The following is a 71,664-nucleotide window of genomic DNA, read 5'->3' as shown; positions in this document are numbered from 1 at the left end:
GCTAGTTCCATCTATCATTACAGTGGGTACATTGGCTACAGGGCTGTTAACAAGAACTTGATACTAAAACAATCTGTCTCCAGATTTGCTTTGTAAAGTAATGTTATTTAAAAGTCAATTTTATTTATCCTTTCAATGTATTCACTTTAAAAGTGTAAAATAAACTTAAAGTATGTGTGGTTATATATATTTTTAGGTATGGATTTGAGAATTGTTTAATGTCAGGAGGAAAAAAAATTATGCACCGGTATCAGACAAAACCAAACTGATATTCAACCCCTCGTATCACAGAAAAATTCCAAACTGAGAAATTATAACAAACAGAAAAATGTTCCTCTCACCTTGAAAACATGAAATGCTTCAAACTGGATGTTGCGACTATTATCTCTTAACATGTTCATCATCAGTTTCAAGTTCTCTGCTCGGCTGATGTATTTTGTCATCACTGTGAAGTTGTGTCTATCCAGCAAAAGTTCCCCGAGGAGCTGTAAAGGAGTTTTAAATCTCAATTACAGACTACAAGAACTCACACTACTTGATTTCGTGTGAAAGCTGCAAAAATGATACCTTCAGAGACTGTCGCTTGGTGACGTAGTTGTCGGAATGAAGGAGCTTCTCATATTCTGTGAATACCTTAAACAATTTAAAAAAGGGAATATTCGATCAACTCAAGACACTGCTTTTACAGAGAAAATTTGAGCATTTACCCGGTCATAATTGTTTTCCAAGAAATCAGCACACATAAGTTTATGTCTTGTGAGGAGATCCTGCAAAATTTAAATTAAATTGTTCGAATTACTACAATTGAATACTCAGCGGAACTTTTTTCCTTCTATAGCAGTACCTTGAATGACGCAAATGCGTCTGAAGCTATGTCGAATGTGGAGAGCTCCACATACCGGAAGAAACAGTAGAAGTCTTCAGAGAAGAGTATCGTCCTCGCTAATGGCTCATGGCGCAGACATTCTCTCAGCATAATTCCACAGTTCAGAGCCACTTCTGCATTCTCATACCTGTACAGGTAGATAGCACACCGGGTATTGGACATTTAAATAACTTTATTTAGTTTTCAAGATAACATTGATAGCTAGCAATACACAGGATTACCTTTGAGATTGAAAGACGAACAATATAAAAGATGGATACAGAGAAGGAAGTTTTGACTGATTGATTAAAATTAAATTTCACAATTGACAGCGTAGGTTAGCCAAAAGAAAATAGCTCAGGGGAGAAAAAGAGTTGCCAACACGTAGAAGTTTTGAAATATTAAGAAAAACGGTCAAATTTAAATCAACAGGGATGAAATTATACAGATACAAATTCAGATGTCTATAAACCTTATTACTAGGTGCCTAACTTGTCTGCCCCAACTGACTTACTTGATTTCAAAATTTTCAAAACAAAATTTGTACTTACGATACATTTTTTTCAGAATCTGTTCTTTTTGAGTAACCATGCAAAGAATGCAATAAATCTTTGAACAAAAGAATAAGAATTAAAATACATAAAAATGACAATTCTTGAGCATTTAATTCAAGTAAGTTAATTGATATACATTCATTCAAAACTAGTTAAGAGATTTTTTAAATTGTTATCTATTGCTAAAGTTAACTTAAATCAAAGGGCAACAAGCATTATAACTACATTTTAAATACATTGAATTAACTGAAATTGTGCGACTCTGAACTCAACAAACACAACTGGGAGGGAGGTAATTGATTCAGGACAGTTTTATTGTTTTGCATTGTTTGATCTAGGTCACACATAGAAAGTAGCCCATGGGTCAAGCAGCAGCCTCAGCTGACTAACTCAATATAACTATGTTCTCAATTCACTACTGTTTTCATGATAAGGCATTGACAAAAGTATCATTTGAAATATTTTTTTTCATTTACATATCCCAACTCAAAGGTAAAAGCAACAAGTTCAAGCCCGCTCTCTGGAACATGTTGGAACATATTCAGGGTAACTTTCACATTTACAGGTCACCCTATCTGACACGATTGCATAATGTATATTTCCCAAAATGTTGTAACTCTTGTTTATGGAGTGAGACAAAAAAATAACATTTACCCTTTTAAAAGCATGAAGAGGATCATTTGGTGTGTAGAGATGTACTCCACTGTCGGAGTACGTGTGCCAATCTGCCGCCTTACAATGTTACTGAACAAATGAACCACATCCTTTTTCCCCTAAGTAAAAAAGATTAAAAGAAAAGTTTGGATGGGGTACATATAATTTAAAGGTAAATTAGGCATTTCAGAGGGATCACAAAACCATCTTTACTGTGTGTAGATGCAGTTTAATTCGGGGTGCATGTTTCGTACCTCAAAGTCAATCTTTTGCAAATTGGCAATGAGAGAAATGAGAAGGTTGGTGTTGTACAGCTCCTGTGCAAGCTGAGCCACTGCTTCGGTCTGGGGTTCCTTATCCCCTGTCCCACAGAGTACCTCCTTAAGGGAAGCTAAATTCTTTGAAGCTTCCTCTGCCACCTAAAATGTGCATAGTTTAATTGAGGAAAATTCGTTTTCAAATTAAATGAAAGTAATTTAAAACAAATCTAACACAGTGGTGGGCAACCACTACAGACCAGTAATGGGCCACACAAATGGAAAAAAAATGTACCTTTGTTATTGCTTAAACCGTCACACGTTTTTAAGTGAAAAACAATCTCAAAGTTTGGGTGTCCGTTACACCGAGGTTTTACAGTATTGTATCACCGTGATTGAACAATGATTGATTAGTTGACAAATACCGATGACCTAATTTGCACAGCATTAGATGCAACGGGATTCATACCACAGATTGCAGCAAAGTCGGCGTACCACAGCCAAATGTCTAAATGGATTATAGATGACAAAGGAAAATTCAATAGATTTGATGTCATTATCACACTACTTCTACTCACAGTGCCATGTAGTACAACGTTGGAATTATGGGAAAGAGTTCAGCCAAAACAATGTTGTACAAAGTGGTCCCGTTAGGAAAATATGTGTGAAGATGAGGTAAAATCCAATACCTTTTTCCTATGTCATCTAGCTCTCCAGTGGTCAAGTGTGTGCACATTAGATTTGGGCATATTATCATTATTTTTTCATTGTTAGACATTAAACCGGTCTGTGGTACAGAAAAGGTTGCTCACCACTGATGCAACGCATTGTTGTTCACCTTTTCACATTTCTTACTATCAGCTGCATCCAGCTTTTCCATATATGCCACATTTTCTTTCAAACTCCTCACTATTTCTGCTGGACTCTTTTGAGACTTTCCAAATGGAAAAGGCATGACTGGAGGAGATGATCCAAGTGCTGGCAGAAAAAAAAACACATATTTGATAAGCAGCAAGAAAGCAGTGGCAAAGCGAACACCTGAAGAAATGACGCCACAGCAAAAGTACTGTTAATGGTGGGTCGCCAAAACTAGATAAAGAACATTTTCCACCTACGACGTCAACGGTTTCTACAAACTTTTCTTGAAAGTTTAACGCGTGTCGTTAGTGTCAACACTGATGTCGGGGCTAACTTTAGCTAGTTTGAGAGCCAGCAACACGGAACGAGCAAACTACGCAGAGCGAACACTGCGACCAGCAAACCAAGCACTGACTAAAGTACGGTTCTAAAGAGTCAAAACTCACCAACCAACGCGATTTGTAGTTACGAAGTTGGAGAAGGCGAAGTGGCTAAAGGTTAGCTCAAATGCTAGCAGTCGTTTCCACTTTCTCTAGTTTACCGTTGAGTTAAATGTAACCTTATCTCAGACCAGCAGCTGTACGTGCCAGACTACCTTCAAATGCAGTTAAAAAATTCTCTAACTGACGAACATCGCAGCGGTGCTAGGGTAGATATAAAGTTCGCTCCTCTTGAGCCGCTGTCACTTAACTAGCTAGCTGCCTAGTTTGGAGGAGATGGCTGGCCCAAGTGACAACTTCATTTCCCTGTTGTTTCGGCTAGCGTGTGTGCAGTTGTCTCGTCCTCTTTCCCCTCTCCTCTGGACAGGGACAGTGGGAGGGTGGGCACGTTTTGCCTATGGGCTGACCGACATAGATTTCAGCCAATTGGGGCAAGAGGATGGCCCACTTTGAGAAACCGCCCCCTTCCACGAAAGATGTTTTTAAAATGAGCAAATTTCGTTTAGGCAGATTTGTTAAATGTGCGTTGCTGTTTCCAACCTTCTAACTCCTTAACAATCCTACAAAACTCGCCTTAAATCCCAATCCAAGACGTATCCAAAGTAAATTGAATACTGCTCTTGAACTGTTAAGAGAATATGGATGGTTATGTTCTCTTTTGAAAGGTAAAGTTCTAAAGTTTGGTCCCAAACTGAAATAACCACTACAAGTTTTACTAAAAGGGAGTCATCTTAGTTGTGTTGGATTTCCAACTTTAAAAATGTACCAAACGTTTACCAAAATGTTCGAATTAGTTATCGGACTCTATTAACCAAACACGGCCTACATTTACCCAACAACCATGCATGCTCGTTTTTTGAGAGGGAATAAAATAAAATAATCAAATAGTCTTCAATTCTGCACGGGGGCGGGTTTATTCACAACAGCAGATGTAAGTGTGCCCTCCGGAGATGACTCTCCCACCCCGATGTTTCCAGGATCATTTATACATTTCAACAAACATATCAAAAGACATCCCAACCTTTTCCAATTTGATATGTGTGTCTGAAACTAGCTTTAGCTTTCTTCTCATCGGCCATCTTCTGCCCGCACAATGGCGTGCCGTCTCCTCCCATGGGGGTGCCAGAGAATCCCCACGTGGGCTCCACCTTACCAGCTCAGTAGCCTAGATGGTAGTGTGCCCGCTTTGAGACTGGGAGGTCGCTGGTTCGCGCCTCGACCGAGACATACCTAATTGGTATAATGGCGGCGCCCTCTGGCTGCGGCTGCATCGACCCGCTACAACGGGTCAGGTGTATCGACATTTCGTTCTGTGTACATTGTTACAAAGAATGACAATACAAAGGAAATTATTATTATTATTATTATTACCTACTCGCCTCGATGTCTGGACCCCGAGTGTTTCTGCGTCACCAGGGCCCCTCTTGCGTCGGGAAGTGCTGATTATCATATCAGCCCTTCGTCCCAGTTCCCGCTGTTTCTGTAAACATCATTCTCCAATAGGTTGCCTTGACCTGCCCCACAGCCCAGCCAGTGAATATCTTTTGCATTAAATGTAATTTGTATTTGATCGTACAAAATCCTTTATAGTCAAATGTATAAAATCCTTCAGTTGAAACACACTGAAATAGAATGTTTTTACTCTCCCCTGAAATTTCTGTTTGCAATCACATGCCTGCAGGAGAGTGTAACATGGGCATTTTAGCTGGAAAAATAGTTGGGATGCATGAAGCCTTACCTGGTACCAGGTCAAAATTGATTACGTTTTGAAAGACTTAACATTGTATTTTACAAAAAGCAGTTCAGGGTGTCACCTGCCCTCTGCCTGAAGATGGGCTTGGATGGGCTCCAGCACCTCCTATGGCCCTAGTGAGAATAAGTGGTGAGGAAAATGGATGGATGTATTTTACACACGTTTGTAAAGTTAGCTCATTAAAAATCGCACATGTACAGTATATATATTTTGTGGATCTGCAAAATACATGATTCACACTTCAGTTATTTTTATCAATCCATCTATTTGGAGAGGGCCAGTTTACAGCTCTAAAACCTCTGCAACTGTGTATTTTACTTTGTCCAATATTTGGACATTTTGAAAGAGTTGTAAATGTTTGACTTCTCTTTCCAGAAGTCAATCAGTAATTGTGCACAGTTGCGTTTGATAATCGCGGGTAAACATGGATCGCAAGTTGCATTGCGCACGTTTATTTTAGGCTCTGATTTTTCTACACATTGTAAATATACATACATTTATCTTGGGAATTCTATTGGCTAACCAATGTGTCAAACATAATTTGAATTGGTCACTACAGGCTAAAGGTTTTTGAAGCCAAAGAATGTGAAGTCCATTTTTCCAGACAGGCCTTCATAGGCTATGGCATGCTAGGGACTGTAAAAAAAAGCTTGCAATTGGTCAAGAGTAGTGTCAATCGAAAGGTTAGAGACTTACGGCCATATTAGAAATCATCTTAGTTTGTTTAATTTTAAAAAGGAATTATGGAGTGTAACAAACAGAATACAACAAGTATTGTCAAACGATGCAGGACTGCTTTTGGGCGGATTTTTTTTTTCAATCAGTCAGCATTATCGTGTGATTTGGAGTAAATCTTTTACACGGTTGGATTCACTGGACTGTAGAGGGAGATTGTGTCTTCAGCTCACTATCAGATCGCGTTATTAGTGAGCTATACCGGTTTTGTAGTTTTCGGGTGTCCTCTTTCAAACTGATCAGGATGTTTCTGTGATGAGTACATTTTGAAGTGATTATCATATCTTGTATCCCAAGAGTTTAGGATTTCCATTCAAATATGGCGTGATACATTTCAGTGACTGGTGACATTGTAAAGACACATCTTTGTTTCTCAACAGTTGTCTGAAAGTTAAGGGTTTGGTATGGGTAATAATAATGATAAAATTTCTTTGGCAAAGTTCTGAGGTCATTGGTTCAAATCCTGCTATCAGCTTTCCTGTTTGCATGTTCTCCCCGTGACTGCATAGGTTCTCTCCAGGCACTGCAGTTTCCTCCCACATTCCCAAAACATGCGTGTCAGGTTAATTGGCCGGTCCAAATTGTTCCTAGGTGAGAATGAGCGGGTGAGTTGTCTGTCTCTTTGTGCCCTGCACCTGGCTGGCAGTCAGATGGATTATTATTAATATTTTTTAGACCAGAGGTGTCAAACTCATTTCAACACAGGAGCCACACAAGAGAAAAGATAGACAGAGAAAAGAGAGCGAGCGTGAGAAACAAACGAGATTAAAAGAGAAATAGTGAGAGAGGGGGAAAAAAAAGAGAAAGAGATAAAGAGAGAGGAAGAGGTAAGAGAAGGGGAGAAAGAGAGAAGGAAAAAAGGAACCTGAGCTGACCTGAAGCATATCAACCCCTGCATATACCAGCTGGCAGGGATGGGAAGCTGCGTCGTGGCCGTCATAGACTTTCTGGACTAGTTTACAGGCTGGGGGCGTCGTTGGTGTCATGCTCTTTCCGGACATCTTCAACATCTTACCTAATGTTTACTATTCTGTGTACAGTAATGCTAATTGTAATTCACCCTGGTCAATCCTGGAAGGGGGATTGCCACATGTGAGGTCCTTTCTCAAGGTTTCTCTTTTTTTCTCACACTGAGGTTTTGAGTTGTTCCTTGCCCGCATGCTGGTTTAAGATCAGGCAACTGTGCAATTTTGTAATTGTAATCCTGTGCAGTCCTTCGAGACATTTTTGTGAATATGGGCCATATAAATAAATGTGACTTGACTTGACTTGAAGAAAGAGAGAAAGAAGGTAAAAAGACAGAGAGAAAGAGACAAAAAGGAACAAAAAACAGAAAAAGAGAGACAGAGAGAGTGAAAGAGAGAGAGACAGATAAAGAGTGGGAGGAAGTTAGAGAAAGAGAGAGGGGAGAGAGAGAGAGAAATACAAGTACAGTAATCGCTCGGTTATCGCGGTTAATGGGGACCAAAACCACCCGCAAAAAGTGAAAATCCGCGAAGTAGCGACGCCCCTTCAAAAATGCTTAAAAAAATATGTATATATATATATATATATATATATATATATATATATATATATATATATATACATGACAATGCAGGAGAACCAATTCAAGGACAAAATTATTATTATAATATATATATATATATATATATATATATATATATATATATGTATATATATATATTATTATTATAATATATATCTATATATATATATATATATGTATATATATATATATTATAATAATAATTTTATTTTATTATTTTTTTTTTTTTTAGACCCACGAAGCTCTGAGCCCACAAACGTGGAACCGCGAAGTAGCGAGGTCCCACTGTACATCGTTTGTGAGAGGCACCTGGCTTTGGCAACATCAAGTGGATGTTTTTCAACCTGCAGCTCGTTTTTTCTCTTGCGCTTCTCCGAGCCTTGTCCCACGGGCCGGATTTAAACCCTTAGCGGGCCTGATCCGGCCCGCGGGCCGCCTTTTTGACACCCCTTGTTTAGACCAATATCGATACCAAAATATTGAGTTGCCATACAAAACGCTACACATAGAGACAAAAAGACTCATGACCTGTTAAAGTTACAATGTGGTTTGAAGTTTTTTTTTTAATTTAATTTTTTTTGGGGGGGGGCGTTATTGTGCTTTTTTTTAGTTTACAATACAAAAGACAAAAAATGTGAAAACAGTGCAATGTTTGGAAATATATGGTCATTTTTAAAGTCCAGTTCTAACTGTTCTTATGTAGTGTCCTCCATTTTCCTATTTGTCCTTGAATTGGTTCTCCTGCATTCTCATTCCAAATGTCATCCTTTCCATTACAAATAATTCCTCCACAGTCCACACCCACTGCTCCACTGTGGAGAGCTCTTGTTTGTTCCATAGTCTTGGTACTACCTTTATTGCTTGCTGTCAGAAGAACTTTTATCAGGTACCCACCATTTTTACAACATTTCTCCTGTTAGATTCCCCAAATGGAGGAACTTAAATATTTTGGGTATTCCACATCCCACTTTTTTTTTAAAACATACCACAATTTGCCCTATTAATCTTGTATTCTTTGACTAAGCCAAAATGTAGACATATGGTAGACTAATACCTCTGCATATGCTCTCACCCAGGGTGTAATTTACTGTAGAACTGCCACTGGCCATTACACTTGGTTTGGGGAGAATGGCAAAAAGTGTTTGACCAAAAAACAAACATTTTAGTGATTTTTTTAAGAAAACTACACTTGTATTATTGTTGTGTTAAGGTATGACACAACAATTCACTCTACAATTGGATATAATATAAATTTAAAATTAGCTGAAGTGTGAATCATGTATTTTGTAGATCCACAAACATATCTACGATTTACATGTGCAATTTTTAATGTGCATTTATCAGGAGGTAGCTTTTAGGTCTTGAGTAAATCACAAATATATTTGTGGTTTTAGATCAGGGGATGGTGTAATAATAGTTCGTAGTCTGTAATCGTCTGTGGTCCGTGCAGCTCTTATAGATTTCTTGTGATTAAGGGCCATACAAATAGACATGACTTGACGTGACTTGACTATTGAAGTACTGGTGCTAGTGAATGTGCACTGCGTTTTGAAAATATTCCACCAATCGTGTTTGACTAGAATCTTTTTAGAAGGCAATTTCCAATTTTGCAGGGCTAAATGAATACTGAATGTATAGTATAGCAAATGTGACATCACTTTAAGGCAGGGGTGTCAAAGTCAAATGGACGGAGGGCCAAATAAAACATTTGGCTACAAGCCGAGGGCCGGACTGTCCAATCTTTACTGAAACCAAGATTTAACCTACTGAAAACACAACAAATATATTACAATATGATTGTATAAATAAAGCAATATTTTCTTATGACTCTGTCAGTCATTTTTAATTTCAGCAGGCACAAAATACAAATGTCCTTTATATAAAAAACTCATAACATATCTCATAACAACAACTCATAACCATTTTCTATCATTCAATCATCTGAAATTATTAAAAAGAAATATTGCCTCGAAATACAATAAAATAAAGTGCAAAAATCTCTTGTTACTTAAAACCAATAGCAATCAACACACTGGACCTCATCTGTCCTGCTCAAATGTACATTGACTTTCCTTTCTGGGCTTTCTCTGGGTTAGTGTGAAAAAAAGGAATTACTGATTAACAAATAATAACAATCAAAAGTCATTTTCTCTGCTAAATAGGAGACAATTTTATCAAAAGACTGTTGTCCACATCAAGATCTATTTTCCATGAAAAGCCGAAAAACAAGAAACACTCCCAGGACAGAGTCGGCAAACAAAAACAACATAGTCAACATAGACAATAAAGCTTTAAAATTCCCGAGGGGAACAACAAAAAACAAGACCTTCTTTATGTGCATATTTAACTTTTAAACTTGAACGGAGTAAAAACTTCAAATGTGTAATTGCACAGGATACATTACTGTATTATTACTGTATTTACATACATTTATTTACAGTACTGTATTACTACAACTCTACATTACTTGTTTGAGGCTGACGCTGATACTTTTCCAGCTACCTCCGTGAACATGTACTCCAACTCCCACCTTGTTTGAAAGCCCCGGTTTTCAGTGTCCACCTTCCGTTTAGCCATTGTTGATGGGTATATGTGGGCTAATTTTTGCTGTTATGCTAATGACTGCTGCTGATCGACTGCTGAATAAATCAAACCGCCTCCCGCTTTGCTCCCGCTCGGCGCGTCCCCGTTGCATTGTGGGAAATGTAGTATTCATGCGTACTGCGGGCTGCTGGCTTGCAGCGGCCTGCGGGCCGGATCTAATAATATATTGATATCGTCACGCGGGCCAGGTAAAACCCTCTCGCGGGCCTAATGTGGCCCGCGGGCCTTGACTCTGACATATGTGCTTTAAGGAATACTGGAAGTTGTGTGAGATGACATTATGCTTGCGTCCAGTAGAAGTCGGACAAGGCTGGTGATAAATTAAAACTTAAAATAAAGAGAGAGGACATCAATGGATTTGAACTTGCAAGGAAGACAGGGAAAAAGCCTTCGGATAAAGAATTTCCACTAGTTCTAAGTAAGGCCCTTCCCTGAACCCTCTTTATTAAATCTTCATGGTTAGAACAACAAGTGCCCAAGGTCCAATAATGGATTGTCACATTATCTCATGTAGCCCGCAGGACAATGCTGATAAAAGCACAATAGAAAAATAAGCTACAGTTTTAAATATGTCTGCATGATGTTGCCATAGCCAGGAACCACAGGCACAGAACCCACAGTAGCTGTATTTGCTGACTACCACTGATCAATCAGAGAACATTGAGGAAACCCATCCCAATGTTATTTTATGTCAAATAAAAGTCACAGGCGCGCTATTTATGGCAATACACAAATAGGCATTTTTAAAAAAAAAAAATAGCACCTAGGTGTCTTTGCAGAGGTTTAAAGGAATGTTAACTCCTTCCTATAAAAGCATACCTGTCAATTTATACATACACATTTCAAATTGTGTACGCCGTATAACAAGTTTTAATTAGAAAAAAAAAACCTGGGTTTCTTTAGAGCGATCTCATCTTGCCCCTTTTGGCTGCAATCCAGACCGATTTGGTCACTGGTAGCGGATGACAACGTCGTTATAGATTGCTAATATTGTCGCAGTATTCTACAGTTTTTTTTATGTCTGTGAACAGGTGCCGCGTTGCGTTTGAAAGGTTTATTGCTTAATATGGGATATTGCAATCATTAATATGGACAGTAATTGGCTGAGGTTGACAGGTATGTAATTGTCCGGACCAGAACGGAGACAGGACCCACTTGCGTTGCGTTTCTCACACGTTTTATTGGAAGAAAGAGTGTTCGCTGGACGCAAGAGGCTGGTCGCTCTGAACGCGGAAGTGGATCTTCCGTGGCGAGCGATGGCGGTTTTGGGAACAGAAAACAGGTCAGTAGCCGGGACAGGAGAGAAAAAAAGGTGGTTGGGGTTGTAAGCGAGTCGTAAGCCAGGAAAGGAAAGTAGACGTGGTCGGGGACAAAAAGAGGTCAAAATCCGGGACGGGAGAGTAGCCGTGGTCAAGAGCAGAAACGGGTCGAAGCCAAGGGACAGACAGGAGGAAAAAACAGGTGGGAGTCAGGGTCAAAAATGGCTTGCCTAGTGATAACTGAGGTTCGCAGACGGACTGACCAAAGGGGACAGATGGGAGTGGGTTTGAATAGGGACAGGGAGCCAATCAAAGTCCGAGGCAGTAGGCGGCAAAGGCACAGGTGATTCACATCGGTAATCATGACAGTAATAGATATGAAATCTAACAGCAAGGTTTCCATATTCAGGTAATAACTTTTATAATCAGAAGGCCTTCACCGGTTTGTAATTTGATTGTGGACCCCTGAAAAGACCCACAGCCCTCCAGCTTAGACACACCTTTAATTTACTAGTTCAGCCCCCGTGAGAACGTTTTTTCGACAATGTGGCTCCCGAGTGAAAATTTGTTTGACACCTGCCTAGAACCTGCTACAAACGAATGAGACAAGAAGCTTGTTGTTGCTGTTAAATTGATTTTTTGCTTATTTCCACTTATTAATTATGTTTATTGCTGATGTTGATTGTGTACTGTCTGTTGATTTCCTTGCAACATCCATTGCAGCCAGGTCATCATGGAAGGGGGATTACTTCATGTGCGCCCCTTTGAGACTTTATGTGATTAAGGGCTACACAATCAGGGTGTCCCCTGCCCACTGCCCGAAGATAGCTGGGATGGGCTCCAGCACCCACCGCGACCCTACTGAGGATAAGCGGTGCAGATAATGGATGGATGGATTACACAGGCTGACAAAAAGTTATTAAGTAATAGCGTGAATATTCACCAGAAGCTTGATTGTTGTGTTTTTATGACAAAAAAGTGATGGTATTATGGGGTTAGAGAGTCGGGTACGTTTTGTGTTATATTGAAATTCACAAACTTTGAATAATTTTCTTATTTAATCCATACCTGTCAACCTCCACGGCTCCATGCCCTGACAAACTGTCGTATTTTCCCTTATGTTGTGTATGTAGTCGGGTTGCAGTCGGATTCAGAGACAGGCACGGACGGTACAGTCATAGAGTATTTACTCAACTTCTTCTTCGGTAGTTCTCTAGCACAAGTACAAGGCTGCGCATAAGTATACAGTGACACCGCAGGAAGGGGAGTGTATTACACGACACCACATATTCCCTTTTTGTTAGCATAGGACACAACAGTAGCATTAATCTAAAATACGCAATAACTCTTCGGTAAGTATGAGCTTGTAGAAAACATACATTTCAATATTCATTCCCAGATTAGAGGTAAATATTTATCAGAGGTAAGCAATAACGTAAGGAACTATACTGTCAATATCGGTAAGCAAAAGTGTGTAAACCTTGTAACTTAAGCAGACTGTATGAAGATCACATCATAAACAAACATGACAATTTTTTTTTAACAATGAACATTCATCATGTCTTTTTTTTTTTTTTTTTTTTTTTTTTTTTTTTTACATCATCACATCTTTTCTGTATTTTTTTTTTTTTTTTTTTAAGTCACATAATCTTGAAGCCATGCAGGAGCATGTCGTATTCTCGGTGCACTAGGAGAGGGATGTGTTGAGGGCACAGTTTCAGTTTCGGGTGGCTCAGCAACTTGGTCGCTTGGCAGGAGGCAAGCATCATTATCAGGAGGCTGTGGCGCTGAAACAGCAGCACAGGTGGAAGAATGGGCAAGGTGGAAAGCATTCCACACCTTTCCATCAGACAGCAGATAAGTGGCTGGACCCTTTTGAGCTACCACTGTCAGTGGCTTGGTGAACCTTGAGTGTCCTTTCGCAATGATTCCAGGTTTGCGGATGCGAACCGCAGAGCCAATCTGGAAGCTGGGTGATTTTGCACCGCGACGTTTGTCGGTGTATCGTTTGGACTTCCGTTGTTTGTTTTGTATGTTTTGTAGCATGTTGCCTTTGTCAGCAGTGGGACGCATGGAGTGAAGACCTGTGATGTGAAGCTTTGTATTCAGTGGTCTACCATGCAACAGTTCAGCGGGGGATACTGAAGTCACAGCATGTGGTGTGGCTCTGTAAGTCTGTAAAAACTCAGTGAAGAAGGCTTTCAGTGGTTTACCTTCGATGTTGGCTGTTTGTAGACAGTCCTTGAAGACTCTGTTGAAACGCTCAATTTCACCGTTGGCTTGGGGGTAGTACACAGAGCTGCGACGGTGTGTGATGTTCCTGTCACTAAGGAATGCTTCAAACTCGGTCGACACGAACTGAGGGCCATTGTCAGTAACAATTTCCTGTGGATTACCTTCTCTGCTAAACACAATGGAAAGAAAAGTCATAACAGAGGCAGAAGTAACATTTGAGCAGAAGGCAATCTCAGGCCATCGGCTGTAATAGTCAATGAGGGTGATGGCGAAGCGGCAATCAGCAGGCGCAGAGTGAATAGGACCAACAATGTCCACAGCAACTTTTTCCCAGGCAGCAGTTGGGGTAGGCACAGGCTGTAATGGTGCAGTACGTGTGGTTGCAGTTTTATCATGCTGCAAGCAGGTGGTGCATGATTTGATGGCGAGCTCAACGTGAGAATCCATTCCAGGCCACCAGTACAAGTCTCTCAGTCTTTGTTTTGTGCGAACTATCCCTTGGTGTGAAGCATGAGCAAGTTGGATCATTTTTTCCTGTAGCTGTTGTGGTATCACAACACGATGAGTGCCACGCACAATGACACTGTTCTGCAAGGCAAGCTCATTTCGCACACGGAAGTATGGCACGATGAGGGGGTCAAGGCCTTTTGCAGTACGCGGCCATCCCTTCTGCATGTAGTGTCGCACCTTCTGTAGCACTGGACATTCCTCACATGCACTGGAGAGCTCATCAGCAGTGAATGCAGCAAAATCAGGAGACACAGCAGCCACCATCTCCATGATGCCATCATTTTCCAGTTTCGTCAGCTCCTCCGACACCTTGTCATGCACGGCATATGGGAGTCTGCGTAGCTTTTGCTGGACTGGAGGGACGTCTGCACTCACTTTAAATTTGTGTAGAAAACCTGTAGCAACGCCTAGAGCATTTGTAGTGTTGACAGAGTGACTCATCTCCGATGCAGCAGGTGTTGTAATCTGCCCATCTTGTATCTGGAGGCGAAGTGCAGTGAACAGGTCCATTCCCAGTAGTGGAGTACCGTCAGGAACTATGTAGAAGTCAGTATGTGCACTCTGGTTGCAGTATGTAGCAGTAAGTTGAAGACAGCCTAACACTGGAATTGGCTTCTTCATGTAGGTCACCAGACGCACAGTAGGCTTTGAGAGAGGCAAGTGCATGAATGACTGTCTGTAAATTCTCTCTGGCAGAATTGAAACTGCTGAACCAGTGTCCACAAGCAGGTCAGTAGTAATTGACTGTTCATCATTCGCATGGAGAGCAACTGTACACGTAAGGCGCTTTGGGACTGCAGCTGTAGGGGCTACATGACACACAGTAAGTTCTGGGACAGTAACTTCTCTTACTGATCGAGTAGGAATTGCGCTGCGGCACACTTTACTAAAATGTCCAATTTTTCCACATTGGTTGCATTTTGCATTTTTAGCAGGGCATTTGGGGTCATTTGCTAGATGAGAGTTGGATCCACAACGGTAGCAGGTTTTGTGTTGATTCCTTTTATCTCTCGAGCGCTGTGTATGTGTACTGCTCTGATTCCTTTTATCTCTTTGTTGCACAAACTTCACAGGAGTGTCGGACACGTGCACATGAGTAATAGCATTAGCTTCTGAAATAGCAGATTCGACTTGTGTAGCAATAGCGATCGCTTTGTCAAGCTTTAAGTCCGTTTCCAGCAGCAAGCGCTCTCTGATTCTCGAAGAGGACATCTTCTCAATGAATTGATCCCTGATCATATCATCAGCAAACGTGCCAAAGTCACAGTTAGCAATTAATTCCCTCAATGCGGCAATGAACTGAGCAGTGGTCTCGCCCGGTCTCTGAGCACGCTGACGGAACTTGGTACGCTGAGCAACGACATTAATCTTCGGTACAAAGAAAATTTCTAGCGCATCACAGGCGGATTTGTAAGAAGTGCCAGTGTCAGGAAGGGAAAGAAAAATTCTCTGCCCTTCTGTGCCTAAACAGTGCAGCAGTAGTGCGCGCTTTCGTTTGTCCGGCATTTCGTTAGCAGTCAATGCTAGCAGGTAATTTTCGAACATCTGAATCCACGTGGAGTACAACATCGTAGGCTCACCCGGGGTTTCAAGCAAAGCAGGGGGTTGTGAAATTCCGATCCAAGTCATCCTCGTCGCCAATATGTTGTGTATGTAGTCGGGTTGCAGTCGGATTCAGAGACAGGCACGGACGGTACAGTCATAGAGTATTTACTCAACTTCTTCTTCGGTAGTTCTCTAGCACAAGTACAAGGCTGCGCATAAGTATACAGTGACACCGCAGGAAGGGGAGTGTATTACACGACACCACACCTTACAAAATAATCTTACACCATATTTTTTTTTTCAAACGTGTTAATTTATGTAGTTTAACATGTTATATTGTACATGTGTTTTGTTATATCATATATATTGTTAATTAACATTTTGTTGTGAGATCGTGAGTTGCTCGAAATGAATGAGGTTTACTATAAAAAGGTTCAAAAATTAAGTAGCTTGGACGTTCACTGTAGAAGGAAAAAATACATGCAAATATAATTAAGTAGAATAATACATTTTCCTATTCAAATTATGAATTCATATTTTACATTAAATTATTGTTGGGAATATACTGATTAAAGTGATAACCACAAACCTGTCTTTTTTCATTTTCTCATTTTATACTACCTTTTTTTCTCTTTTTCTTAACGTCTTTATACAACATAATAATTTGTAATAAAAAGTGAACCGGCTCTCTTTAATGAGTTGAGCCGAAAAAGACAGTTCTCTAAAAAGAGACGGACTTCCTTTCTTTACGCTTCGTTTGCAATGAAAAAAAAAACATACCGAGATAGAGGCTTCCGGGGCGAACTCGTTTGACTTGATTGATTTGCTGGTTCCTTATAGTCGGTGTATACCATAATTGACAAATTTGCGTTTTTCCGTATATATTTTCTCTTATGTCGTACACGTCTTAAAATGGATAATAAACGTACTTTGTACGGCAAACCGTACAAGTAAACAGGTATGTTAATCAAGACGAACATTGTGTGCTCCTTGTGGTAAGTTTGGCTTCCAATACGCTTTTGTACGATACAATAGTATCTTACATCCGTGTACACTAAATGCAATTTTCACATTTCCACAACAGAGAATGCGACCGATACTTTTATTCTGAAAGCCCAATCTGGAAGTAGCAAGTATGAGGCCTCGGTAACTAGCTTAACCGTAGTTGCGCGAGGGAAGCATACGATCACTTGGGAAGGACGGGGGAAATTCAGTCGCCACTCGCCTCACTTTTTTATTCTTTACCTCTCGGCGCCGTAAGATTATAGTTGGCAGGTAAGACTTTTGTATCGAGGGCTTGCAAGAGAGCCACTGTGTTCCGTGGCCTGCTTTGCTTTGAGGCCGTTGTGCTGGCGCCCAAGCCAAGCTGCTCTCGTCGCAGGGAAACATCACGTATGGCGCTCTTCGCTTTCCAGGCGCTTTGCAAAGACTCCTTACTATGTCCCCTCATTTAAAGGGAAATATTCGCTCCTTTTCCGTTTCCCACTGCCAACGAAACAAAAAAGTACTCATTGTAAACCTGGATCATTTTATCATTTACACTGGGGCCTTGTGAAACATTTCGAGGCGTTGAAAGCCTCACTGCTTCCCCCTAAAACACCAGTTTATATCTAGTTTGTCGGAGAAGGAGACACACACCCCCTTTAATTCAAAACTTTGTGGGAATAAATCTGGGGGAGTTCCCTTGTTTCGCGCAGGCGATCGAATATATCCCACTTTTTTGTCGTTCCACGTACTAAAATACTTATTTTAAGGATTGTTTAGTGAAGGGTTGACTTTGTACTAGGACACTTTTAACCGTCGTTTATTGAGGTTATTGTGTGTTTGCACGCAGATGTACCCGCCGCAGTGAGGCGATAGTGGCTCTGCTATCACGGCAGTAATGGCTCGTTCTCGGCGTCGCAGTACATTCTTTGTCTTAATCCCGAAAAAAATCATTTAATTTGACATTAATGTTGAATCTGATCGTGAAATGTATTATTTTTTTCAATCAGTTTAGCCCACCGAGTTGGGTTTTAAACACACCCTCACTGAAAATAGTGCACAAGTTCAGAGTTTGAGTTTACCCTTGTTGATAAAATAGGTTATAATTTAGACATTAATGCCAAATTAATACGAAATATTAATTAATTATACATTTCAACGTGTTAACATTGGAAATTGATTATTTGTTATTACCAAAGCCGGTTTACAATAGTAATAAAACACATTATGTTTGGAAATAGACACATTTTCAGAGAATAATTTTTACTGACAGAATTGTTCCTTTCCTTTTTTCCATATATTTGACTAGAATGCTGTGCGCATTTTTTAAATACTGTACAGCTAGTGTCAGCGTGATGCATTGCATCATTTCAGTTGGTTGGAGTGATGGTATTTAAATTTCCTTTAAATTGTGATCATTTGATTAATCTGGATTTTGTCCTTAATTACATAACTATAAACATTGCGATCGCTGCCTTTTCCTTTTCTCTACTCTAGTGGCAGATCTACCTTCCTACCTCCGTTATATATATTAAAAAATCCCATTTGGTAATTAGATAATTTATAATTCGTCTTTTAACATATCTCACAAACACTCCGCATATTGCGTTTTCTGGACTTCGACTATTTAAAATATTTGTTTGGATGTACTGCTCGCATTTTATTGTGGTGTTTGATACTAATTTTGTAGTTACGTATTTTCATTATTTAAAGTTTCTTTTCCACTTGGATCTTTGGCTCTGCATTGCTTAAACTCATCCCTCATACAGTGATTTATTTTTACCTTTTACATGATGATGTGTTTAAAACCCCATTTATTTCAACTGCCCTTCTTTACTACCAATGTTTGATTTTCATCAGGAAGTCACCGGCTCTTTAGGCCCCAGATCATGTCTGGGCAGAGGAAAGGTGCTGCAGCTCGCCTGCCTAAATGCGCCTTTTGTAGAACAAACCGAGAAAAGGACTGCGGGCAGCTGCTGGTGTCTGACAGCCAGAAGGTGGCAGCCCACCGCAAGTGCATGGTGAGACGAGCATTGAGGACTTTTTCCATGGAGCATGTGGCACTTGAAAATATGTGAATCCTTACTTGCTTACACAAATTTAAAGTTTATACCCCAAAGGGGTTTGTATGCTTTTATCAAATCGACCTGTATATGCATATGGTGTTCACAAATGTTATTTCTGTTCCAGTAGTCGGCAACCTTTTCTGTACCACAGACAGGTTTAATGTCTGATTTATTATTCTCTTAATGCAGCCTTATAATAACATTAGTCGTGCTATCGCAAATATGACATGCTTGTCTAACCGCAAATATTTTTCATATTCACGGATATTTTTCATATTCGCGAATACTGTTTTTTTCTCTCTCTCTCTTTACCCTCTTCGGTGACCACCCTTGACTGAAATGAATAGACGTCAATGTTTAGCGACACATACACAGAAGCAGACAACATTTGCACTGTGTGTGTGGTCATAATGGCAGGTCATTTTTTAGTTTCAAAACCTGTTTTCAAAGTTTAAGAACTGGAAGCAAAGAAAAGAGACACTTGTCTGCTGCTGTAAGCTGCATTCACTTTAAATGTGTTGAAATCTTAAAACTTGAAGCGAAGCAAAAATACATTTATCTGTTTCTCTGCTGTATTCACTTTATGTGTGTGTGTGCGTTAACATTATAGATTTTGTTTTATCCGTGCACTTCGTTTTTGCATTTTTAAAATTTTGCACTTTTTTACTGAAAATTTGAGTTAAATAACTTACGACCTTTTACCTCATACATGCATTGTTCCTCAAAAGGTTTTAACCAAACAGGGTGAAAGTCTGCAATGATTTAATTTAATAAAAGGAACAGAACGTTAAATTAAGAACAATTTCTTGATTATTTTTTGACTGGATTTCTCGCCCATTACATTGCTTTTCTTTATTAAGGAGGGCAAAATATGTAATATTAAGTCCATAATATAGTAGCATAAAATGCAGTAGGGAAAAAAGACCATATTTTATTCAAATGTAATAATTTGTGTGACCATTAATCGTCTCCAGAATTTTTTTTATCATGACAGCCCAGAATAATAGTAATAATAACGATATAATAATGATGATAATAACGGCACAGCAGTTGATTGACTAGCGCGTCCAGTTCTGAGGTGAAAGGTTTGAATCTAGCTACTGGCCCCCCTTTGCGGAGTTTGCATGTTCTTCCTGTGAGTTTCCTCCAGGCACTCCGGTTCCCTCCCACATACCAAAAAACATGCGTGGCAGGTCGATAGGCTGGTCCAAATTGGGATTAGGTATAATTGTGTGTTAATAGTCTTGTTTTTGTGTGCCCTGTGAATAGCTGGCAACCAGCTCGGGGTGTCCCCTGCCCAATGCTCGAAGCCTGCTGGTATGGGCTCTAGCGCACCTGGTGTGGATAGGCAGTGTAGAAAATGGATGGGTGGTTGAATGATAATAAGCTCAAATCCGCTGCGCAAACACTAGACCCCCGAGGATCTAATTGACATGGGAAAGGCATTCGATTTTTATCTCAACGCTCTACTTTTACTCACGATGCCACAATGTCCAATGTATTTTTTCGGCTAAACTCTTTTCCATAATGCTCCATTACAACGGGCAACATAAAGAGTTCCACCAAAGCAATGTTGTACAATCTGACACAGTGAGTGTGATAAGTTAAAACCTAATGCCTTTTACTTCGTCACCTATAATCCTAGTTAGGTTGTGGCTTGAATAAGGTGCTCTCACTGACACAATCCTAGTTCGATTCCGGCTGTATCCAATGCAGAGCAGATGAGATCAGCAATACTTATCTACTGATCAATCATTGCACAAAGATACTACTGTAGACACTTCGATGTAACGCGCAACCAAAACTTTGTCTTTAATTTTGGATGAAATAAATGCACGTATATACAAATATATTTTGTAGAAGCGAAAATGAAGCAATTTTTTTGTCTTTCTGTGTAGCCCGGTACAAATGCACCCACGGAGCTACAGGTCTGTGGCCCGGTGGTTGACGACCACTGTTCTGACCTACATGAATTTGTTTTTCCAATATTAGCAAGCATGCAAGCCTTTTGAATACCATGCAGATAAATATGAGTTTTATCCTCTTGACTTTTAACTTGGTTATTCGGGATTCTGTATATTTAAGTGAAAAACAAAAAGACAGACAATTGGTGAATGACTGCAGCATGCATTTATGAAAGTAATGCTGCGAATATTTTAAACCTGTGCTAACTCTATGTATGGTGTGCCTTCATGATTTTCTTAATCTCTAAAGTGCAGTGTGGTGAAGAAAAGGGATTTAAAAATGCAAAACATTTACAAATAAACCTTTTTCATGTACTGCAAAGACATCAAGTAGGTGAACATTTTGCTCTGAATTGTGAATACATGCAGATATCTTGTTTTTCATGTTTTTGGCATAGCTTTTTTCCTCTGCCCTGGTCTCATCACCCTCTGATAATGAAAACATTGGCGGGTTTTCTGTTGAAGATGTGAAAAAGGAGATCAAAAGGGGAAACAAACTGGTGAGTTATCTGTTGTTTTTTTTTTAAACTTTGAATAAGAAAGGTGGTGGTAAAGCAGGACAGCGCTGTTACAATTTAAATTGGTAGTTATCATGGACCCCTTCATTTGTCATCACCTTCTTTACCTCTTGTTCACTCCAATTATAATGCCTCTTCCAGCTCATAAGCAATGAAGACTAAATGCACAAATACACTTGACTCCTATCGTATAAGTGTATCTGGTGGAACGAAAGTTTTCTACTTTAAAGAATTGTCCTGGAATGACCAAATTAGGTGAAAGGCATTGAAACTGCAAGTGGCCTCTCAAGCATCCCCCTTTTTAGAATATTTATGCTTCATTACAAAGACCAAATATGTTGTTTGTGTGTGCTGCCTTAGTCTACTACAGTATAACTACAAACTTTACCAGAATACTCACATTACAATTCAAACAATTTTAATCAAGCCTCCATCCTAGTATTTATTTTCACTATGGCAGTTATTTTAAACCAACATTAATTGGTAGTTGAAATCCTGACTTCTAGGGGTGCTGTCTAGCCAGGTTTACACATTGTATGTCAACGGGCCCATGAAAATATTTTTCTGTACTTGTTAAAATGTTACGTTATATTTTTAAATAATAATGAAAGATTTTCATTTTTATACAGATGTGCTCATCTTGTCACCGTGCGGGTGCTACAATTGGTTGTGATGTGAACTCGTGTCGGAGAACTTACCATTATTACTGTGCTCTAAAGGACAAAGCCCAGGTTAAAGAGAACGCATCACAAGGAACATACCTGTAAGTTATTGTTCCTTTAGACATCCGTCTAAAAAAAAACATCTGCCGACTAATCTTTGCTACAAAATCTAGCGTTTACTGCCGCAAACATAGAGATGCATCCCGAGATGGTATTGAAAGTAAGTCTGCCAATAAAATGTTAACCCATAATATGTGTGTTTCTTAACATTTTCTCTCCTGCTTTGTTTGTATTTAGTTGAAGAGGAAGGTTCTGCTAATGAGTCTGACTCTTCACCACCACAAAAGAATGGCAGAGGAAGATATGAAAAAGGAAGAAGTAGGATTCGCAGTCAGCCAGAAGACTCACGATCAACTTCGTCTCACGCCGCGGATGAGGAAACATCCTCACATGTAAGGCGACTTCTGATGTTTGCGACATTCACTTGCATGGCAAGTAGAGCTGCAACTAATTTGAATGATAGACTGGTCATAGGCTATTGAAACAATGAATCGAATAATCAGATAATTGTTAACCATTTCTTAATTTAATATTTTCCATTCTATTCTTATGTGGAAAAAAATAATGACACAAGAAAAATAGGTACAATGAAAAAAAACTTCTTTTATTGAACATACTGTGTAGTCATAAGAAAATTAAATAAAAATACACCTAAAACGAATTAGGCGCAGTGCTCGGTCCTTAAATTCTGAGTGGTTAGTGCGTCTGCGGCACAGTTCTAAGGTCATAGGTTCAAATCCAGCTACCAGCCTTTCTGTGCGGTGTTTGCATTTTCTCCCCGTGCTGCTTGGGTTTCCTCCGGGCACTCTGGTTTCCTCCTACATTCCAAAAACATGCATGTCAGGTTAATTGGTCAGTCCAAATTGTCCCTAGGTGTGAATAAGCGAGCAAATTGTCTGTCCCTGTGTGCCCTGTGACTGACTGGCAACCAGTTAAGGGTGTCCCCTGCCCACTGCCGAAGATAGCTGGAAAGGGCTCCATCACCCCCGCAACCAGATAATGGATGGATGGAAACCCATGTCCATTTTTTGGGGGATTGGCAAATTAATAACACATTAAAACCAAGTAAACCTCTGTATACATGTAAGCCTAGAAAAGGCTCATTAGAAGCAGAACGGTGAATAAGACAAGTAATATGTGCATTTTGTGAAGCGCATTCAGTGGTCAACTACAAAGCCTGTAACAAAGATGCCTAACAATTCTCAACAGTTTGCGAAATTAAACGGTTTTAACAACTGACGTTTGTCGTTTTTAAAGTTTTAACAACAGATGTGTGTTTTTGGACTGCATGCTTTTAATTTAGGATTTGTTTGCCAGGAAGTCTGGCATAACGCTCAAGCTCTTATACTCAAATATACACATATAAAATGTACCATGCTTGTTACCAAAACTGTATTAGCTTCAATTTCACTTGAATTTAACTGAGGCGAGTCAGACTTCGTTTACCGGACTGTCTCAGAAAATTAGAATATTGTGATAAAGTTCTTTATTTTCTGTAATGCAATTAAAAAAACAAAAATGTCATACATTCTGGATTCATTACACATCAACTGAACTATTTCAAGCCTTTTTTTATTTTAATATTGCTGAATTTGGCTTACAGCTTAAGAAAACTCAAAAATCCTATCTCAAAATATTAGAATATCATGAAAAAGTATACAAGTAGGCTATTCAACTAATCACCTGAATCATCTAATTAACTCGAAACACCTTGCGAGGGTTTCCTGAGCCTTAAAAACACTCAGCTTGGTTCAGTAAACTAAATCACAAGTATGGGGAAGACTGCTGTCCAGAGGACCATCATTGATACCCTCCATCAGGAGGGTAAGACACAAAAAGAAATTTCTCAAAGAGCAGGCTGTTCACAGAGTGCAGTTTCAAAGCATATCCACAAAAAGTCTGTTGGAAGGGAAAAATGTGGCCGGAAACGCTGCACAACCAAGAGAGATGACCGCAGCCTTAACAAAATTGTGAAGAAGAGCCGCTTCCAGAATTTGAGGGAGCTTCAAAGACAGTGGGCTGAAGCTGGAGTCCAGGTATCAAAAGCCACAGTTCACAGACGTGTCCGGGAAATGGGCTACAATAGCCGTATTCCCATGGTCAAGCCACTTCTGAACTCAAGACAACAGAAGAAGCGTCTGACTTGGGCTATGGAGAAGAAGCACTGGACAGTTGCAGAGTGGTCCAAAGTCCTCTTTTCAGACGAAAGCAAGTTTTGCATTTCATTTGGAAGTCAAGGCGCCAGAGTCTGGAGAAAGGCTGGAGAAGAGCAAAATCCAAGTTGCTTGAAATCCAGTGTGAAGTTCCCACAGTCAGCAATGGTTTGGGGAGCCATGTCAGCTGCTGGTGTTGGTCCACTGTGTTTCATCAAGTCCAGAGTAAATGCAACTGTGTACCAAGAGATTTTAGAGCACTACATGCTTCCATCTGCTGAAAAGCTCTATGGAGATGAGGATTTCATTTTCCAGCATGATCTGGCACCTGCCCACAGTGCCAAAACCACCAGTAACTGGTGCACTGACCATGGCATCACTGTCCTTGATTGGCCTGCTAATTCCCCTGACCTGAACCCCATCGAGAATTTGTCGGGTATAGTTAAGAAGAAGATGAAAGACACCAGACCTACAAATGCAAATGAGCTGAAGGCCGCTATCGAAGCATCCTGGGCATCAATAACACCTCAGCAATGCCACAGGCTGATTGCCTCCATGCCACGCCGGATTGATGCAGTAATCCGTGCAAAAGGATTCCCAACCAAGTACTGAGTGCATCAATGGACATTTTCAAATGTTTGATTTAGTTTTGCTGTTATAAAATTATTTTTTTTTACTTGGTCTGAGGAAGTATTCTAATATTTTGAGATAGGATTTTTGAGTTTTTTTTCAGCTGTAAGCCAAAATCAGCAATATTCAAATAATAAAAGGCTTGAAATAGTTCAGTTGATGTGTAATGAATCCAGAATGTATGACATTTTTGTTTTTTTAATTGCATTACAGAAAATAAAGAACTTTATCACAATATTCTAATTTTCTGAGACAGTCCAGTAGTTAAACTGTCCAAAATGCATTCTCTTTAAATGTTTGTGTGACTTGGTTACCACAATCATACACATGGTCTGCTTTGCAAATTTTCAGGTTCTGTACATGTGCTTGAAATCCTTAATAATGCTTGAATTTGAATGTTGTGTTTTTAAAGCATTGGAAAGTACTTAAATTTTTGGGTCAAGTGCTTGTAAATGCTTGAAATTGTTGCGATGTTTCACAACAAGTCTGCTTTAAGATGACGCTAACACAGTTCTCTGGTAGCTCGGCTTTGCCATTGCATTTCTTCTTCCCTTGTGATTAATAGTAGTTGGCATTAGTTTTTACGTCGTTGTTCTATGAAGTGTCATCGCCCTCTACGGGACATGTGCATGCTACACCTAAACAGGAAACTATGGCATGTGTATTAGTGCAAGGATTACGTATCAATTATTGACATTTTGATGGACCACGCAGCATAAGCCAGTGGTAAATTTTAAGGGGAAGAAATTCCTGTAACTGAAAATGAAAGCTACTTATTATTATTGTTTTTCCTCAGAGAAATTTTCACAAAAAAAGTATTGCTCAGATTCACAAATATATTAGTGATTTACCCAAGATCTTAAAATCACATGTCTTGATAAAAGTACACACAAGATACAAAATCATATATGCATATTTGTGGATCTGCAAAATACATGATTCACACCGGGTTTATTTTTATGGTACTTGAGAAATTGAAAAATGGCCTTTGAAAGGTCCTTTAAAATGGCTTGAATTTGGCCATGAAAAAGGTGTATGAACCCTGAAACTTTGCAAGTATTCTTTTTATTTGCCTTTAGTTGACCATGGTATTATTGTCTACTATTTCTAACATCGATTTTGTCCACATCGTCGACTAATCGTTGCAGCCCTCAAAGCAAGTTGATTAAATAAGGCGCCTCATGGGTGTGTGCCTGTGTGTCATAGCGGGAAAGGTCACCTCTTCGTGCGAGCCCAGCTGACAGCGGCCAGCGCTGCGGCTTTTGCCATGCCGGTGATGAAGAAAATGAAACAAGGGGCGTACTTCATACAGATAACTCCAAAAAAGTTGCTGCTCATTATAAATGCATGGTAAGGCCGGTGAGCATGTTTCGTTGAGAAAGTGCGCCAGTCTGCTGCGATAATGTATTACATCTTTTTGTTTCTCAGCTTTTTTCATCTGGGACAGTTCAGCTGACCACAACCTCGCGGGCAGAATTCGGGAATTTTGATGTGAAAACCGTAATCCAAGAGATTAAGAGGGGGAAAAGAATGGTTAAAAGATTTTCTTTATTCAGTTTGTAATCGATTCTTCAGAAATTTGCCTGGTGTTTTTAATTTGTGGTTTTTATGTTGTATTGGAAGAAATGCACACATTGCACACAGCTGGGTGCAACCATCGGATGTGAAATCAAAGCATGTGTGAAGACCTACCACTATCACTGTGGTCTGGAGGACAAAGCGAAGTTTATTGAGAACATGGCACGGGGAATCTACAAGTAAGAACTATGACTAGTCCTACTACTAGCCCAGTAACTTTTTTTGTAGTCAATTCTTTAAACTTAGCTGTAGTTTTGTAGAAAGGAATTCATATTGTTCCGTGTTAGTTCATCAACAAATCATCCTTTGTTCCAGACTATATTGTAAGAACCACAGTGGCAATGAGGAGCGGGATGAGGAAGATGAAGAACGAGAAAATCGAAGTAAAGAAAGAGCAGCGATTGATCGTGCGGGAGCGCTACCAACGCAAGTTAATGGCAACTAGTTACTTGGTAAGTATTTTCAATGCCGGAAGCTAGGGGTGTTTTCCTCTCAGGGTGACATGCAAAAATCTTAAGCAAACGTTTTGACTTACTATCTTTTTTTTCTTTTTTCTTTTTTTAACCGATTATGAATCGACTATAAGAACACCACACAAATCCTACCCACATATCTTTAGGGAATTACCTGAGATGTATTAATGAGTTTTGTTGACAATTTGAACCCTGACACATTGCAGAGAGAGTGTTTCAAAAATAAAACAGAAAAATCCAGTGGTGTAATTATTATTTTCTACTAATACCCTGTTGGTTTATAAAAGCCCTGTGTTGTATTGAACACACAACAATATACGGGAATCCCTCGGTTATCGTTGTTAATGGGGTCCAGAACCCCCTGCGAAAAGGGAAATTTGCCAAGTAGCAACGCCCCTCCATAAAAGCCTCCAAGGGTCAAACTTATCTGGAGATGACGTCCTTAATGACAGAGTATATGACTGTAACAAAATAACAACTATAGATCTACAAATAAAAATCGCGAACAAATAATAGCAGTTGAAGGAATGGTCTTTTTGTCATTATACAAAAGTGCTACAAAATTGTAGGGTTTTCCCTTACAGTGTAAGAAAGCGATTTAGAGAGCATCTGGCTAGCTCTACACTATCATCAGGTATCTTTGAATTGAGCCAGACCCCCGCGATGATTAGAATACAACCGTCACGAATGTCGCGGATACCCATGAATTGTAGCTCCAGGTTATCTGTTTCATGGGTAATGAATCTGGCATTGGTGAGAAACCAGCTCAGCAAGGGTAGCTTGTGAGAGTTGTTATGTAGCCTAGCTTCAGTAGCTGCACCGCTATACCTTCTCTACCGAAGCTGCCTTAGTCGCTTCCTGAACCCGATTAGAATTTACAGAGCCCCCGCTGGTGATCACCATTTCTTTGCACTCTTTTGGCTTTTAATTAACTTATTTTAAATGTAACGAGACCTTAAAAGCTATTTGTCACCATGCTTCGCATTTGTTTTGAACCCACATTGACTCGTGTGCCTGCCCCGCTGTTATGAATAACAACATACACAACCCTACCTCAGTCACGCACACAGTCACGCCCACCCAACACACACACACATACAACCTGCCCCGTGATAGCCTTTGCTCTCTGCTGCAGAGCACAGTGTACAATACGTTTGCATCAATGACAATAAAGACAATCCATTTTAAAATCCGCAAAGCAGTAACCCAGTGATAACTAAAGCGCAAAGTAGGGAGGGATTACTGGATTTTCAAATGCAAAAAAAAAAAAAAGTTCATTGGTCAGAACATTCCTGATTTGACTATGTAGTTCTACAACATCATAAGGAATACAATAAAATGCAAAGAATTAGATCGGATGCATGACTGCTTAAGAGTAATTAAATAATAATTCAGGAGGAATTTGAGAGTACATGCACTCAAGTTATGATTTACGGACACATAGCGATAGCCGTTGCAAGAGCCAATACCTAGAAATGTGCCCCCAGCTGCATACTGATACTTTGTATCGGCATCCCCGCAATATAACTATTGGTTAGCACAAAGATAATCGTCACTGCTGTCGGACATTAATCAATTCCTAGATGTTGACTGTGCGTGTGAGGAAATGAATCAAATGGTGTTCAGTCTCTTCTTTAAAAAATATAGTAGTCTTCAAAAGTGAAATCCTAATTGTTTGTGTTTACCAAACAAATTCAAATTTAAAATCACAAATTTGATTACCATGTTGAATTTTCTGTGTGTGTGTTTGTGCCACAGGTTTGATGGACGCGCACATAGTAAAACCTGTAGGACAGTACAAAATCTCAGCCTTCTCTCAACGTTATGGTCATTAGTTTCCAATAAACGGTCCTAAACACCTCGCCTTCTCAAATCGAATGATGCACTGCATCCAGACTTGATGAGCTTTTCACATACTGGCGGTAGGTACAGAGGAAGGACTCCTGCACAAGTGTGAAAAGCCAAAGGAAAATGTACACACCAAGATTTGTAGACTTGTTTTTCTGTCATGAATTTGAGCTGGATATACTGAAGTTTTGTCACCCCAAGGACTACTACACGATGATGAGACCATATACTTCTTTTTTCCGTACTGTAATACCTGCCACTAGTCTCTACCAAGTTGTCCAGTTGTACAATATTTGATTTTCATATCTTTCAAAATCTTTTCCTTTTTTTATGTAACACATTTGCTACTGTGTAATCAGGAGTCATTTTGAATGTGCCGATTATCGCAAACACCCGAGTTTTACAGGCATGCACAGGCATTTGCCCAAATTCAATCGAAGATTTTTGCTTTCATGTTGAGCCCGTTAAAGAGCTCAAGTACACGAGTCTAGAAGAAAGTTAGCTTGACTTTGTTTGATGTCATGTATATCCAATCATTTTGGGATATAGAACATGGTTTGTATTTTACATGTTTATTAAAAATGCGGTCCTATCTTGAGTGTAAAAAAGGAGGAAGGTTTATAATTATCATTTAGTTGGTAAATAGTGTGTTCTGTTTCCTGCAAGACAGGAATGTTACACCAGCCAAATGATCATTAAGTCACTGTGTATTTCTGTGGTTTTAGATTTTCATTCTTGAACCTGATTTAAGCTTTTCTTGAAATCTTGCTCACCTGTAACATTCATTCCGCCTTTTTAGTATTTTCAATAAATTCATTTGTGCATTTAATTTGTGTAAATGCACAGATTTCTCTTTGTGAATTTGCTCTTATTTTTCAGTTCAATACTTAAAATATTCAGTTGTGCGCAAATACTTTTGAATTGTGGTAGTTTGGAATCCCCTAATAGACAAACATATCCGAACTATTTCATTTGTTGGTGCTCAACAATGAAAATCAAACAATGCTCGGGCTTTTGTAAATGATTCAAATATAACTTATAAAACATGCCTAAATCGGTCGAGTGTTAATATTTTTGTAACTTGCTCATCTGCTACATAACAGCTGAAATTAGTGACACAAATGGTTAATGGTTTTCAAGGTTATGGGGTGATCGAAAGCCCTAAATAACACTGGATCAGGCGCACCCCTGCAGCTCCACATTAAGAACGAGAACACATGTAAATTCTATGTGTTCACGCTTGCGGATTAATGTTTATGCTAAAGTGCTATTCAACATAATAGCATTGCAATGTGACTAACCAGAATATTTCAGAATTTAGTATATTTTTTATTGTTACATGCCAGACAAGTTACCAGTAGATTCTCAGAAAACAAGACCCAGCATTTATAATAGGCATGCACCGAAGGCTGTGCAATTAGTTCAAATTGTTCAAAGGGATGTGTTCAAAAAAAGATTGGTAACCAATCTCTGAATTCATCAATTTTGGTGAAGAAGAAAAAACAAAAAACAGGTGTGAATCAGTTGGTGCCTATTTAAGAATGATCACTCACCACAGGTTGAACATGCATTTGAAAAAAATTGGTCATTCAAGACTCCACTCCGAAGAACGGCGGTCTTTTTACTAAAAGGTTGATTGGAGGGGAAAGAACCTATAGAGGTGCAAAAAATGTTGACTGTTCAGCTAAAATGATCTGCAATGCCTTAAATTGGGTAAATTCATTGAAGATAGTGAAGCATGGTGGTGCAATTATGTTCTGGGCATGTTTCTCATACTCTGGTGTTGGGCCCATTTATTGCCTACCAAGGATCATGGATCAAATTGTGTATATCAAGATACTGGAAGAGGCTATGTTGCCTTATGCTGAGGAGGACATGCCCTTAAAATGGGTGTTTCAGCAGGACAATGACCCCAATCACACCAGTAGACAAGCAGTCCTGGTTCCAAACCAATAAAAATAATGTTGTGGAGTGGCCAGCCCAATCCCCAGATCTCAACCCAGCCAAAAACTTGTTGGATGATATGAAAAATGCTGTTTGAGAAGCAAAACCAAGAAATGTAAATTAATTGTGGAATGTTGTTAAGAAACCATGGAGTGAAATAACAAGCTAAAGGTGCCACAAGTTGGTTGACTATGCCACACAGATGTGAAGCGGTTATAAAAAAGTTTTCATGCAACAAAATATAAGGATGGCTAATTCCTACTTTATTTGGGAATTGCAAAACAGTTTTGAGTTTGTACAGTCAACAGCAGACACTATTTTTTTAACGCACTCCTTTGAACTATATGCCCAAATGCACAGCCGTGGGAACGTGCCTATCATAAATGCTGGGTCTTGTTTGTTTTGTAAAAATCTACTGCAGCTACTGGTAACTTGTTTGGCATGAAACAATTAAAAAAATATACTAAAACCTTTCATTTTCTGGTTAGTCACATTGTACTACTATTATTTTGATTATAACTGTATATGAATCGAAACAGACAGAGCAGGAGGGAGAAAAAACATGTGTAATTTTTTTTAACAGTGGTTTGAACTGTTTGTTATTTGTCCTAGCTTATTTGTATACTGGCATATTTACGCAGTAGAATGGCTCTTCGGGGTGGGGAAATGTATTATTAGTTGTTGTGTTTTTAAACTTGTCCAACAAACTGAATTTAAACTTACACCACCTGCATTGGTTTTTCCTGGTTTGACTAGTGTGCCTTGTCTAATGTTATGCTCTGGGCCACTGGATAATAGATGGATGCCCCCCTACCAAAATACACTAAGGCCATGTAACCCCAAAACCTCCCAGCAAAACATTCTAATCAAACTAAAAGAAAGATCGTAAATAGGATTTTGGTTTATAATTAATTACACATTAAGGAATTTTCCAGATTATTCCTTGAGTGTCTCTTTCTTAAATCTGCCCAGTTTTGGGCAAAGGAAAATATTGCTCAAGGTATTACGTAGTAATTATCCAGAACTTTCAAATTAATCTCTGTAAACGTGATGAACTCTTTAAGAACAGTGAAAACTGAAGACGTCTACTGTAACTAGAAAATGCCTTAATTTAGGCAGTAAAACGTATGTCAAGTGTTTTTTTTTAAACATTATGCACTTGTTATATTTACTTTCTGTGGTTGTTCCCTTCTGTTTACGTTGCAGCCAAACTTTAGCTGCTGGTGCAAAGATGAACTTTTAACTCTTTGCCTCAGGGCTTCGGCAATCAGCCATAAAGATATTTTTACATCTCATAAATGAACCAGTAAGCCAAAAAATGTGTTGAGAACATTATGACAATTGTAAAACAGTGCAAAAAACATTTGAAGGCAATGCTGTTCAAGGTCATAAATCTGTTTATCTAAAAATATTGGTTACATTTGGTAATTCCACATTAACTTCCAATATTAAGTCTGATGTTTCAATAAAACAAAATGTCCTATTGTCGCTTGGTGACCCCTGTCCTAAAAGCTCCACACAAAAATTGAGACAAGGTAAAAAAAAATGTCAGACTTTTAAAACGCTTACGTAAACACGTTAGGTGCGGTCAACCATACACATATGGACGGCTTCAGAATGGTGATATGAACCCCTTGTCTTTGGGATTTCACCCCTGCCTTACTTTTAAATTAAAATACATTGACATATTGACAATACATCTTCCCTCCCAATTTTTTTTTTTAACACACTCCTCATTCCTAAAATTAATCCAACTCACAATGTCTTTGGGACGTGGGAAGAAACGGGAGTACCCGGAGAAAACTCACTCACATGCAAAGTTTACACAGGGGGCAGGTCGCTGGTGTTCTGCCAAATGTACTAACCGGTTGAGACGTCCTACCGGAGGCTCATCTGATATCCGAAGTATGCCTTAAGCTTGTTTTGTCACTGCATACAGATAGAAGGTGCTTAATAATCCGTAATAGAATGCTAACACGTAGCTGCAAGCAGGTAGGACCAATGTTCCCTCTAATTTTCCACGGGTCTGAGCGTTCACACAAAGTCGGTGAGCTTGAAACAACAGCGAGCAACCGCAATCCCAAGTGCGGCAACTAAGTCATTATCAAACAGGTCCAAAACTTGACATCAATTTACATTTTGCTGAGTTTACGGCAATGCAAAAAAAAAATTCACTTTTGAATGAATTGACTAATGTATTATTGCAAAGGTTGTACGGCCTACAAACGTCATTTGTTTTGACAACAATTCTTTCACAAGATTTCCATTTCTTTTTTTTCCTAGTATCTTTTGTCGCATACTACTAACATTTTGGGGGGCTTATTTAGTCGGTTGCACAATACACTACTGTATTTAATCACATTTTTTAGTGGAAGTACAATGTTGGCAACAAGATTGACTTGGTATAATTGGAAATTATTTGAATGCAACACAAACTTTTTCTTCTTTTTCCCTGTTTTTTTCTATTTTATTTAATTCCTTTAAAACAATCATATTGTGTTTATTTTTTCCTACCTGTTGCTTTTTTTTTGTTGTTCTCTATTTACTTTTTTTCCTTTGTTTCTTTTTCTTTTTTTCTGTCTTTTTCCTGAATTTTTTCTTTTTTTTTCTCTTCCTTTTGTTTCTTTTTTTTTCCTCAGCTTTTCACTACTTTTTCATTTTGTTATTTTTTTCTTTTTTGTACTATTCCCCCTTCCTTTAAGTCATTTTGTGCATAATTTTACATAATATTTGGTCATATAGGGATGAATGAAGCAAAAACAACCTGAAGAGCCGTTTAGGACCGAAGAAGCCGGTTCTCGAAAAACTCTACTGACTTTACTCAACTTCGTTCTCCTTCGGCCTTGACTTCAAAATACCGCATTTAGAACACAACGTCAGGGGAACCCTTGTATTTTTTCCTTCATGGACCCTAACTTTGACTTAATTCGCTTCTTAATTAGAAATTTCGAGCCCTGATTTTTGTGAGATGGCTAGATTTTCTTGTGCGCGGAAAAGCTCTGGGTAGTGCGCAATTCCGCACCACGCAGCTTAGAGGGAACATTGGTTAGGACGTTCTGACAATTTACACAACATCAAGAAGAAGGGGTTTCAAACTCATTTTTATCAAGGGCCACATCAGCGCAATGGCTGTCCTCATACAAACTCTAGATACGAGCTGTCTTTTAAACAAAAATTTTGACTTACAAACAAGAGAAAATCCAAGATATAAGAACTTCCAGACATTAACACTAGAGACCAGGACTTTAAAGCTGTGGTCCCCAAGAACAGCTGAGGTGCCCGTGGACCTGTTCTCAAAATAACTCGCCAGTGCTGGGTCATTGTGATTTTCTAGTAAACTGATATTTTTGGGGAGGTTGACTGAGTCTATTAAACCCTACCAATATATAATCTGGTAGTAAGATATTAGAAACACACTAATATCATGATCACTTGCTATTTTAGAAATGCCTATCCAACTGGGTGCCTTTGTGCAATTAGTAACAAAAACTAGTTCTCTGCTTGAAAAAGGTTTGAGACCTCTACTTTAAAGTCATTCTATTATCATCTTATTACTGTTTTTATGTTCAATTATTATTGTTACTATGTGAACGTGTTTTTAGTGATCAGGAAGATGTGTTTTACAGCTATCTAGGATTTAGTTAAATGCTTTCGGGGGCCCAGGAACTGATTAATTGAGTTATTAATTCAGTTATTCTGTATAAGGAAAATTTACTCAAGATACGCGCAGTTCTAGATACGAGCACAATCCAGGAACAAACTAATCCCTTACGTAGAGGTATCATTGTATAACAACGCCTTCTTGAACATGTTTAATATCATTTTGTTTCTCATTTCCACTCATTGGCAGTGTTGTACAGCTTACATTAAAAAGGTAATTAGTTATAGTTACTTACTACTTCTTCTGAAAATTAAGTGTGTTAGTAACTGAGTTACTCTATAGTAAAAGTAACTAGTTACCAGACAAAGTAACGATTTCCGTTACTGCAAAAAAGAAGTTGTATGTCAAATAATTTGAAGTTTTCTGAGAAGTATTCAAGTCAGTTGAATAGAGAATAACAGGCAAATGTGTTATAAAACCTTTTAATATTTATTGCACCTCACCAGTAACATATTTATCCTATACTTGAAGTGCGACAAAAAGAAACACGAAACAATATGATAAAATAACAATCAGCAGTAATCAATATAAAGTGAGTTTAATAAATCAAATCTAACTAATGGTCCATTGAACAGATGGGAAATTCTGACTCTTTTTAGAATACCAGCTTTTTCGACAGGTCTGCCATCCCTTGTCCCTGCACTGTTGGACCAGTTTTTAATAGTTTGTGTTTTTCTTTTCATGGGCTTCGCTGCATTCATCTTCCCACGGTACAGTGAGCTCAATAGAGATGATCTTTTGGGCCTCATCTGACCAAATCACCATGTCTGGCCTCAGGGAAGTTTGGACTTCCTGGGGAAAGTGTAAGCTTCTTCCCAGGTCTACCCTCATCTGCCACGCTGGTGCTGTTTGCAAAAGGTTCTTCTTGGAAGATGCTGGTTTCTCCCCTTCCCTGATGAACTGGATGGAATGTGTTGAACTAGATTGAGGTTTGTGCTTCTTCCGCCTTCCCTGCTCCAAGATGTAAGCCAGTGCACTGAGGACCTTGTCGTGGCACCAGCAATATCTGCCCTGGCTATGAGCAGTCTGGCATCCTGCCAGTATGTGCGCCTCTCCCACCAAATAGCCTGCACTGTGGGGCCTCTCCCAACCCTCACCTGTAGAGGTTGGTTGGTGTTGGAAGGGTGTCGTACACTGAACAGAGCAAGAAAGAGATACGGAAAGGTTCCAACCTCCTGAGTTCTGGCCAGGTGATCCTTTGCTTTAGAAGGTCCCACTTCGTCCAGGCTCCTTGGACTTCAAGCTCCACAGCCCTCGACCACCTGCCCTCATCCTCTGAATGGCGGACCTCTGCCTGCACTATGTCTCTCATCTGCCTTGGATCATCTTTTGTCCATTGACGTCCTTTGCATGCATTTCCGATGACATCTTTGATCTCAGCCACTGCTGCAGAGAGTAAAGCAATACAGTAACTTAGGTGAGCTAAATTGAACCTGCTTTAATGGACTAAAATAACAAACATATCCTGGCTTAATCTCGTCTCTGGGTTTCATACAATAACACCCAGCCCTGGCGATAGATGTGACGAAACCATACATGTCAACCTGTGCGGTTTTGCCGTACAAAGTTTGTTTTTTATGCATTTTAAGACGAGTACGACATACAAGGAAATCTGTACGGAAAAACGCCAATTTGTCAATCGCATGCGTCTGCCGCCCGGGGATTTCCCATCATGCATTTTTTGGGGGGAATAATTTTACTGACACTTTTTTTTTTTTACTTTTTATTTCTCACACCAATTTTGACAGAGGTTTGATTCCACCATCTTACATCAACACAAAATATATACACTTGACACACTCATAAATAACAGAAGGAACAATAAAGAAGAAAAAATACTATTAATAGAAAAGAAGAATAAATGTTCATACAATACATCCATACAAAAAGAAATATATAAAAAAATAATAAATAAAAATATACACCCAAAAAAAAAACAAAAAAAAAAAACATAATAAATAGGGGGAGGTGATTAGACATCAAGTAAAATTTGTGTGATAGGCTTCCATCTTTTCTCGAATTGGTCAAGTTTCAGTTGAAGTCTTGCAGTGATTTTTTCCATAATGTACATTTGCTTTAATTTGTCTCTCCATTGTTTTATGTCAGGAGGTTGTGGTTTCAGCCAGGACACTGTGATCATTTTCTTTGCTACCAGAAGCATTACCCTTAGTATATATTTCTGTTGACCAGATAGTAATTCTTCTGGCAAAATTCCTATTATGTAAGCCTTTGGGTCCAACCGCAACTCCCAGCCTTTACTGACACTTTTAACAGCAAATAAACAATGTGAGGTTTAAACAATTTTTGTCGACATTTTTAACAGCAATTAAACACATTCACAATTTCATTATATCATATTCTAACAATATGAGGTTTTATCGACACTTTTATGTTTAAATTTTTGGGGTTTGAACAATTTTATTGACACTATTAACAGCAAATAAACAATGTGAGGTTTAAACAATTTTTCTCGACAATCTTAGCAGCAACTAAGCATATTCACAATTTCGTTATATCTGACAATATGACGTTTTAACATTTTTTTCATTCCGGAAAAAAATATGGTGTACGACTATTTTGTATTTTGTAAGGGAAAATACGACAGCTTGTACGGGCATGGAGCCCTGGAGGTTGACATACTTACAATACTTTCTACTTTTGATTTAAAAGTCCAGTGGTTAAATCCTTATATTTTCGCTTCGAACATGCATACTTAGCCACCCCAGTTTACTAGATTAGCATCACAATTCGGTTGCATTAAGGGGCGGGTCTCCCAAACGCTTCGTTGAATAAAGAGGGCGTCGCTCCAAAAACTGCCTTCCGATTGCACGCCTGCTTCATACCTCCTCCTCACAACCTTCCCGCTCCACTAGAGCGTAGAAACGTCATGTGGGCCGGAAGGGTACAGCAGCAACGTCTGAGCTAGCTATTCCATGTGAGCTGTCAGAAAAAGGGACAGTAACGTTAGTACCATTCTATTCCCCCCCGTTATTTCGCGGAGACTAGTACACATAAGGGAAGCGCGGCGAGAACAGACATGGCGACATCCGGCCAGTGTATTGTGGTAAGCATGTGGGAAGACATGAGTGCTGTTATTACGTGGGCGTTCATGTGTTTTATTAATTATTTGTATATTAGCAATGCCATTTTTGTGGCACGCTTAATCCAAAGCGTTTTGTGTTTATCCCTGTTTCTATGGTTTCACGCGTGCCCTAGGGCTACAATGCCACGCACGCGGCCTCTACGCTTTGTAAACGTGACGAATGTAACCTTCACAACGTAACATTTTTTCGGACCTTTAAAAACAAACTACGATATTGTCGTTTTCCTTTAGCAGCTGATGCCAAGAAACGTACGCGCTCCACGCTAGACCAAAATTGGTAGTGATAAAACACGCTTTGCCTCGTTTTGATCACGTGATAAAATAGTTCCGTAAAAAGACGTCGTCATTAAATCTTGAAATGTAAAACCAAATCACACGTTTAAAATGGTCTAATTATTAAAATTGGTGACGCAGTTAAATTATTTTAGCAACTATAAGTGACACCTACCAGTTGCACCTGTTAAAATGTATTATTGGATAACACAGAAATTAAAGACAGTTTTGGAGTCTGTGGTTACACTCCATTTACATACAAGCCAACCATTTGACATCATAAAGTGGTACATTTTATCAAGCGCTCCATTTCTGCAAAATAAATAATATGGAACAAAAAACACTTAATCTAACTTTAAAACAGCCCAAAAAAAAATCCGTCCAGAGTTGCATCCTTAAAAGTGGCCCGGCGACCTACGATTCAAGACTTTTTGTTGTTTAAATTTGGAAAAAAAAAACAGTAAATTTTGAAATTTAAAAAGCAGTAGGCGTTGTTAGGGGCGAAACGGGGTAGGCTAACGCATGAAGCAATAGTGTTGGAAAGTATGCATACAGTATACTGTCTTTTTTTCTCGTTTTGGGAATGTAACGTATGTTTAATTACAGTACAGTATGCCTGACAAGCTTGTGCAATAGGGTGCAAAATTCCAAACATTCAGATTGATCCAATACATTTGAGCAGAGCTATATATATATATATATATATATATATATATATATAAATAGGTCCCCTCATCTTGTCAGCTATTGAATGTAAAAAAGGGCCCTCTACAAGAGAGGGCTAGAAAGTAAACAAATTGAACTTACGGTGATAAAACTAATATTAACATGTGAATAAAGTAACACTGCGGTTGTAGAATGTTCCCGTTCAAACTTCACGGTTGTCCTGAACAAGTGCTCACATTATGTAAGTGGGGAAAAAAAAAACCTCGGACCCTGAGGCACTCTGGTGTGTGCTCCACGGTTATCTGCATTTGGGCTTGTTTTGTCCAAACAGATGGGTATGTTTTGTGTTTCATTCACATACGCCTTAATTGTACTCTTGCGTTGCTTAACTACAGTTTCCGTTGCCTGGCATGTAATATCACCTAACTTCTCCAAATCGGGGATTACAATAGTTAAAACGCCTACTTTACTTGAGGTTAAAATTCTCACGATACCTCAAATTTTTCACTAGCTTCTCTGCTTTCACATGACACCAGTTAGTATAACGCTTGGGGTCGAGAGGCTAATAGTAGTCCAGGTTATTTCATGAAATAAAGGAAACATTGTAATGTATGGAATTTTCAAGAATGTATAGCCTTTATGATTTCCTTTTAGTGAAGAAAGTTTTGGGGAGAGCTTTTATCCAGCCCTAACTAATAAACTTATTTTTCACTTAAATCATAGCTGCTTTTATTTATTTATTTGTTTTATTGTCAAAGACGCTACTGTTGTGTGGTGAAATGTGCAGTTTTGACATCCTATAATAAAATATTATTTTTTTTGTTTGTTACCAGTATTGAAATCATTTGTCTTTATTGTCATTGATAGCAACGTGGTGAAAATTGTTTGCAACGTGATTAGACATGGCACTCCGGGTTAAACAAGAAAAAAATAATTCACAGAGAAAATAATTTTAGGATAAAAATATTTACAGTGTAGTGTTTAGAGACTGGCCTAAGTTCTAATAATAGTGCAATAAAAAAAGAGGGCATCGTAACAATAGTGCAATGAAAATTACTGCAATCACTTTTAGCAGTAGCAAAAAAAAAAAGTACAAACAATATATGTGTATCAATTTTTACTGGAAAGGTGTATATTTTTTACCTTTCTGTGCGCTTGTTTAGAGTGGTGATATCTCTCGGAAATCTATCTCTTAGCCTGTTACAACAATCTTTTGTTTTTGTATTTAACTCATTCACCAGCGCTCGACTTCAATTAAAAATAAGTCAAAAAATACATAATCAATGGCATTTAATACGTTTAACTAATGCATTGTGTAAGGATTTACAAAATCATTCTTTCCCTGACCTCATCTATCACAGCCTTAGTGAGGCTCTGTACAGTTGACTGTTGCAACACTTTGAAATATTCTATGGAAAATATAAAGCTACAATGACCTTGTCACCATGTTTTGTACTCCCTTTTATCAGGTTAATCTGATGTGAACACTCTCGTATTTGCTCCATTTCAGATTACTGACGAGGAGCAAGGTTATGATCTGGACCTGTTCTGCATACCAAAGCACTATGCATGTGACCTAGAACGTGTTTACATCCCACACGGGCTCATTTTGGACAGGTGGGCTCTCTGATGACCTTGCAGAAATACGATGACTAATCAGTTTGTAATGCTAAACTGGGTAGGGAGTTGCTAATTATTTTATTTTTTAAATACTGAAGGATTTTAGCTCAAGTGACCACAAAAAATATTAAGGAGAAAAGTATATGGTATACTGAATGGTTTAGTCTTACTGTTGTACCCTTTTCCGAAACAATCTCTTGTTCAAATAGCTAAACTATGAGGGTTTTTTGATATTCCTGAGCTGTCATATAGTGAAATTAAGTTAAAAAAAAGTAAGGATAGTCGATGAATGCTAAAGGCTGTGCAGAAGACTGGTTAACAACTTCCTTGTGACATATTCAGTACCTGATAAACTTCCTTCTTTTTCAAATAAAATTTCCTACTGACAGTTGTTTCCCCACACGGAAAAGACCCATCAGTCACTAATTCCTAGAGTACCAGACATTTTCTGAAAAGAGGATCTTCATAAGTGCTAGCCGATTATGTGTTTATCGATCTTTTAGGGCCTCCATCAAATTGAATATTAAGGCTATCTAAATACTGAGACTATGTACTCAGATCAGGTAAAAACTCATGTTGAACCAAGAAAAATATCTTTATAGTTTTATTATTATGGCTTCCGGGTTATCGAGTGGCGGCAAATTTTGTGTCTCCCACGTCGTCGCGATTCAGATTCCAGCTATACCAGAATTCACGAATTCTGGACTGAGATTTTTCAGCTTGAACTGTTGGAAAGTTTCAGATTGTATCGGCGACGTCGGCTCCGTGCGGGGAAGCGGCAGTCAAGCTAGCTCCGGCTGGGACGTGACTCGCCTTCACTCCCCGCAGCCGCTTTTTTTCCTGCTCGTCGACCGTTCGGCTTTTGGTTGACTCTGCGGCGTCGAATCGTCTCTTCGCTCGTTTGAGTGTGCTTCGTCAAGAGCGAGTCGCCATAACGCCAAAAGCGTGTCGCCACACGTTAAAGATCGGCCATTGTTGACGCTGGCAAACATGGCGGCGCTACTTGTATAGCGACCAACAGTCGGGGAAACTAAGTCCGGCGAAAATAACAACTTGAGACTCAGAGGGCGATTGGGTGATGCGACCAGCGGACGGTGCCGTAAGAGGAACGTGAAATTTTCAAGATGCCGAGCAGAGATAAAGAACTCGAGGAAATTAAAAAGTCACTCGGCTTTTTAATGGATAAAATGGATATCGTCACCAGACAACAAGACACAATTTTGAGTTTAATGGCAGAAATCAAAGACCTAAAAAACGAAAACATGGAGAAAGAAAAGAGGATTATTGCACTAGAAGGACGCGTAGCAGATCTGGAACAGTATACCAGGATAAACGACATCATTATCACCGGTTTGGACATCAAACCTCGGACCTATGCCAAGGCTGTGGCAAATACAAATATTGCAACAGATGCAGATGAGGATTCAGCTGAGCAACAGGTCATTGCTTTTATGAGTAAAAAAGGCATATCCATCAATGCTGAGGACATAGAAGCATGCCACCCATTAACAAGAGGTGACAACCGACCCAAGGCGACCATCGTAAGGTTTGTTAACAGAAAACGGAAACATGAAATCCTTAAGCAAGGAAAAAAAGTAAAAGGGACTAATGTTTATTTAAATGAACACTTAAGCAAAAAAAACTCTGACATTGCAAGACAGGCTCGATTTTTGAGGAAAACGAACAAAATACAAGGAACATGGACTTCAAACTGCAGAGTATACATAAAGTTAAACGGCACTCCGGAACAAGCAAAAATATTATGGGTTCGAGAAATGCAGGAGCTGGACAGATTTGCCTGAAGTGTAACAATGGCATCCTGGACTGACAATATGGACACCCTTATTACAGATCACAATAAAAAAATCCATCATAAAATATTAGGCCATGATTTACCGGAACTGAGCATTGTTAATCACACTGACTCCAATAATTCAAGATTAGATGACTTCGATCCTGACCACAAATTCATATCAGCTAGCTCAGACAATTGCAAATATTATACTGGAAATGAATACAATACCTTTGTTAAATCTGAAGACAAATTCTCAATAATACACTTTAACAGTAGAAGTATGTACACACATTTTGATGACATCACTGAGTACTTACAACAATTTGAGAACCCGTTTAGTGTTATTGCAGTTTCTGAAACGTGGTTCAGTGAGGGAAGGGGTGTAAATTTTGAATTAAATAATTATATTCTGAACTATGTAAATAGAACTAACAAAATAGGAGGTGGAGTAGCTATATATGTGCACAAAAGATTAAAATCGAAAATATTACAAAACATGTCATTTGTCATTGACGATTTACTTGAATGTATTACAATAGAAATTATAAATGAAAAAAGGAAAAATATCATAGTCAGTTGTGTGTATAGAACACCGGGCTCAAATCTGGAAACCTTCACAAACTGGGCTGAAAAAACATATTCAACAATAAGCGCCAAAACACTATTCATTTGTGGAGATTTCAACATCGATCTAATGAATCCAAACAACCATAAAAACATTGATGACTATATTAATATGATGTACAGTATGAGTTTGTACCCAACTATATTAAGGCCTAGTAGACTCACTTCACACAGTGCAACACTCATTGACAATATATTTACAAATAATATGGAATTTACAAATGTCAGCGGGTTACTGGTTTGTGATATTTCTGATCACCTACCAGTATTTACAGTATATGATGAAAAGGTTACTAGACAAGAATCAATTAAGGATTATGTTTACAAACGAGTTAGAACTGAAGCGACTATTATATCACTGTATGATGACTTAGTTAAACAAAACTGGAATGCTATATATAGTACAGATGATGTGGATGGTGCGTTTGACATATTTTTGGAAATATTCACCAACAAGTACAACAAAAATTGCCCAATGAGACAAATTAATATTAAGAATAAATCTGTAAATCATCCATGGATAACTAAGGGTTTACATAATGCTTGTAAGAAAAAAAACTACTTATATAGAAAATTTATTAAACTAAGAACTAAGGAAGCCGAAACCCGGTATAAAACGTATAAAAACAAATTGACAGGAATATTAAGAGCAAGCAAGAAATTATACTATACCAATTTATTACATCATAACAAAAGTAATATCAAAGGTATTTGGGATATATTAAATAGTATAATAAAAGGAAAGAATGTAAGCAATGCATATCCAAACTATTTTATTGATAAGAACAGTGAAAATTATAATTTAAATCAAGTTGTGGAGAATTTCAATAGTTATTTTGTAAATGTTGGACCAGAGCTCGCTGCAAATATCCCAGAGTGCAGTGGTAAACAATTTAAGTCACTAATAAAAATGAACTCCAAGACCATGTTTTTATCTGGGGTTACGGAATCAGAAATCTTAGACGTGGTTAACAACTGTAAAAACAAAACGTCTATGGATTGTTTTGACATCGATATGGTACTAATTAAGCAAATTATAAACAGCATTGTGAAACCATTGACCTACATCTGTAATCTATCATTTCTAACAGGCACATTTCCAAATCAAATGAAAATAGCAAAAGTTATACCAATATACAAAAATGGGAACAAGCACACTTTTACAAACTATAGACCGGTATCTCTGCTTCCTCAGTTCTCTAAAATATTAGAGAGACTTTACAATAATAGACTGGAACAATTTGTAGATAAACATAAATTGATTAATGAAAGTCAATATGGTTTTAGAGCAAACAGATCAGCAACAATGGCAATTATTGATGCAGTAGAAGAAATCACCCACAGTATAGAAAAGAAGAGATACGCAGTCGGGGTATTTATTGACTTAAAAAAAGCATTTGATACCATTAATCATAATATACTATTAAAAAAACTGGAAAGATATGGCATCAGGGGAGTGGCTTTGAAATGGATTCAAAGTTATTTGACGGGGAGGAAGCAATATGTAAAAATGGGAGAGTTTTCATCTGAATATTTGGACATCTGTTGTGGAGTACCACAGGGTTCTATCCTGGGTCCAAAGCTATTTAATTTATATATTAACGATATTTTTAATGTTTCAAAACTATTGAAAATAGTAGTATTTGCAGATGACACTAACATTTTCTATTCAAATGATAACTATATGGATTTGGTAACCTGTATTAATCGTGAACTAATTAACCTAAAAGTATGGATGGATATAAATAAATTATCTTTAAATTTAAATAAAACCAAAGTAATATTCTTTGGTAATCGTAAGGCAAATCAAAATTTAGAAGTAAAAATGGATGGTGTCACAATAGACATTGTATCAGAAATTAAGTTTTTAGGTGTCATAATAGACAATAAACTAAGTTGGAAAACACACATCAGACACATACAAACAAAGGTATCTAAAAGCATTTCAATAATTAATAAAACCAAAGTTCTTTTACATTATAATGCATTGTATTTATTATATTGTTCTCTCGTTCTGCCATATTTAACATATGGTGCAGAAGTCTGGGGAAATAATTACAAAAGTTCACTACAGCCCCTTTTTATCCTTCAAAAACGTGCAATAAGAACCATACACAGGGTAGGATATCGGGATCATACCAATATTTTATTCATGCAGTCCAATTTATTGAAACTGGATGATTTAATAAAATTTTTCACTTCACAACTGTTATTTAAAGTCAACAAAAACATAGTGCCAGAAAACATACAAAGATTATTCACTCGGAAAGAGGGAAATTATAACTTGAGGGGCTGTGGTGAATTCAAAATCCCAAAGGTGAGAACCACCAGGAGAAGTATGTGTGTGTCTGTGTGTGGAGTCAGACTTTGGAATAATTTGCAAAATGAAATCAAACAATGTCCAAATATCCATGTGTTCAAATTTAAATACAAAAAAGCATTACTGGCGAAATACAGAGATGAAGAAAATGGGATATGAGGGAGACTGGAAATACTGCACTTCAAACCATGGCTAACTTGTTGTTATTGTGCTATTATCACATCAGAACTGTTATAAATATTGTGTTTATTTTTATTGATATTATCATTGGTGCCGCAGTGACATTATGCGCATTATGACGTTGAGGGATGGGTATTGCGAAGATTAGTGTATAAAATATGTGATTATTGTAACTTATAATTATTGATATCTGACCTATGTAATAAGTATATCCATGAGATTTTGTTGTATTGTACACAAGAGGGAGCTATCTATAAAATGTATTTAATAGGGAAGATAAAGGGGTAGGAAAAATAAGCATCTGCTTCTGACTACCCCTTTTCGAACATTTTGTGGGACATTATTTCGTTGTTGACTCATTGTTTTTGTCCTGTTTTTATTTTTATGTTCGAAATAAAATTTTCATTCAATTATATTTTTATACTTCTTGTTAGAAAACATTTTTTTTGTGATACAGTGTCTTTCTATCGATTTAGCACTTATCTTTATGATTTTTTTGGGGAGCTGGTGATGTCAAAACCCTTTCTGTACTCCAGTATTAACGATCCAAATAGTCTCAACACAATTTTGAGGTAAATGCCAAGTTAAGGCTTTGCAAAATACACCTTTTACATACGATCATTCCAACATTTGTGTAGCAAATGTCCTATTGTGTGCCTGGTTTGGTGAGCTGAAAATGTGTGATGGCCGACTATCTTTAATAAATTCACCCTCCATCAAACGTTTACAATGCTTGGCGATCAGCGTTGCAACCTCGGAGCTTGCCTTTGTAGCATTTTTATTTAACCTGCACGGTCTTGTGCAAAAGTACTTCTATTCCGTCAAAACGGCTTCCACTTGCTTCACCTTTTCACAGCGTTCGCTTCGAGTTAGCTTTTTTTATTCCGCATGTTTCATCATTTGAAAAAAAGCCAGTCTTTTGCGAATTTAGGCAGAAAAGTTGTTTTGGTTTTTGTTTTATACTACAATCGACATTCCGGGCAGGCCACATTTTATTAACATTGTAACCGAGGCCACGGGCCAGAAAAAACATTTCATCATGGGCCGTAACTTGCCCCAGGCTGGACTTTGGACATGCCTGTCCTAGTGGGTCTGATCACAGGTTGCTGAACGTTAACTGACTTCAACTTTTTTTCATGTATGCAAAAGATGCTGGTTTGCCGATGTCAAGTCTTTCCATCAAACCCATAACTGTCAAAGGCTTTAATTAGTCATTTCAGTATCGGACCAGCTTGATTTTTACAACAGACATGGAAAGGGAATTGATCTATTATATACTCTTTGTCACATAGCCCATCATGGCACGCAACGGTCAGGATCCACCAGTTGGCTATATGCAAAAAAATTGCATTCTAAGATTTGAGCTCCCTTTTACAAATAACACTTTTCAAATAAGCTTGTGTGTTGTGAATTTTAAGTATATGCTTTCATTTTTCATCACCCAAAATAAACAAACTCATCAGTAAAACCTAGTGGAGGTAATGCTATGTCTAAATATGAATGTTTTTGATCAGGCACACAAGAAATCATGTAACATATAGTGAAAATGGATTTTCAAGGCTATTACAAACGTTTTGCATGCCAATTTGAGAAAAAATATATCCACATTCACCAGGGAAAACTATTCTAGAACAATAAATTGACCAAATCAAGCTTTAAACACAATAACGGCCTACTGTATGTCCCTCCGGAGATCTAAAAGGTTAAAGACTGGCCAAGTCCATCACCAGATTTTTATGCATTTTGCCTCATTGATGTCGAAAGAAAACTGATGGCCGAATCATCTAAACTGCATAACTGAAAGAAGCTGTAAAGCCACCACTACCAAAAGGTTTTTTTTCCAAATGAAGAGTCCGTCAAGAAATATTGTGAAATTGAATTTTTTCCACTATAAAAAAAAACCATAATAGAACCAATTGTGCCAAATGTTGCATCTTTTTGTAGGGTGGTTTACCAAACTTTACCATTTGTGAACTAGGAACTGACTCGTGTTGACTTAAAAAACAAGTGAAATATAATTGTGTTGACACTTAATGTGATCCCAGGACAGAGCGATTGGCCAGGGAAATTATGAAGGAAATGGGAGGGCACCACATCGTTGCCTTATGTGTGCTGAAAGGAGGCTACAAGTTTTTTGCCGACCTGCTGGACTATATAAAGGCCCTGAACAGGAACAGCGACCGCTCCATCCCAATGACTGTGGACTTCATTCGTCTCAAGAGCTACTGTGTAATTATCATTTCTCTCATACGTTTTCCTCTCCATTTCCAACACATTTTCAATCTGCTAATTGCTTGCTTGCTTTCTGTTCATGCAGAATGATCAGTCAACAGGGGAAATCAAAGTCATTGGAGGAGACGACTTGTCTACTCTGACAGACAAAGTAAGTGTTTTCTAGAAATTCTCATATCGAGTGCCACTCATTGTCATGCACGAGTGTAGTCGACTCCATGTGTTAGCGTGCAAATGACAGGCACAGAAAAAATCATAGCCAAGTAACCTTCTTCTTCTGCCTGCAAATAAAATTTATCATTCAATTTTTTTCATTTTTCGAATCGCTTATCATCACTAGGGTTGCAGGAAGATAACATGTTTACAATCCAGCCCAACTCAACACTATTTCTTTTCCACAGAATGTGCTGATCGTGGAGGTATGTATATGTATTTTATACTATTGTCTTATATTAACGTTAATGCTCATTAATGAGCCTTTCCTTTTTCTAAGGATATTATTGACACTGGGAAGACAATGAAGACATTATTGCAACTCCTTAAACAATACAATCCCAAAATGGTTAAAGTGGCAAGGTAATGTAAATCTCTCGAACTAAGAAGTCCACAGTCTGTTGTTTTCTTGTTTGTTTTTTTGTCAAAACTTTATTGTCTTTAGTGCGACCTGCAACCTCAGTGGAACTGCTAAAATCTAGGCTTAAAACACACTTCTATTCTATAGCATATGAATAACCTATATTTTATGTTGACAATATCTGTGTATTATTTGTTAATTCAACATCCATTGCAGCCTGGTCATCCTGGAAGGGGGATTACCTCATGTGCGGTCCCTTCTCAAGGTTATTTCATTTTCCTCATGTCGAGGTTTTTGAGTTTTTCCTTGCCCTCATGTAGGTTTTAGATCAGGGGATGGTATCATAATAGTCTGTAGTTTGCAATAATCTGTGGTCTGTTCAGGCCTTTTGTGATCAAGGGCTATACAAATAAACATGACTTGCTGTGAAATTTATCTTCCTGACAAATCAATGTGGCAAATTGGCTAAATTTAAAATCAGTCTTATATTTGCCACCGACATTAATTTGTACACACAGGTTCGTTACAACTTCAACTATACTTTGATGCTATTTGCAAGACAGTGTGAAAGAAACTGGAATATAGTTGTAACCAAGTTTTACTATGACATCAACAGAAACACTGTCATGGTAGAAGTTGCTTACCTTTTAGAATCAGATACTACGGACAGCAGAATGCTTACGTTTTTTAATTGAGCATCCACTACACAGCATTATCTCCAGACAGAAGAGCAGTTTCAGCGACAGACTGCTGTCACTGTCTTGTACTACGGACAGACTGAAGAGATCCTTTCTTCCTCATGCCATGAAGCTCTTTAACTCCACTCGGCAGAGTCAAGGCCCACATTAAACCACACCACCTACATTGGATATTACCAAATCTTACTGCAATATGTATTTTGTGTAGCACTATTTAGTTACTCTATATAACACGCTACAGTGGGCATTTGCACGTCACACTGGGTATTTGTATATTGTATTCTTTTGGCTTTATTATTGTACTGTTCTCAGCTCAGGGATGCTGCTGGAAATGTGAATTTCCCTTCGGGGATGAATAAAGTATCTATCTATCTATCTGTAGAAAAAACAAGATTCGTTGGTGTATTGGACTTTATTTTGCAACGTTATTTCAGCAAGATGCAAGGAAAGTAAGATTGATTGCGCAAAACCTTTTCCAGGTTTTTCATCAAACAAGCAGACGCCCTTAAGAAAAATGTCACAATCTGTTTGAATCACAGGAAATATTCTAGAGGTTACATAAATTTGAAAGGGTCATTAAAAACTGAATAAAAAGACTTAAACAGAATAGAACTGATTACTGGCAAAATATCGAAATTTGCCCACCACTCTCATTTGCATTATTTTGTGTGTTGCATTGATTTTATTTTTTATGTTATTGAACCACGTAATTTTGTCTTTTTCTTTTCGATTTATAGTTTGTTGGTTAAAAGAACATCAAGAAGCGTGGGGTACCGGCCGGACTGTGAGTTAAAAAACATCAACAATACATTCAAATGGGGAAAGTGTTTTCTGTCCACTGAAGTTTGTAAATATTTGTTTTCTGTTTTTCAGATGTGGGTTTCGAGGTCCCTGACAAATTTGTGGTGGGGTATGCATTGGACTACAATGAGTATTTCAGGGATCTTAATGTGAGTATGTATTTTCTATCACTGCATTTCACTACTGTCACATGCATTCAACACACACATATGGGGCACATACACACAATCTGTGAGCCCACACTTACCTTAATATTTTCAATGTGTTCTCTCCTATGTCCTCTTTACAATAGCAACACACAAAAGTGTACAAGTGTGGAAATTTTAAAAATAGTAGCAAAATTGGCAGACGGTTCTGTCCCCGAACACCAGATTCCATTTTTAGAAATGCTAAGTTGTTTTGATCACGTGTTTGGGATCACATGACCATTTCAGATGGAGACATCGGTTGTGTAGCCTATTTTTATTTTCGAGATCTTCCAGCATTATTAAAAGTCAAACGTTCTCAATGTGTCCTACGACGTACCCCTTCCACCATACAGACGGCGCATCGCACTATAGGGCCTCGTGCGTATTTTGAAGAAAATCCAATACTTTCATGTGCTCTTTTATAGTCGTGGAAATTAAGTACTTAGTTCAACTGTGACATATTTTTGTACATCGATTAAAAAATGTAATCTAGAATAATCTCACTCCAACGAAGACATAAACAATGGTTTATTTGGACATTCGTATGCATCTATAAATATCTATCTAGTAAAATAAAAATGTGTTTGAGATCCTTGAACATGCTTCCATTTTAATGTGTACTCAAGGATCAAAAAGTGCTTGAATTTTGGGTGAAGTTTTTGTAAATCCTAGAAACAGTTGTCATGTTTCTCAACAAGTCTGCTAAAAAATGACTGATCTCTGGTGGCTTCGCTTTCCCAATGCATTTCTTCTTCCCTCATTATTAATGGCAGCTGGCATGAGTTTGTATGGCATTGTCCTATGACGCATTGTCCATCATTGCTCCCTATGGATTGTGCCCAAGAGGACGGGTGCATGCTACTTCCAAACAAGGCACTATCAATTGTGTACTAATGCAAGAGTTGCGAATCAATTATGGGCTTTTGTTATGGGCAATGCAAAAAATTAAGGTAGCATTTCCCTGTGGTAAAATGTAACAGCAACAAATGTAAGGTACATATTACTGTCGTTTTTGCCAACACCTATACTGTGAGAGATATGTCCAAAAATATTTGCACATGTATTGTTTAGATCCACAAATATATTTACATTTTACTTAAGATATAAATATGATTTGTCTTCAAAAATGCACGCGCAGGATGAAAAATCGCGTTTGCAAATCGCATATATATTTGAAACTGCAAAATACATGACTAACACCAGATTTTCTAATGGTGCTGCAGAAATCGAAACATTGGCTTTGAAAGTGCTTGAATTAGGTCATGAAAAAGGTGTAAGAACCCTATAAAATTATTTTTAAACTTAGCATAAAAAATCCAACCCGACCGATTAACCTAATTTGAGGGACTGAGTCTGGAAAAAAAAGCTGAATTTTCATATTTTATTTGTTAGGGCCAGGTCATGTTTCTCTCTCGCTGACGTCCTTCCGTCATTGTTCTTTATTTCTTTTATGTTATTGGAATAATTTTGAATAATATTGTCCATTATAAATTTATGATATTAAAATAAATAGCTGTCTATTTCAATTGGAATTCAAACATCTCAATGATTATTACTGCTAAAATCGTGGTTTTCAAACAATGACCCTGAACAACTTTCCCCGAGAGTCTTTACTTCTTACTTACTTCTTTTTCATATTTTCCCCCTTTTTGTTTTTTTCTTTGTTCTTTTCATTCCTTTTTCATATTTCCTTTTTTACTTTATTTCTTTTTCTCTTAGTTTTTTTTCATATTTTTTCCCTCTTCTACCCATTTTTATTTGTGAAAGGCTAGGCAAAAAGTGAGGGCAAATAATGTTGTGTTTTGGTCACTTTGAGTCTCTGTATTCTTCCTTGTGCTTTTAAGCACTCTTTTCCGGTGGCACAACACCATACAACAAAATCTAGTTATTAAATATCACACACTGTACCTTCAATGAATCCTGTTGACCAGATTTGAAATTACTTCACCGCAACATTTTCTTTGTTGGTAAAAATTTCTCGGTTCAAGATATTTAATAATAATAATAATAATAATAATTTCCTTTGTATTGTCATTCTTTGTAACAATGTACACAGAACGAAATGTCGATACACCTGACCCGTTTGTATATTTTGAGAAATAATCAGTATTGTGTGAGGTTTTCTATGATCCTTGCATGCTACTTTCACAATCAAAGTCTCAACGTTCATCCAGGGCTTGTTGTAATTCATAATCGCTGGTATCTTTTGTGTTTCAGCATATCTGTGTCATTAGCGAAACAGGGAAGGAAAAGTACAAAGCATGAAGAGCACCTTCATTTTTGATGGCTGATTGCGTTTTTCAAGACCAATTTTATTTTTGATTGCTCGGGATGTGTACTCCCAGTACTTGTAAGTTTCTGCTTTTGCCACTTCCTTTCTTTGATAGATCAGATAAAAGCATATACAGTATAGAGATCAAGTCAATAGATAACCTTTCTGAAGGTTGAAATGGTTGAACTCAATGTTTGGACAAAGTTCAGACGATAAGGCAGCATTTTGAGTTTCTTCCACAGAATTTTGCATGAGTTATAAGAAGAAAAAGTCTGTACTTTTTTATTGTGAAATATGCACTATAAACAGAATTTGACCACAATATTGAAAATTGGATAATACCTCAGAGACGGCAAGCCAACTAACTGCATGTTTAGTTCTTGCCAATGGATAAAACTTTTATCAATATTGTATCCCCTTTTTACCAGTTGTTCATGTTAAGAATGAAACAATGGTCTTTTTTTTTTTTATCACATTCATATACCAAAAGGCAATTCTCATACTTTAATACTACTTCCAAATGTTATATTTTCTATCTGTTAAATAATTATAAATAGTTAAGGAAACTGGCCACCAAAAGCTTATAGTTTGACACTGTTGGATTTTATTTTATTTGCCACCTAAAAGAAATATATTTTCAATATTCGGGGACATATCTCCATTTTATCTCTAACCCCGTTTTTTACCATTTTTCAACTATACTACAATGTCATTATTTATAAGCCTTTTCTGAAGAATTTGGGGGTTACAATTGTTTCTTCTCAATGTTTTCCAAAGGGTCGCAAAATTGTTTTTTGTCAGCTTTATTGTACAATATTTTGACTGTACTGTATTTATTGATCATACAATTTCCCTAAGAATTGCAGCTATTCACTTCTAACCCATCATTGAGGTGTGGGTTCAAATTTTAGGTCCTTTGATTTTGAACGCAATGCTGCTAAGATAGCAGGAGTCGACTGTACATGGAACTAACAGTTGTATCATGTTTAAGTCCATATTTCACTGTTTACTTTTGTACATCGTGAACTGACACTTATTTTACTATCGTGCAATTGTGAGAAAACCACAAATGTTTTCCGTCCCAGAACACGATAGTCTCAAGATAGTCACCAATGTGCGAGCATTTCAATTTTATTCTGTTTTAACTTTAAAAAGGCTATTCATTGATAAGAATTGAATGAATCAATATATTATCCAACCTGCTGCCTCTCTTTTGCTGTCAAATCACAAGGACCCCTAAAAACAAATTTAATTTTTTGCTGTCTTACGACCTGACCAATGTGTTCACCTTTTACGTTGTGTACCCCATCTCAGTGGGATTACCTTTGTACAATTACTGCAACGTTTTGCTGTGCTGTTCAATAAATATCACACCTGGACAAGGTCAAATGTGTAGTGACTGATGGTGGGTCAGACAATATGGGTGCTTGCATTTAAAAGCTGGTCAAAAGCATTTTGAGTGACACACATCCTCAACTTGATGGTGAAATGGGCTTTAGATGAAATCCCCCTGCTACAACAGATCTGACTAAAGGCGAAGAAGGTTGTTACGCAGGGGTCGGGAACCTGTGGCTCGTGAGGCCATTTATGGCTCTTTTCAAAAGTACATATGGCTCGGAGATAAATTTGTACTTATGCACATTTCTCTGTGGCTTTCATATGATTTCTTCCTGATTTTGGTACATGCAAAGCCAAAGCAACACTTGCTAGAATATTGGTTCAGTCCAGGATATATAAGGCACATTCTCAATTACAGTTTACATTCAGGGTTTCACACCAACATACTTGTTTTGGCAATACATTGCTGAGAACCATTTTAAATGAAAACTCATAAAACTATGTATGTTGATACTTTATGATGAAAACCCACAGAATGAACTGTAAACACTTGAAAATGCCAGCAAACCACTCAGCAATTTGATTGGGTGAGCTGTAGCGCTGGGCGGATATCTACACACAGCGTGAAGCACCTTTTCTCGCTCAGTGCAGTTCGCGCCAAAGGTAAATACGACAATATCCCGATCGTTTGAAGTATTTTGTGACTTTTCTACATTCAAATGTTGCTTGCACCTTGTTTCAAAACCATTATTTGGGACAAACATGATGGTGAACATGAACCTCAACACTTAAGTAACTGAGGGCTGGAGATAAATTTTAAGTGGTATATCTATATTGATATAGGGATATGGCTCTGTAATTAGTAATCATTCATGGATTTGATCACATCATCAAATGACACACAGTGAAATGTAATGTGCTGAAGAATTAGCTTTCGTTAGGAGCCCGGGTTCAACAGTTTTATGGAATCTTGTCCTTAAATTTATGGTGTGGCTGTATTTATTTTTAACATTTTTGCTTTTATGGCTCTTTGAATCAAAATGATTCCTGACCCCTGTTTAACCTTTTCCTGGGCCAGTTTCAGAGCAAAGGCCAAACTGGATATGATTTAAATCCAGATGGGAAAATCCCCCTGGATACACTCTTTAACAGCATCTTTGGATTGAAAGACTCCATTGAAGCTGCAATGGCTTTCCCCCCATTGACTGTGAGATGATAAAAATGCTGCGGACGTCCTGGCAACCGAAGACCTGTTGGTAGAAAAAAACAGCCTCAAAAAACAATTCCCGTTTTTAAAATGCTCCGCCGCACACTTTGACTACGAAGTCTTACAAAAGTATTGCTACCCAAGAACTTTTTGACATTTTGCCAGATTTCAGGTTTCAAACATGTACAGGGAGTGCAGAATTATTAGGCAAGTTGTATTTTTGAGGATTAATTGTATTATTGAACAACAACCATGTTCTTAATGAACCCAAAAGTCTCATTAATATCAAAGCTGAATATTTTGGAAGTTGGAGTGGGGCTTTTTTAGTTTTATCTATTTTAGGAGGATATCTGTGTGTGCAGGTGACTATTACTGTGCATAATTATTAGGCAACTTAACAAAAAACAAATGTATACCCATTTCAATTATTTATTTTTATCAGGGAAACCAATATAACAGCTCAACATTCACAAATATACATTTCTGACATTCAAAAACAAAAACAAATCAGTGACCAATATAGCCACCTTTCTTTGCAAGGACACTCAAAAGCCTGCCATCCATGGATTCTGTCAGTGCTTTGATCTGTTCACGATCAACATTGCGTGCAGCAGCAACCACAGCCTCCCAGACACTGTTCAGAGAGGTGTACTGTTTTCCCTCCTTGTAAATCTCACATTTGATGAGGGACCACAGGTTCTCTATGGGGTTCAGATCAGGTGAACAAGGAGGCCATGTCATTAGTTTTTCTTCTTTTAGACCCTTTCTTGCCAGCCACGCTGTGGAGTACTTGGATGCGTGTGATGGAGCGTTGTCCTGCATGAAAATCATGTTTTTCTTGAAGGATGCGGACTTCTTCCTGTACCACTGCTTGAAGAAGGTGTCTTCCAGAAACTGGCAGTAGGACTGGGAGTTGAGCTTGAGTCCATCCTCAACCCGAAAAGGCCCCACAAGCTCATCTTTGATGATACCAGCCCATACCAGTACCCCACCTCCACCTTGCTGGCGTCTGAGGCGGACTGGAGCTCTCTGCCCTTTACCGATCCAGCCACGGGCCCATCCATCTGGCCCATCAAGACTCACTCTCATTTCATCAGTCCATATAACCTTAGAAAAATCCGTCTTGAGATTTTTCTTGGCCCAGTCTTGACGTTTCAGCTTGTGTGTCTTGTTCAGTGGTTTTTCAGCCTTTCTTACCTTGGCCATGTCTCTGAGTATTGCACACCTTGTGCTTTTGGGCACTCCAGTGATGTTGCAGCTCTGAAATATGGCAAAACTGGTGGCAAGTGGCATCTTGGCAGCTGTACGCTTGACTTTTCTCAGTTCACGGGCAGTTATTTTGTGCCTTGGTTTTTCTACACGCTTCTTGCGACCCTGTTGACTATTTTGAATGTAACGCTTGATTGTTCGATGATCACGCTTCAGAAGCTTGGCAATTTTAAGAGTGCTGCATCCCTCTGCAAGATATCTCACTATTTTTGACTTTTCAGAGCCTGTCAAGTCCCTCTTCTGACCCATTTTGCCAAAGGAAAGGAAGTTGCCTAATAATTATGCACACCTGATATAGGGTGTTGATGTCATTAGACCACACCCCTTCTCATTACAGAGATGCACATCACCTGATATGCTTAATTGGTAGTAGGCTTTCGAGCCTATACAGCTTGGAGTAAGACAACATGCATAAAGAGGATGATGTGGTCAAAATACTCATTTGCCTAATAATTCTGCACTCCCTGTAGATATTACATGTCAACCTATATTCCAAGAATCAAAAACATGAGAGTTGTGAAAAAACAAACAAATTTGATCACCATTTTAAATGTGTTAACAAATAAATAATTTAAAAGATAGCCATTGCAAAAATATTGGCCTCTTCGAGTTAATACTTTTTACAACTTCCCTTTGCTGCGATCAGAGCAAAAAGTCTTTTCGGGTATGTACATTAGCTCATATAGGCAGCACGGCGGCGCGGTGGTTAGCGCGTGTGGGGCACAGTTCTGAGGTCACATGTTCAAATCTAGCTACCAACCTTCCTGTGTGGAGTTTGCATGTTCTCTCCGTGCTTGCGTGGGTTTTCTCCGGGCACCCCGGTTTCCTCCCACATTCCGAAAACATGCATGTCAGGTTAATTGGCCGGTCAAAATTGTCCCTAGGTGTGAATGGGCGAGCGAATTGTCTGTCCCTGTGTGCCCTGCGACTGTCTGGCAACCAGTTCAGGGTGTTCCCTGCCCACTGCCCGGAGATGGCTGGGATGGGCTCCAGCACCCCCGCGACCCTACTGAGGATAAGCGGTGCAGCTAATGGATGGATGGATAATGGATATTAGCACATCTTGAAACAGAAAATTTTGCCCATTCTTCTTCACAAAACAACTGAAGTTCTGATGCCAGGAATTACGGACAATGCAGTGAAAGCCAGAACAGGCCCGCAATTGAATCCGGCCTACGAGACAATGCGGATTAAAGCGAAAAAGCAAACGAGCGGCACTTTTATGTCAACTTGATGTCGCCAAAGCAACCGTATCTGGATTTTTTTTTCTCCATTTTTCCTCATTTTCTCTTTCTTGCTTTCTCACTCTTTTTCTTCCTACCCATCTCTTTTTCTTCTCTTTCTCTCTCTTTACCATCCGTCTGCCTTTTTCCCCCTCCTATTATTTCCCTTTTTGCCATTTTTATTGCCAAATAAGACCATCGAGTGCTGGTGGAAAACATCGAAGCGCACAGGGAGCGCAGTTGCTGTGTTTTGCGGAAACATGGCTCACGTTTAGCATTCCGGACGCTAACGTGTAGCCACCCGGAGCAATCCGGCTTCAACGCCGCTAAACAGAGACACGAAAGCCGGGGGGAATCGGAGAGGAGGCGGACTTGCTAACACGAGGTGGTGTATCCCTGGATTTTCACAAAGAAAAGTTTTCCATCTGCCGAAGGGATGTCGAACTTTTGGACTGGCGTGACGTCATCCGCTCCGCTACAAGCACCCCTAGGGCATCATGTTCATCTGTTAATAAATAACGGGGTAGACTGCTGGAAGTGTGAATTCCCCTACGGGGATGAATAAAGTATCTATCTACTTTTGTTCTCTACTTCTTTTTCTTTCATTTCTCTCTCTTTTCCTCTCAATATATTTTGCCACTTTTCTCTTTTCTTCCTTTTTAATCTGTCCCTTTCCTCATTATCTATTCTATTTTCGTCTCTATTTTTTCTCTTTCTTTGTGTCTTTTCTCGCTATCTTATTTTTCGCTCTTTCGTTTTCTCTTTTTCTTCAATTTCTGTCTCCCTTTATTATGTATTCTTTCTCTAATATTATAGCCCCGCGTGACAATGTATTTGGACCATGTGGCCCCTGGGCTATGATGTATTACTGTACTTTCCAGTCATTTTGGTGTCTTGTCATTGCCATTTGTCTCCGAGACTCGTGTCGTGTTACCGTAACGCAGACAAGCGACATGAATCGACATTTTGCCTGGAGGCTGGCCTGACAACAATCCTTAAAGGGGCGTGAAGTTTTCCTATTTAGAAGCTGCTCTAATGCGATACACTGCTTGAGAAATCGGCATTTTACTGGGGGCGAGCTAAAGAAGCAGAATAGTGAAACGTGAAGCGGTGTTACGTCTCCTTTCGGTCCTTGCTTGTTTCAATTGGCCGTTGTCTATGAACTCAAATGGACGCGAATCTCGAGCAACGAGTGGCCCGGTTTTCATAGACGAGGTATTACGGCTACTGGCGCAAATGCTAACACTGTTAGCTAGTTAGCCTATCGGGCTAAGGCGCTGGATTTACAGGCGATCCTTTAGACGGCTAACGCTAGCGAGCAACAAGCTAAAACCAACGTCGTCAAGTGAAGCTTTTAGGAGGAGGATGAACGCGCGTTCTCAAAACCACGTCATGTAAAACTGCATTTGACTAGAAGGTTCATTGTGTACCTGGTTATTTGTACTCGCTTTGAGTTACTTCATCTCACGCTTACAGTCGTTGTCAGTAGTCATGCTCGTGTAACTCAAAGCCCGAGTTAGTGGCGCTCATTGTGCTTGCTGCTTAGCCGTTGCATGCTAGCCATCCATCTGGAAAGTTTTCGAGCTTGCAAAATGTTACGATAAATGCTAAAAAAGGGCCATCTGCAGATATCATAATAGTTGCGTCTACAGTGCTGTGGTGACAATCCAATTTAATTTGAAGAAGTTGAGTTTTCTGCACGCAAGAGTCCTCATCAGGGCCTCGTTGATTGTGCTGGATTCTGATAAAAGCTCGAGCAGTTTTTCCCCCTGATGAGTTTGTCTCAAACGTGTGAAATTGCACGTTCGAAGAGCAAACATGTAACAGTTTAAGATTTTCTATTACGATTGCGCCAAGAACCGCAGAATTAGCGTGGCAAGATGCACAATTCAGGGGTCCTGTCACAAGAGAAGATGGAGCTCGACCTGGACAGTCCATCTTCCATAGTTCAATCTGAGGGGCAGCTGAGGAGATCCAACAGTGCACCCATGATCAATGGCCTAAGGTTGTATTGTTAACTCTTCTGTTTCCTTCTATGCTCACTGTTTTGATGTCACCCATGGCGTCTGAAGTGTAAACCCATGACTAAAATAAGTTTGTCATTGCAGCGATAACTCCCAAGTATTTCAGAGAGAAGTCTTGCGATGCCGCAGAAATAGCACAACGGTGGTCAACAGGCCCAATATGGTGCAAAATCTTATTACATGGTAACTTCTGCTTTTAGAGTTATTCACGTTGAGAATGTTCTCATCTTTCATTGTAGGTTCCGTCGTCACCCATCCGTGTTCCAAGCACCAGGCTTCATCAGATCAAGCAAGTAAGGAAAATAAAATGTGGGAGCAGTCATGTTGGCACATAAGCAGACCACCTTTTCCAGGTGCTTTATAAACATGCAAGACTAACATGGAAGTCAGTAGGACCTATGGTCTTTCGGGAGTGATTGATAAACACTATCAGACCAAACACAATTATGGAACTTCGCTGTTATTCTTATTTAAATAACCATCCATACTTTTTATGTGCCATTACAGGAAGAGGGTGTTGATCTGATGAACCGAGAAACTGCCCATGAGCGGTAAGAATTCGTCAGCACACTGAGGATTTTAAATATAAGTAACCTGGCGGCAATAATACCACTGATGGTTGTCCATTAAAAAGCTAACCATTTCATTTCAGGTTTTAACTTAACTCTAATCTTTGAATCATTTAAAAAAAAAAAAAGAATCCTGGAAGGGGGGATTATCTAATGTGCGGTTCCGTCTCAAGTTCTCTAAAAGTCCTCATTTTAAAGGTTTTGAGTTTTCCTTGCCCTCATGTGGGTTTTAGATCAGGGGAGGGTGTAATAATGGTCTGTAGCCTGTGCAGCCCTTTAATACTTCTTGTGATTGGGGAATATACAAATAAACATTAGTGGACAATCAATTACTTTTATGTCATTTTAATAGAATTAGTTTGCATTTGTTATTCTTTTAACAATTGTGATCATTTTAGGTTTGGTATGCAACTTATTTTAGCTTGTTTCAGTTTTTGACTTTTTTAGTCTTTCGGTACCAAAAAGGCCATTTATTATTGTGTAACAGGGAAGGCTAAACTGGAATACGCATACATTTTTACTGACTTTTCTCATCTGAATAGAGGTCCAGCAATTCCAAAATAAATATTCACTGCATTAAAAAATACCTTCAAAAGGTTGTGTATGATAGCAATACACAAAATCTAAATAAGGATGTTTGTACTCTTGATTTTTTTGTATTTCACAAAGTATATATTTTTTTTAATTTTTTTTTATTTTTTTTTTTAGATCGTTATTTGACAACAAGCTTATTTTGGCAGTTTTTTTCTTGTAATATTTTTTCTTATGTGTGACATAGAGGCTTGATAAACTCAAACCTGATTCTGTCGACTGCTTGCGTCTGGCAACAGCACAATTGTTGGCGGATATCTTGATTTGCTAAGACTCCACTTGGATTTGGCAGAGGGCAAACACAATAATCATTTTTCAATTAAAATCTCACTAAAACTAACCGTTTCCATGTTTTTAGCAAATTCAACTGAAACTGTCTAAACAATCACTTCTTCAGTTATGTACACGTGCTACTTGTTGCCATGTTTTTTTTTTTAAAGCAGTTTCCGTACAATGGTGGAAAACGGTAAAAATCATTGTTTTAAAATAGTTTGTTGCGATTTTGGTCCACACAGGGAAGTTCAAGCTGCTATGCAAATAAGCCAGTCCTGGGAGGAAAGTCTTAGTCTGGTAAGGAAGCTTAACTTGATAGTCGTCAATCAATGCCAGCTCTTGATTGTACTTCCTCGTGGCATGTTTGAGCCTTTGCTCATGGCTGCTGCTCTTTGTGTGGAGTTAGCGTGAACTAACATGCAAAATGAAATACAAGTACAGTCATATACTGTATTTGGGAGTTAACAGGGCCACCAGTCTTTCAAGATCAGGCTGAGTTGGTAGTATAAAACTCCCACATTATTTGGATGACTTGTTGTTGTTCATATGTGTTTACTTTTTTTTGTTTTTGTCCTTTTTCCAGAGTGACAATGATTTGGAAAAGTCTGCGTCGTCGTCTCCGAAGCGCATTGACTTTGTTCCTGTGTCCCCGGCACCGTCCCCAACAAGAGGGATTGGTAAAAAGGTACCTGAACCGATTGTGGTGCAACTTAGATTGGAGGATTTACCAAACCGAAATTTCCCCAAATACAGTCATGTTGGATTTAGGAAATCAAAATGCTTTTGGTCAATTGGTATGGATTTTGTTGACAAATTTGAACATTGTACTGTAATCCCTTGTTTTTGCGACGGTTGCATTCCCAAAAAGTTTTTTGATAGTCAAAACCTGCCAAGTAGAAATATTTGTTAGAAATCAGTTACATAGATGATGAAGGTAAATGGTCTGCATTTATATAGCGCTTTTCAAGTCAATGAAGACCTCTCAAAGCGTTTTACAATGTGCTTCACACTTACCCATTCACACAGACACTCACACACCAATTGTCAGCCATGGAAGGCGCCTACCTGCTTATTGGGGGCATTAGGGATTCAGTGTCTTGCCCAAGGGCACTTCGACATATAACACAGAGGAGCCGGGAATCAAACCTGCGACCTCTTGATCCCAAGACGAGCGCTCTACCCCCTGAGCTAATGCCGCCCCTGCCGCCGCCTGGGATTGTAAAAAAATAACTACATATCCACAAACAAAAACGGAGAACACAGATTTGCAGTTGAATGAATTGACTTTTTGCCACAATACACAAGTGCAACAAAATTCGAGGCTAGCTGCATGCTTATTGGGTATCCTTGGGTTGAGCCGGATTTTCACAATGATTAGAATACAACTGTCACAAATGTAGCGGTCATCTGCTCCTGGTTAATGGAAATTGCATTGGTTAGATACAGGCTCAGCAGGATTACTTTGTCATTATACAATAGTATAATTCAATTTGAGGGCTTCTACTTTCAGGGTAAGAAAGTGATGTACAGAGCATCCGGTAAGTTGCACACAAGCATCGGTGATCCTCTGGCTGAGCCACATCTCTTTGAGGATTAAAACACAAGAGTTACAAATGGAGTGGTTTTCCACAAGTTGTAGTCCCAGGTCATCAGAGTCATTCGTGATGGATCTGGCATTGGTGGGATACAGGCTCGGCAGAGATGGCTTGTGACTTGTTATGTAGCCGTAGCAGTAAGCCAGACCGGCAGCCCGATATTGCCTTCTCTCCCAACGCAAAGTTGCCAATCAAACTTTGTTCTACCAAACATTTGAAGAAACTTGCTCTTCCATTAACTCATGAAAATGCACAGATGGCCATCACGTTTTACCATTTTCTAGAAACAATAATGCATTGAAAATCCTACACATGCCTATTTATGCCATTGGCAATTATTTAGATTTTTTTCCCAAGGTTGCAGGGGTTAAAGCTAGCTTTCAGTGATGAACTATATGAAACTATACACACTGCATTGTTATCGATGTTAGAATTTTTGCCAAGTTTGAGGTGGTCTGATTTAATACAACCACAAGCAGGGTTGGGTAGGGTTACTTTAACTTGATTACTTTTGGATTACTCCAATACCAAATATGCTAATAAAAGACAAAAGAAACTAAATATGAATAAAATTACTAAATTTTTTGCAGGCTTTGGGAGTAACGGAATACATGGAACGGCAAAAATGATGTTGGCAAGCTGTTTGGATTTATTTTCATTTTGTTTCTGTCACATTTTATGTTAGTTATGCTGGAGATCAAAGCCAGGAGAGAAAGCTTACCACATGTTGTGAGTCATACTTTTATTCATATTTAGTTTCTTTTGTCTTTTATTAGCATATTTGGTATTGGAGTAATCCAAAAGTAATTGAAAGTAATCAAGTTAAAGTAACCCTACCCAACCCTGACCACAAGGCATCCAGAAAAGATGTCTGAAGGGAATGGTTTCCATCTCTCGAATTCCAGCTTTTGTAAATTAACGGCCTGTACAAGTCTTTAAATGCTTTTGGTCGTCTCATCTATTGTTTGTCTATGTTGTTTGTTGAAAGCAGCAGTGCTTTTCTCCTTCTCTTCAAATCCTGGTGAGCAGCAACGGCCTGACTCCCAGTCCGATCCCAAGTCCAACCAGGCGCTTTGGGTGAGCGCTACTGATCTTTCTAACATGCATTTGGCTAACTTGTCACCTTTTTTGATGGTTTCATTTCACAATGATGAACTTTGTGTAGATCAAAAGTCTCAATTGAGGGAATAGTTTGGCTTCTGGGTTAACTGTATCCTCTCTTATCTAGTTTATTTTAATTGAAGACCCTTCCAATAGATGTCCGTGCATTCATGTTGTGTGAGCTATCATGAAACTGCATTTGAGTTAATATACGACCAAATCAATGTAAATATTTGATGGAAAAAATGTAAATTACTGGTTATAAAGGACACCTGATTATAGGCAGCACCCAGTAAACTTTTAAAGGAAAAAACATTTTGTAAATACAAAAACCGCGCCTGACCATAAGCCACCTGTACCCACATTGAAACATGAGACATTTACAAATAAAGACGGTAGAGAGAAAGTTTTAATACTATACGGTACCTTAAACCTTTAACGTTCCAACGGCCCGCCGCGGGGGTCACTGAACTTTTGATAAACAAATACGTGTTAGTACGATGTCACTGAAATTCGTCACGTCACATATAATTAGAATGCTAAACCCCTTTTGGATTCAACATATGATGACCATTTGAAAATATACTAGTCAGAGAAACATCATGATCGGTCTGAATCGAGATACCCGGAAACTTTAAAACCGGCGTAACTTATTGTAACGTCCCCTAGCCATCTTCAACTTTTTGGAATGTCCGCGAAAATGTTTTTGTTACATCAAGGAGAGCCCATACAATCCAACCGTGTAAAGTATTTATTCCAAAACACAGGATTATGCCGTCAAGTCATGTTTATTTGTATAGCCCTTAATCACAATATGTCTCAAAGGGTTGTACAGGATACAGACTACCATTACACCATGCCCTGATCTAAAACCTACAAGAGGTCAAGGGAAAAACTCAAAAACCTCAACATGAGGAAAATGATGAAACCTTGAGAAGGGGCCGCACATGAGGGAATCCCCCTTCCAGAATGAACCGGATTCAATGGATGTTGTAATACAAAATAATACCCAGATATCATCAACAGGAAATAAAGGTGATTCATAAGCTATACAATAGAAGTGTGTTTTAAGCCTACATTGAAACAGTTCCACTGAGGTTGCAGATCGAATCTCAGGGCAAAGAGCATTCCACAACACCGGGGCCCGGATGGAAAGCGCTCTCGGACCTACCGATCTCCGCCTTAAACATTTCGGCTTTGTTGGACATTGCCTCTTGTAATCCATTTGTTTTCCACATTATTTTTCTGTTTACAAATAAAAAGAATCGTAAAATGATCCCCACTATGGTAGTTAGCTCTCCCCTTTCGGGCAATACAACAATATTAGACTGAAGTTTGACAAGATTGTAATCTTTATAAAAACTGCAAGATCATAAGAGTGTTTTTGTTTTTTTTGAAGCCCAACCGATTCTGATGTTTATTCCGTCATTTCATTTTAGTTGGGTTCCATTGCTATTTTGATTGTGTTTACTCTTCTAACTAAATAAATAACAGAGCTGCTCCGCACGATGAATGGCCAGCGTGTACGGCCTACGCATGCACATTACACACATTACTCTTACACTCTTATTCCGTCATATAATTAAATCAACAGAGAAACTTTTTCACAGCATCATCACATCTTCCCTACTATCAGTAGAGCGTGAGATCTTTAGTTTTTATTTCTGGTATAAGCACACACGGGCCTGCAAGGCACCAGCCAGCTAACGGAATCTCAAAGTCCATAAATAGTCAGAAATAGACAGGGCCCACGGATTACTAAATTACTCTTTGCAAGTGTCAGGGGAGTCGAAAAACTGCAATTTCTGTTTTGTGAAAAATTATAAATAGACCTTGTGGATCCACACAGTGAGGACTGAATATTATGGAAATGATTAAATGTACAAGACAGGTGACTATAAAAGGATGGTTTAATCAGGGTTCCCGCGGATCACAGAAAAGTCTTTAAAGGCATTGAATTCATTATTCTAAAAATATAAGACTTTCATTGGCATTAAAATGTCTTGAATCAAATTTTTGAGTCTCAAAAATGTGTACACAATACCTTTATATTTATTTGGACTGGAAAGATTGAATATCATTTATCAGTTGTCTTTTTTTTAATGATTCACAGATTTACTTTCGTGGCAACATCACCTGAACACAATAATGGAAATTTTAAACGATAATGTGGTTTCAGTTATGGATTTCAGAGCAGACAAATTTCTTAGGTCTTTCTACAACACGCATAACAGCGTTGGACAGAGATGTTTACTTTGGAACATGCGAAAGTGTCAATTTAATAAAAAGTGTCCGTCAAACCTTTTTTCTATTGCTAGAAGCTTTGCCGGGTAATGTGTACAAAATATGATGTATTGTGTGCAAGAAATATTAGTGTTTTTTTGGTTTGTTTGTTTCAATTGTGTTTTTGAGGCGACTTGGTCTTAAATTTGATTTTAAAAGGCATTAAAAAGTTACAAAGTTTTGAATTTAACTTGCCTTGAGCTGTAGGAACCCTGTTGATATTGTTATTATCAAATGTTATACCTGCAGGGAGAGGCTAAGCAAATAAAAGAAGCCCTCTTTGAAGACTGAAGGCAAGGTGTGCTAAAGTGATAAAATCGATAATGTGATTTTATTAGTTCAAAATTAGGATTTTAAATTTTTTTTTTACCAAATCCTTAACCCCTAATTTGACATTGACTACTACATGTTTTTTCTTCTTCAGCCGGCGAAGCCAGAGCCCCATCAACTGTATCAGAGCCAGCATACTTGGACCCATTAAACGTAAAGGTAAACTTGACATTGTTTATTAACGTTTGTTAGCATCCCTCCACCCACAGAGCACCACAAATGTAATGTGAATTCAGATATACCCTGGTCAACATTGTGAGAGTGAACCAAAAGTGTGAATGATTCTTGAGCCTTGGTGCTAAACTGATCCCTCTGGCTAGAGTATCATCTAGCTCAAACCTTTCCTGTCCTTCAAAGTTATTCAAATGTCGTTCTTCTGTTTATTATAAGTCGGCTACATACATTATTTTCACCAGTTTACTTGTGATATCTATTTTTCTAACTTCCAATAACATGACTGTATTAATCTGAGAAAGATTTTGTAAAATTGAGTTGAGCCAAAAGCATTCTTAGTTTTTTAGTAAAAGAGGGGAAGGACCTAGCAATTCATTCTTTTGTTAAAAAATACAACCGGTGTTTTAGTCTTTTATTTTTCTGCATATAGTGGCACGTCTTGAAATAGATTTCCTTGCTTGAGATTTCCCAAAAGTGAAGTGGTGTTAGAACTAACAATTGTAGAATTGTACTTGACAGTTCTGGGGAAAAAGCCTGTTTGTGGTTCTGCGGGTGTTCCTGTAGTGCTTTCCTGATGGAAGTGGTACAAACAGACCTGTGGCTGGGATCCATGGCGATGGCTTTTGTTGTCATCTTGAAGAACCTCACCAGTTGCTATGTCTCAAAACTGGGTCCAAAATGAACAACCCATGTGTAAATTAAAATGGGCTATTTGCTCCCTTTATTGGCTTGGGAACCAATTCAAAGACTTTGATTTGTTTTGGTTGTAAAACTTGTGGTAAAAAGCCAAAGATTATACAGCAGACTGGTAAGGAATTAATTGATATATTTGACCTCTTCTGATGCAAATCTGCTTTTTTCCTGGCTTCTAATTAGATTGCTACTGTGTACTATACAGGTGAGATGGAGAATGAGAGTCAGCCCAAAAGGCTCTTCCAGGGCACTACCACTATTTTGTCATCTGACGTCTCCAACTTGGCTGATCTGGGCTCCTGGTAAGACTTTTTTAACTACCGTATTTTCATGACCATAGGGCGCACAGTGTTAAAAGGTAGTCTCTGTAGCGGGTTCTATTTCTGCCCTCTGCTGAAGCCGCTGCTGTTTTGCCTAAATCCCAGTCCACTTCGTGTGAACTGTGTGGTAGTAACGTTTGCATACGTCTTAATAAACTCATCATATAGACCAGTGTTTTTCAACCAGTGTGCCAGGGCACACTACTGTGCTGTGAGACCTTGTCTAGGGTGCCGCTGGAATTTGCCCAATTTTATCTTTCCAAAGAATCAGGCCATTATTCAGTATTTGTGCTATCTTCATACAAGGAACTCTAATAGTCATCCATACCAGGCGGTGACAGCAGATTTTTATATACTTTTTATATACTAATTATCTGCTCATGAGGTAGCACAGTACATTTAATAACTTAATTTGTTTAACAAAGCGGTTTAAGATTGCACTGTAAAAAATAAACATAATTAAAGCACATTCTTTTTTTTTAAGTATTATTTTCTTCTTTTTATATACTAATTATCTTCTTATAAGGGAGTACAGTGAAATATTTGACACAACTTCATTTTCAAACATTTTCGAAAATGGGGCGGCAGTGGCTCAGGAGGTAGAGAGCTCGTCTTGGGATCAGGTTCGATTCCCGGCTCCTCCGTGTTACATGTCGACGTGTCCTTGGGTAAGACACTGAACCCCTAATACCCCCAATAAGCAGGTTAGCGCCTTACATGGCTGCACGGCCGCTATTGGGAAATGTGAAGCACACTGTAAAGCGCTTTGGGAAGTCTTGACTTGAAAAGCGCTAAATAAATGCAGATCATTTCATTTCGAAGGACGGTGTGCCTCTGAACTTTTTTATGAATAAAAGTGTACCTTGGTTCAAAAAGGGTTGAAAAACACTGGTATAGGCTAGGAGCGCTTATTTGTATAAATCGCTCCAATCAATATTCCTTCGTAAACACTAAACAGACTATGATTGGGGTCAAAAGCATAGCGTTCCCGCAAAGAGGAGTCAGATTTTGAAAGGAGTTGAATTCTGGCACAACATTTTTTGCGGCTGCTCGGTTTCCATGGTTTTCCGCATAGCGTAGAAATCACACCGTGGCGGCCGAAAATACAGAAAGCATTCAATGGTGGGAAAGTGAGGTTTTGGATTTGATTCATATTTGGTGAGACAACTCTTTTCAGCCTCGGGTAGCACAATAACTTTCAATTTTCTAGATGCGCTACTCTGTTAGTATTCATGAGTACTTCTGCCAACAATGCATTACGTCTTAAGCTTATGGCGTCCAAACAAGAGAAGCTTAAAAGTCAATTGAAGTCTCATTTAGTCTGAAATGTGAACAATCTTTCAAAAACCTCGGATTTCACCTAAAAGTGTTGGAAGTCTTGACTCTGCCAAGGCTTGAACCTGTGACCTTCCAGTCGCCCAACCCTTAGGCCACCGCGCTGGGGCCCGTCCGCCACTTTGCCACAGAGGGCTCGCCATACAAGTTGAACAAAATTTAAGACTTTAACTTAAGGTCGTGAAAATATGGTACATTGAACACATTGTTTCAAATCTCAATAGAAAGCAACTTTTGCTTTTTCGGTCAGAATTTTTGTGCTTTTAGAGATGTGGATTTGTAGTGTGTTCTCAATGTAAGACGTCGTCACCTCTAAAAAATGTATCTTGCTCTAGTCAAAAGCACAGGCCTTTACACACATAGAATTAACAACAAAATTGACCCGTTTTACCCATCTTAGTGCAGCCATTTTCCTCTTTTCTATCCACCAAATAAAAACATAATTGCTGTTTGAGCCTTAGGTTATGAATACGGATGTAACAATGCTTTCATTTAATAGACGTAGCTATCTGGCTGCCACGTGACGTACTACATCGATAAGAACTGGGCATGTTTACTTACATGCCTTGTCGACATACGACCGCCATTTTTTTAAATACATAAACAATTTGATCAGCACATTTAACATTATTTTTTCACTCGAAATGATAGCCTTAAATTTAAAATTCAAGTTTGATCGCTCTTTTTTTTTTTTTTTAAATTATTATTCTTAAGCGCTTAAAGGTAAAGTATTATTTAGCACCTCCTAGTGGTAAGTACATTTAAAAAAATATTTTAAATAAAACAAAAATACATGAAGTATCATATCAACATGCATTTTTTTTAAATTATCATAGTTCATAGAAATGTGCATTTAGTTTATGTAACATGAGCCTCACCTAGAGGCAGAGTTGTATATGAGGTTTGATTCGTATCGAATGAAGCTAAGATGGAAGTAAGCAGACTAGGTGATGTTGGTTATATAAGGGGGGTAAGAGAATGTACTGTCGAGCATGACACCCAGACTCTTGTCCTTGGGGGAGGCGAAAACTAGGCAGCTGTCAATGGTGAGAAAGTGAGAATTTTAGACATGGGGGATTTGGCGCCAATAAGAAAGAAATTCAGTTTATTGCTGTTGGATATTTGAAAGTTGGTGGGGAACCATTATTTTATTTTAGTAAGGCAGGAGGTAAGGAGAGGGTGGAAGTGTGGAGTTGAGTTTGCAGAAAGGCACAGTTGGGTCTCATCTGCGAAGCAGTGCAAAGAAAAGTTACGTTTACAGAAAATATGGTCCTTTTGGGCAGAGGAAGGTTGTAAAGAGGAAGGGGCCCAGGACAGAGCCCTGAGGCACACCTGTGATAACTGAAGATGGCTAAAAGTTGAATGAAATGAGCACTGTGTAGTGGGAATGGAACCATTGTTGGTGGGTGTGGCTGACGCCAATTGGAGAGAGTCTACTGAGTAGGATGGGGTGAGAAATGGTATCTAAAGTGGTTTTTAACTCTAGGCGGATAAAGAGTGAACCAGAGTCAGCTGTAGTGAGGATGGCATTGGTGATTTTGATGAGTGCAGTTTCTGTTCTGTGACATTGACGAAAACTAGATTGGAAGGGCTGATATTTGAGTTTAAGCCATAATCATCAAAATTAAAACAATAAAGGACTTGCACTACATCAGTTGATTTGTAATCTAAAATGTATGATTTTGTTTTGTTTATTTAATGGTATCACAGAAAATGAGGTCTTGAACACAATATTCAATTTTTTTTAGACTGTCCTGTATGCGGGGTCAGTCAGATTTCGAAAACCTTGAGTATACAAAGCCCAACTCTGTTTTTGTGCAGCCACTCCCCGGACGGTTTGTTGGACGGCAGCCTGAGCAGCGTCTGCTCTTCCACCGACTCTCCTGGGAAAATGGAGGGTGTCTCACCTTCCTCGTCCAGCAACTCTCCCTTCGCTTCTCTCCAGGATTTGTCACCCAAGTGAGAAGATCGTCCCAAATCTGGCCAGGCATCTTTTTTTTTTACCCTTTTTAGCAAAACTTTCCCCTCAGCGAGGAATGTGTGCTTTCTCACATTGCCGGTTTTCCCGATGTCTGATATCGACAAGCGAAAGTCATGTTGCTTAGAGGTAAATAAATGTAAGCTATAGTGTAAAAAGACTGAGGAGGCTGAGCACAAGCTGCTAGCTTTGGGATGGATGGTGCTCAGCTTCACTGGCATTTTGCTAACCATCATTCATGTGTGTTGTCCTTAAATAGAGATGAGACATGAGCACTGGACAGAAACGTATTTGGATTTATGTACTGGACCCCGTTTTGTCCAACAAGCCTTTGTATGTAAAGGCTTCAGATCTTTTTTTTTTTTGTATACAAATATTTAACTTATTGTCTCTCCGCATTGTACATCTTATGAAAAGCTTGTATAGTTGGTGTGAAGAGGTTAATGTTGACACCAGGAAAAGATATATAAGAAAAACTTTACTGTTAATTTTGTTGACAACCTTTCCCTTGGTTAAAAAGGGTAAACTGTGGTGCGGTTCTCCCTTCTCTGTCCCTTCTTCCCAATCAGCCTGGTCACGTGGCATGATACTAGGAGAAATGAAAAACCTTGCAGTTACTTGCATACAACACAAGGTGGTCTTGGTGTCTGACATTTAAGGCCTCTCTCGTTGTAGTTTTTGTTCTTTGCAAAATGTTATTTATAATAAAAAGCTATATATTAAATAGGGCAGTGTTGGTGTTGTTGCCCAAGTAAAAATGACCATTTGTGTTGTCATTTTAATTGAGCGTGTGCGGTCTAATGCATCTAAATAGCACCAACGCTTGGTTTTACAATGGGCTGCTGTTCCTGCTGTGGTTCTTGTTGCACAGGGTACCTGTTTTTTTGTTTTGTTGTCAGCCTGTGTTAAAATTTAAAGTGAGGAAGAAGTTTGACTGGACCTCCAATGATTAGAACATGATTAACAGTATGTCAAGGTTAATTTTGTACTGTGAATTTTGCACCAAGGTTTGTGACACAGTTCTTCCTATGTCTGTATCCCTTTTGTGTACAGGCAAGGATTTGATTGTAATCATTTTAAAGGAGTTTTTCCTCTTTTACTATGAAGAATGGTTTGTTTGCAGTAATGCAACTGAATGTCATTTTATTTGGTCAATTATAAAGTGGAAAAAGTGGTTTGCCCCGGTGTTGATGTACGGCGTTATCTCTTGGGCATGATTTCAGTGACGTCAAACTGGTTTTTGCTTTTGTCTGTGGTCATATCAAAGGAAAAACAATAAATATTTTCTCTATGTCTGCTGTGTTTGTGTACTCTCTCAATCAAAATGAATAGCGGATGTCAAGTCATGCTGATTTGTATAGCCCTTAATCACAATGAGTCTCAAAGGGCTTCACAGACTACAGAATGTCAACGCCTAATGTATAGCTTTGTTTTTCAGTACTATGCTTTATCATTCAGCCTGCTTTGTATTGTTATAGAGCATCTTATTTTATTAAACGTTTATTTTTCAGTTTCAAAATAATACATGTTACTTATACAAACCTTAAACAAATTCCATACAAACTACAGCACTGGAGCAACTTATGGACAAATCGAAAACTTGTGACCTTTGCACTGAAATAGCCATTCTGAAATTATAACATTTTCACTATTTTG

At 38.5% G+C, this 71,664-nt stretch overlaps 4 protein-coding genes and 1 long non-coding RNA gene across 6 annotated transcripts in view; 3 read left to right on the top strand and 2 right to left on the bottom strand.

Moving 5' to 3' along the window:
• cab39l1 (calcium binding protein 39, like 1) overlaps positions 1-3,975 on the bottom strand; it is an 11,270-nt gene extending 7,295 nt beyond the window's left edge. The window contains exons 1-8 of one of the 2 annotated variants that reach the window (XM_088344459.1): positions 3,635-3,975; positions 3,169-3,308; positions 2,328-2,492; positions 2,074-2,192; positions 845-1,013; positions 708-767; positions 568-633; positions 342-485 (exon numbers count right to left, since the gene is read on the bottom strand). In XM_088344459.1, coding sequence (XP_088200585.1) covers positions 342-485; positions 568-633; positions 708-767; positions 845-1,013; positions 2,074-2,192; positions 2,328-2,492; positions 3,169-3,285 — 840 coding nt within the window. In that variant the 5' untranslated portion in view covers positions 3,286-3,308; positions 3,635-3,975. The remainder of the gene's footprint in view (positions 1-341; positions 486-567; positions 634-707; positions 768-844; positions 1,014-2,073; positions 2,193-2,327; positions 2,493-3,168; positions 3,309-3,634) is intronic. The other variant, XM_088344460.1, reaches the window with a different exon arrangement.
• Positions 3,976-16,939: 12,964 nt separating this feature from the next.
• Positions 16,940-29,615, top strand: phf6 (PHD finger protein 6). Its single transcript, XM_088344489.1, has 11 exons — positions 16,940-17,093; positions 18,663-18,823; positions 21,231-21,332; positions 21,980-22,113; positions 22,186-22,232; positions 22,310-22,464; positions 26,062-26,205; positions 26,284-26,388; positions 26,479-26,612; positions 26,749-26,885; positions 28,665-29,615. The coding sequence occupies exons 2-10, from the start codon at positions 18,692-18,694 to the stop codon at positions 26,876-26,878; spliced, it is 1,083 nt and encodes a 360-aa protein (XP_088200615.1). The 5' UTR covers positions 16,940-17,093; positions 18,663-18,691; the 3' UTR covers positions 26,879-26,885; positions 28,665-29,615.
• Positions 29,616-34,765: 5,150 nt separating this feature from the next.
• On the bottom strand, positions 34,766-37,438 carry LOC148359253 (uncharacterized). The gene is made up of 3 exons (XR_015851393.1): positions 37,004-37,438; positions 35,532-35,745; positions 34,766-35,456 (listed from the first exon to the last, which is right to left on the bottom strand). It is a non-coding gene; the product is annotated as an uncharacterized LOC148359253 (long non-coding RNA).
• hprt1 (hypoxanthine phosphoribosyltransferase 1) lies at positions 37,193-53,094 on the top strand. The gene is made up of 9 exons (XM_088344458.1): positions 37,193-37,423; positions 39,912-40,018; positions 46,986-47,169; positions 47,258-47,323; positions 47,574-47,591; positions 47,666-47,748; positions 49,182-49,228; positions 49,318-49,394; positions 51,651-53,094. The coding sequence occupies exons 1-9, from the start codon at positions 37,397-37,399 to the stop codon at positions 51,696-51,698; spliced, it is 657 nt and encodes a 218-aa protein (XP_088200584.1). The 5' UTR covers positions 37,193-37,396; the 3' UTR covers positions 51,699-53,094.
• A 4,558-nt stretch (positions 53,095-57,652) lies between these two features.
• On the top strand, positions 57,653-71,301 carry pabir2 (PABIR family member 2). The gene is made up of 10 exons (XM_088344457.1): positions 57,653-58,747; positions 58,851-58,929; positions 59,006-59,059; positions 59,274-59,317; positions 60,442-60,496; positions 60,783-60,884; positions 62,786-62,871; positions 65,603-65,667; positions 66,581-66,677; positions 69,852-71,301. The coding sequence occupies exons 1-10, from the start codon at positions 58,623-58,625 to the stop codon at positions 69,991-69,993; spliced, it is 849 nt and encodes a 282-aa protein (XP_088200583.1). The 5' UTR covers positions 57,653-58,622; the 3' UTR covers positions 69,994-71,301.
• Positions 71,302-71,664: the final 363 nt, after the last annotated feature.

Source organism: Urocampus carinirostris, chromosome 9 (genome assembly GCF_059441175.1).
Source record: "Urocampus carinirostris isolate Australia breed hairy pipefish chromosome 9, RoL_Ucar_1.0, whole genome shotgun sequence".
Lineage (NCBI taxonomy): Eukaryota > Metazoa > Chordata > Actinopteri > Syngnathiformes > Syngnathidae > Urocampus > Urocampus carinirostris.
The sequence above is the reverse complement of the archived record's forward strand: the minus strand, read 5'-3'. Positions and strand labels throughout refer to the sequence as shown.

Bases quoted from the DNA above. Each gene is read 5' to 3' on its own strand.
- hprt1 (XM_088344458.1), top strand. From the start codon at position 37,397: ATGGCGACATCCGGCCAGTGTATTGTG. The intron at 47,749-49,181 runs GTAATGTAAATC...TTCGATTTATAG, and splicing joins AAAATGGTTAAAGTGGCAAG to TTTGTTGGTTAAAAGAACAT. The intron at 49,395-51,650 runs GTGAGTATGTAT...TTTGTGTTTCAG, and splicing joins AGTATTTCAGGGATCTTAAT to CATATCTGTGTCATTAGCGA.
- pabir2 (XM_088344457.1), top strand. From the start codon at position 58,623: ATGCACAATTCAGGGGTCCTGTCACAAGAGAAGATGGAGCTCGACCTG. The intron at 58,748-58,850 runs GTTGTATTGTTA...TTGTCATTGCAG, and splicing joins CCCATGATCAATGGCCTAAG to CGATAACTCCCAAGTATTTC. The intron at 60,885-62,785 runs GTACCTGAACCG...TGTTGAAAGCAG, and splicing joins CAAGAGGGATTGGTAAAAAG to CAGTGCTTTTCTCCTTCTCT.
- phf6 (XM_088344489.1), top strand. From the start codon at position 18,692: ATGTCTGGGCAGAGGAAAGGTGCTGCAGCTCGCCTGCCTAAATGCGCC. The intron at 22,114-22,185 runs GTAAGTTATTGT...TACAAAATCTAG, and splicing joins GCATCACAAGGAACATACCT to CGTTTACTGCCGCAAACATA. The intron at 22,233-22,309 runs GTAAGTCTGCCA...GTTTGTATTTAG, and splicing joins ATCCCGAGATGGTATTGAAA to TTGAAGAGGAAGGTTCTGCT.